The sequence below is a fragment of the Vitis riparia genome, chromosome 5, assembly GCF_004353265.1.
Source record: "Vitis riparia cultivar Riparia Gloire de Montpellier isolate 1030 chromosome 5, EGFV_Vit.rip_1.0, whole genome shotgun sequence".
NCBI classification, from domain to species: domain Eukaryota; kingdom Viridiplantae; phylum Streptophyta; class Magnoliopsida; order Vitales; family Vitaceae; genus Vitis; species Vitis riparia.
In genome coordinates, this window is record NC_048435.1 from 18,579,906 (window position 1) to 18,651,994 (window position 72,089).

At 30.7% G+C, this 72,089-nt stretch overlaps 3 protein-coding genes and 1 long non-coding RNA gene across 4 annotated transcripts; 2 read left to right on the top strand and 2 right to left on the bottom strand.

Annotated features, from left to right (window-relative positions):
- The first annotated feature begins 3,720 nt into the window (after window positions 1-3,720).
- On the top strand, window positions 3,721-7,987 carry LOC117915435 (beta-glucosidase 15-like). Its single transcript, XM_034831029.1, is given in 13 exon segments — window positions 3,721-3,745; window positions 4,423-4,481; window positions 4,941-5,016; window positions 5,374-5,451; window positions 5,516-5,603; window positions 5,695-5,950; window positions 6,581-6,696; window positions 6,815-7,029; window positions 7,135-7,166; window positions 7,278-7,380; window positions 7,528-7,624; window positions 7,728-7,812; window positions 7,815-7,987. Coding segments are annotated over 11 exon segments (1,218 nt in total). The 5' UTR covers window positions 3,721-3,745; window positions 4,423-4,481; window positions 4,941-4,955; the 3' UTR covers window positions 7,902-7,987.
- A 4,547-nt stretch (window positions 7,988-12,534) lies between these two features.
- LOC117915434 (beta-glucosidase 13-like) lies at window positions 12,535-19,237 on the top strand. Its single transcript, XM_034831028.1, has 13 exons — window positions 12,535-12,716; window positions 12,798-12,861; window positions 15,608-15,666; window positions 15,806-15,881; window positions 15,986-16,063; window positions 16,173-16,260; window positions 16,351-16,603; window positions 16,711-16,826; window positions 17,412-17,632; window positions 17,738-17,769; window positions 18,164-18,266; window positions 18,376-18,484; window positions 18,876-19,237. Exons 1-13 carry the CDS (start codon window positions 12,570-12,572, stop codon window positions 19,042-19,044), a joined length of 1,515 nt encoding a protein of 504 aa, XP_034686919.1. The 5' UTR covers window positions 12,535-12,569; the 3' UTR covers window positions 19,045-19,237.
- Window positions 19,238-23,941: 4,704 nt separating this feature from the next.
- Window positions 23,942-25,559, bottom strand: LOC117915243. The gene is made up of 6 exons (XM_034830802.1): window positions 25,497-25,559; window positions 24,898-25,122; window positions 24,517-24,764; window positions 24,226-24,405; window positions 24,023-24,126; window positions 23,942-23,949 (listed from the first exon to the last, which is right to left on the bottom strand). The coding sequence occupies exons 1-6, from the start codon at window positions 25,557-25,559 to the stop codon at window positions 23,942-23,944; spliced, it is 828 nt and encodes a 275-aa protein (XP_034686693.1).
- A 502-nt stretch (window positions 25,560-26,061) lies between these two features.
- LOC117915407 lies at window positions 26,062-26,713 on the bottom strand. The gene is made up of 3 exons (XR_004651382.1): window positions 26,606-26,713; window positions 26,304-26,516; window positions 26,062-26,238 (listed from the first exon to the last, which is right to left on the bottom strand). It is a non-coding gene; the product is annotated as an uncharacterized LOC117915407 (long non-coding RNA).
- Window positions 26,714-72,089: the final 45,376 nt, after the last annotated feature.

Sequence of the window (72,089 nt, forward strand, 5' to 3'; positions counted from 1 at the left end):
GGGGTTCCTCCCTGCAGTTCCAAGATATCCCAGTTCAAAACGATAAGATTCAAAAACTTTCTTTAAGAAGAGGGTGTTAACTGTTGGGTGTTTGGTAATCAGTTTATCCACTTAATAATTTAATTTAATTTAATTCGTTAAATAGATTAAATATATTTTATAAAATAACTTCGTGTTATATCTTAAAATTAATTTTAATTTTTAATTTTAAGCATTAAATCAAAATAATTAACTTATTTTTAATTTTAATTATTTTTTTATTTTTATTTTTTTGTTTCATTTGTCCACATTTAGTTAGTGTATATTTTACAATCATAACTTCACATTTATAATTCATTTGTTATCATAAATAATTTGTGTTATTTTATGTATTTACCATATTTTAAATATGGATGTTTAATAAGCAAATTTATCATTTAAGATTAAAAAATAAATGTTAAATAAAATTAAAGGATGTTAATATTAGTTCAAATTAATGAAAGTAAATATGATAATTTGATGATTTAAAATAATTTTTAAATTAATTTTGTTAAACAAGTTTAATACTTAAAGTAAATATTAATTAATAAATTTTAAGTTAATAATTTAAATATAATATAATTGAAAGTCAATTTAATAATTAAGTAATAAATATTAAGTTTTATCAAACAACTATTAGGTGGTGTTTGTTTGTTTTTTATTTATTTTTTATTTAATTCTAAATAGAACTTTAATGTTTAATAATGTTAAATATTAGGTTGTTTATTTTTATAATATTTTATTTTTATTAAACATTAAAAAGTAAATAAAAACCAATATATTAATTTTTCCATTTAGAAAAAGTTAAATATTTTTGCTTTTTCTATTGAACAAAAGTTTATGATAAATCATGAAAAGATAGAAAAACAAATAATGTAAAAACTAAAAACAAATTGCTTAAGCGAAAAGTTTAAAAAACAAACATCTTCTTAGCCAACAACTTAAACATGGGATCTCCTCCACTTAGCTTTGTAATTAATTGTCCAAAATGACAAATTAATACATCTCAACTATAACTTAAGTTTTCATAGAGTAAAAATCTTCAAACGAAATATCATATTTTGATGAATCTAATTAAAAAATGTAGTATTATCTAATGACTCACACCTTCTAGTCTTTTCTTATTATTTTATATTTTCTAGGTATTAATTAATAAGCTCCTTAATCTAAGTAGTTCTCTCTCTATATATAACAAATCTAATCAAATTATGTATGTGGATATACAGAGACTCCTTTTTCTATCATTTATTTTAATTAAATAGTAAAATACTTAATTCTAATTATTTTTCATGCATTTGAATAATCCAAAATAATAAATTAATGCATTTTCTTAGCTAAATAGTTTGTATATGCTTCTAATGACATCACAAAACAATAAATCCAATGGAATATAATTGGCAGCTATAATCCTCTATCATTCATCTCAATCAAAGAGTGAAATGAGCAATTCCAAGTATCATTTATTCATTAGCTACTTCTATTGTCCAAAGTGATAGATTGAGGCCAATTAGAATAATTTTTGATACATAAATGAGATGCTTTTGTCACTTTCCTTTAATTAACTTCACAAATGAGATTGAAATCATGTTTCCATCAAATTAGCTATCATTTTCACCATTATTTTGGTACATATAACACATGTGTATACCCTTTTTTTTTTGTAGATGTTTAATGGCTAAAGGAGTAGTGTTTCATACCAAAGATAGAAGGGTGGCAAGGTTTAATTTTCACTTTATTACATGTACGTTCCCTTGTCAAGGCTTTGAGTATACATCAAGCCAAGTCATCAAGTTGGAATCCTTGTGTAATACCTAAAATTGAAAGATACCTAATTTGATAATCCACATTGAATAGGAAAAAAATTTCTTAGTATTATATACGTATGAGTTGCTCTTACCCATATAAATGCAATTTAGAGCGATGATGGTTCATTGAAATTAAAGTGGAAAATATCTACACGATTGAAAGTCATTATACCCTGATGTCTCAAGCACCAACCAAGGATTCCTCAATTGACTTCAAACCAAGAAGAGAACAAAAAAAATAAAACTACCCCAACTTCCTTTCTTTATTTTTCTTATATCATTTGTTTGGTTGTGGAGAATGTAAAGGGAGCAATCAAAAGTTTTGGCATTAATTTTATATCCACATTAATTGCTTCACTACCTAAGCTTAATAATATATATATAAATGATTTTTAAGCTTTGATTTCATTTCTTAGCTGGAGGATTATAGCATGGTGAAGTATTTAAGTATATATTAGATGCACAACACAAACCTTGGTCAATGAAAAGTTTTTTAAAATATAATTAATTTTACCTTTAAATAGATTAATATTAGATGAGTAATTTAATAGGATGAGATAATTGAAAAAATAAAGAAGAGAATCAAGCCATTTAATAGTGTATGATATTCAACTTTCATATATTTTGTTAAATATTTGAAATGCAAGCCATATAATTAGTTTTGTTTTTTCTAATTTTTGTGATATTTTTTAATCCTCAATTTCTATTGAATAAATAAAAATATTGATAACAATAAATATGGTAACATCTTTGGACTCCCTAATGTTATCGTCGGCCACCATGTTCCGATTCAGTAATGTTAACCCGATTTCCTTTTAAAGCTCACGTTTCGGACATTGTTGGAATAGCTTCCCGCATCTTTTAAGATCAATTAACCCATGTGCAAGTGCCATTCATATGAAATCTTCCTATTGCAATGAAATTTCAAAGACTAACCGGGCTTGTTGATCAAGGCTATAGGTTCATTGAATACATCACTGTAGCACGTGTGCGGTCCAGAACATGTAAAGGTTTGTATCACAAACCTGATATTGCCTCAAACTTTCATTCCTAAACCACCATATTCCCTCTAAGAAGTTGGCTGTGGATGCTCACCATATGGTGATGTGGAGTTTCTTTAATTTATTATTAGTTTTTTTTTAAAAGATTAAAGAGCCCATCATACAGTGACGTGGCACTACAGTACTGTTGGCACACAAAAAGTGTGAGTAACTGCATAAACTCCAATCTACGTGTAATGCATGCAAAAGAAAATACATGCAACGTGTGTAAACATTTCTAATTTCATATTCCCAAGAGGCCCTCCAGTTTTCACACCAAAACCTCTCCTAACAAATCTTAGTACCGAGAATACCACCTCCAAGAGTGGGCCATGCCCTAAAATCTGGAGGGCAGTTTAGGTATTTGAGAGACTACCACAAATTTAGCACCAAAAATACCCCCAAAAAGAGGGCCATGCCCCAAAATTTGGAGGGCATTTTTGGAATATTTAGAGAATAATGTGGGCTCAGCCATGGGTTGTCTTTCTGTATAAAGGAGATGATGCTTGGGAGAGAAGAATCAAAAGCAAAAATGGCGATTAGAGGGTGTCTTCTTGTGTTATTCACTGCTATTGTTGGATCAGTGGCTTGGAATGAAAGTGCTGGTGGGCCGGAATGTGCCGGCCGGAGCTGTTTTCCGGTGGGGTTTGTGTTTGGGACGGCTTCATCTTCTTACCAGATTGGTGGTGGTTAGGATTCTTGCACTGTCGAAGATTGACGTTTGGTTTTTTTATTTTTCTGTTTTTGTTTTCGGAGTTGGGATTTGTGTAGGTGGAGTGATGGGGTGTGTTTGGTTTTCTGGAATTTTGCAGTATGAAGGTGCAGCGGATGAAGGTGGGAGAGGAAGAAGTATATGGGATACTTTCACTCAGAAATATCCAGGTGTTCTCTCTCTCTCTCTCTCTCTCTCTCTCTCACTCATATGATTCTCATTCTCTCTCTCGCATATGATTCTCATTTACATTTTTTTATCTCATCTTTTCACCTTTGGATTTTGAAAGTTGTTTCCTTCTGTGAATGAGTTGTGCTAGATCTGTCATAAAATAAAGACATGAGAGAAAAGCCAGTCAAGAGTTAAAGACTTAAATGGAAAATTGGAATGTCTCCCTCTGGTCCAGAGAATGTACATGACATTTACTTCTAAACCCAACAATATTGTTGAAAGGTGAATAAAGGGTCCAGTAGTTGCACCAATATTTGTGAAAAACTTATTTACATGGGACCATGGGTGCAAGCCTTCTCTATATGTAGAAGGGTATGCATAAAAGGGTAGAATGTGTGGAGTTTGGTGTGGAAAACAAAATGATTTCATTTCCTTTGGATGTTCAAACAACACTAATTAATATTCATGCATGAAGGGTTTGAGAAAGGAAAGAGTGGGTGAACTTACAAACAATATACTAACATATTTATTAGCATTTATTATAGACCACTAAATATTCTTACCATAATGATACTTTTTTCTTCATTTGGTCTATCTTTACTCTTGTTAAAAGTAATATATATATATATATATATATATATTATTAATTGTGGGAATTTTTGTGGTGGCATTGCAGAAAAGATAAAGGACCGTAGCAGTGGAGCTGTTGCAGATGATTTGTATCATCGTTACAAGGTATATATGGTTTGGTCAAATTAGTATTATTAAAGAAACCCCACCAACAAAGCATATAGCTTATATATATATATAATAAATAAATAAATAAAAGAAAAGAAAATAAAAGGAAATACAGAAAATATTTGAGAAAATAAAAAATTAGTTTAAACTCCTCAAACTTTTTTCTAACATAATTTCCAAGCTTATCCCTCTTCTATATGTAAAGAATTGAAAATGCATAAGTTTATAAATAAATTTTATTATGTTTTTATCTTCTTTTTTTCTAATTTTTTTCACAATAAATCAACAGAAGAGTTTGGAGTTTCTTTTAAAAAAGAAAAAAAAAATGAAAAGAAAGATCCTTTTCCTAGTATGTCAAATGGAGCCTTACATTTATACAGCCACACCTTCCTCATTAATGGAGATTTTGTAAGCTTTGTTTGATTGATGATTGATTATAAATTGGGAATTTGACAGGAAGATGTGGGCATAATGAAGGATGTTGGTTTTGATGCCTTCAGATTTTCCATCTCTTGGTCCAGACTTCTACCAAGTAAGAGCATCATTTCCACCAAATTTTCGGGTTTTTCAAGCACTGTCCATGCATCTAAAATAGGATCATTTCTAGCACATTCAAGTTATAATTCAATCATACAATTCATTTATGTCTCCTTCACTCTTCAAGTGATGAAATAATCCAAGTATTGATATAACAATTTTCTTTGTATATCTATACACCTAAAAATTGAGTAGCTAGGATTCATGGAGTGATGAGTAGGAGCCAAATTCATGGTTTTGTTAGCTTTGAACGTCATTTTCTAGATAGAATTCTCTTACCATTGAACCACCAATTAAGAGATTCATTTGTACAAAATATTAGTATTTAGTCTCTTAAAATCTCGAATTTTAGGTGGGAAGTTAAGCGGTGGAGTGAATCAAGAAGGCATCAATTATTACAACAATTTCATCAATGAGCTCCTAAAAAATGGTAAGAATTTAATGCATTCTCATTGTTTTAGCTCTTACTAACATTAGGGTTAGGGTTTTGTTAGGATTACAGCCTTTTGTGACTCTATTCCACTGGGACCTTCCACAAGCACTTGAAGATGAGTATGGAGGCTTTTTGAGTCCAAACATTGTGTAAGTTCGGAAAGTACTCAATGGGTCATTAATTCCTATCTGTAATATCTTCCTATATGATTAAACGCTATCCATCCAATACCATGATCAGGAATGACTTCCAAGACTACGCCGAACTTTGCTATAGAAGCTTTGGTGACAGGGTGAAGCATTGGATCACCTTAAATGAGCCCTACACCTTCTCCACCATGGGATATACGTATGGTATATGCCCTCCAGGTAGATGTTCAAAGTGGTGGTCTGAAGACTGCATTGCGGGCGATTCTGGGACCGAGCCCTACTTGGTTTCACACCACCAGCTTCTTGCTCATGCAGCCGCAGTGAAAGTCTACAGGGACAAGTACCAGGTTAGTATATGGTCTCTGAATTATTCAATCAAATTAGACCCCATTTGGCTCAGCTATGCAGATTTTCATTTATGCGTCCTTAAGAAGATATTAGTAATTTTTGAATTAGAAAAATTTTCCCTGTGTCATGTTAAGAGGGTGTTTGTTTTTATGATTTCTTACTGGAAGTAATTTATTTTCAGAATTTAGGTTGTTTATTTTTTTATTTTTTCATGATTTATTATAAGCTTCTTATTGAATAAAAAAACATAAATATTTAGTTTTTTTTTAAATAGAAAAAATAACATATTGATTTTTCTTTACTTTTTAATACTTAATAAAAATAAAATACTACAAAAACAAACAATCTAATATTTAACATTATTAAACATTAAGGTTCTATTTAAAATTAAGTAAAAAAACAAACACCACCTAAGTAATTTAGCATAAGATTTTAACCATCATAAAGTGCTTTCAAACAATTAAAAATGCTCATCTTCATATCATTTTTCATTTGTTAGAATAATCGAATTAGGGTTCCAAATTAAAAATGCTCATCAGTATCAACTTTTTATTTATTTTTTATTTTTTATTTTTTATCATTGGAATAATCGAATTAAGGTTCCAATAACACGCACGATATTGTGTTAGGTCTCTCAAAATGGTCAAATTGGGCTGGCACTCAACACACCATGGATCGTGCCCTACTATGATACACCTGCAGATCGAAATGCAGCAAACCGAGCCCTTGCTTTCTCGTATGGATGGTACAAAATTACAACAATCACAAACCCTTTTTGTTTTTTTGTTTTTTGTTTTGTTTTTATAATGAAAATGCATTGAAGATGGAGTTGAGCCTAATACTAATCTTTCATACTGTTGTAGGTTCATGGAGCCACTAAACTCAGGTGCCTACCCTACTGACATGGTGAATTACGTCAAAAACCGGTTGCTAGAATTCTCTAAGGTGGAATCCTTGATGGTAAAAGGATCTTATGATTTCATCGGTATAAACTATTATTCCGCACGATATGCCACAGATGTTCCCTGCAAAAGTGAAAACATGAGCAGCTACACAGATGCTTGTGTTTACCTTACATGTAAGTATTGCTTCAATGGAGTTGGTTTTTTTTTGGCCATGACCTTAACCTAAGTTCATTCACTTCTAGTTTTCAATATGATGAAATCAATTTTTTGCATACCAGATGAGAGAAATGGAGTTCCCATTGGCCCAAAAGTAAGATCTTTAGAATGGTACATTAATGATTGATTTTGTAACTTAGGGTGATAGTCAAGGAAAACAGTTTCTAATTGATGGTTGGGATCTGCATTATAATTGATTTTGCAGGCTGCCTCTGACTGGCTCTATGTTTATCCAGAAGGGATTGGAGATATTTTACTCTACACAAAAGAGAATTTTAATAATCCCATCATTTACATCACAGAAAATGGTAAAAACATTAAACGGTTATTTAATATAATATACATAATTAAGAGTATTTATGCATTAAACATTTTTTAAGTCCAGTCTTTTAAAAATTGTTTATGAGCATAGGGTTTGGAATTTTGTACCATTTCGATATCTTCATCTTTTGCAGGAATTGATGAGGTTAATACCAACACAATATTACTTGAGGACAATATGAGAATAGACTACTATAATCAACATCTTATGTTCATTCGACGTGCAATGACGTTAAGTTTTCAAATTTTTTTTTTGCTTTCTTTTTTTATAATTAAATCTAAGAAATTATTCGAGTTTTTTTGTTTGGAATAATCTAATTATGGATCTCGATAGGAATGGCGCTGATGTAAGGGGATACTTTGCGTGGTCATTATTGGACAACTTCGAATGGATCAGTGGCTACACGGTTCGATTTGGAAGCTACTATATATCGATTATAAAGATGGGCTGAAACGATATCCTAAATCATCAGCGAAATGGTTCAAGAATTTTCTTAAGGGGGGTTAGACTAATAAGTACTTTGTAATTTCATAATAATAAACTGGTTTTCCTTTTAATAATGCTAAGTTTTTGGATTATAATTATCAATTCTTTTATTTTTCTTTTACGGCAACTTTCAAGTAATGATGATGAATAGAATTACCCAAACGCTGCAACTTTTTGGACCTGGTGAAGCCCAATTTTAGCTTAGAGCCCAAATCATGTTTAGGCCCATTAAGCCTCAAGGACTTGCTGCCGTGATTCCCTAAGGCAAAAGGGAAACAAGTTGGGCTACGGCCGATGTTTAGGACAGACGAAACATGGCCCATAACTTCTTGCATTTTATGATACAAGTTAGGCATCATTCCCAATTTTAGCTATTAAAATTGAACAAAAATCAAATCCTTAAACAATTAAAACTATAGCCATGATATTAACAAGTAATCAAATTAAGTTATTTTTCAAATTTAAATAAGTTACTTTCCAAATATGATCTGAGCAAATTTTCATATCATCAATAGATTAAGAGTTTGTTTAGTACATAGTGATTAAAAGTTCGTTTGGTACGTAGTGATTCTAGGAAGTGCTTTTTACATATAATACACTCTATGCCATTTAATTAAGTTTTAAATATAATAACTTTATTACTTTTATAAATACATTTTCTATTTTCTATAACTTTACTATATCTTTTTATATATAAAATATAGTGATTCTTATATAAAAGTTAAGAACTTGTTTTACATATTTAAAAATTACTTTAGTAATAAAAATAATTAAATAGTTAATAGATACCCTATATTTAATGTTTTTATAATTGGACCGGTGATTGAATTGAAAAAGTTACTGGTTCACGATTTATTGGTTAGATCGATGGTTGGACTGCAGTTGAACTAATGATGTCATAAATAATAATTTATATATTATATAAATTTAAAATAATTATAAGAAATTAAAATTATATATAATTAATTTTTTTAATAATATTCTATTTTATATTTGACATATCAAATTAAATGATGAAGATAAATATAAATATATTAATCTTTTAGATTTTATTAAATATAACATATACAATATTTAAATATAAAGATATATTTAAAATGAAAAATTATGATATTTAATTTTATTTGCATGTATTTTGTATTTATTATTTTGAAATGATTATATAAATTAATTTATATTATTTTTATATTTATCATTATATAATTATTATAAAAATAAATGTGAAAGGGTTATATATAATTAAAATTTGAAAAAAAATAATTGATTTTGTTATATATTTTGATTTGCAAATATAAGAAAATAAAGAAGTTTTATAACTTAATAGTTAAGATTCAATTTTTACACTTGAAGGTCTCAGGCTTAAGCTCTCCGGCTTGCAAAATCTTTTTCTTTATGAGTAAATTCCACATCAGAAATGAATAAAAAAAATATGTAAGGATTGTGGGATATAAAAGCATGCAAGAATCATTAACTTACAAGGCTAAAAACTTATTGGGCTTGATGATAAATGGGCTAGATAGGCTTCTCATAGAGTGATTTGGTTCTTTAGAAATGTCGTTGTTTTGATGCAAAATGCATTAAGATGACGTTATTTTGGCTTAAAAAAAAAAAAAAAAAAAAAAAAGAACCACCTAGTTTGGGCAGTTCACTAATTCAACCATGGTTCATCTGGTTTGATGCCAAATGGTTTTTTGGTGTGGATCAGACCGGTTTGGTTGATGATCAGACCTCGGTCTAGTTTTTAAAATATTGGTACACTTGCATTAATTTAGGTCAAGTGAGTCATGTGTTTGTTCAAAATTTCAAAGATATACCTTTGCAACTTGCAAGGAATATTCCTAATTTAAAAATAGTACTTCGTCAAATAATTGTAAATTATATACCATATAAAACTATATTTTATATAATATCTACAATATTAAAATCATTTATGCAATGTATTTAATAATAATAATAATAATAATAATTTTTTTTTTAATCTATACTTAAAGGTAAAGAAAAGGCCAAAAAAGTCCATGGCCATGAAATCACAATTCAACTGACAAATGAAATAAATGAAAAAGGTGAAGTGGGGGCAATGTTTAATTTTCTGTGCCCTCTCATTCACGTGCCTGCAACAATAAATAATCCATCTAAAGTTTTGGTGGGAATTATTATGGCCATTATTTATTATGAATCTTATCCAAACATATCTGCATGTAACATATATCTTTACATTTATATATTATCTAGAATTTAAGATAGAAAAAAAAAAGTTAGATAATTTTTTAGGTAATAAGCAAAATAAAATCGAAATAAATTGTAATTAAAATAAATTTTACCCTTTTCTCTATTAATTGCTTATATGTTGTATTTCAATACCCCATTGTAACTCTTATGTGCTCATCAGTTTTTTATTTAAGTACATTTCTTTCAAATATAGTATGCTTGATTATATGGTTGGTGCATAAAATTTTTTTTTTTGAATTCCTAATAGAAAGATATTTGGCTAATGCAAAAGTCTTTAACATGACACAACATCTCTTCCTTTTTCAATGTTTTTTTTGACATAGAAGTAAGCTTTTTTGGAATTGCCATTCAAAAACTAAGAGGTGATGCCAAATAATATTTTTTAATATCACATTGGATGCCTTTGTATAATTTTATTTTGATTCATGTAACAGTAGGAATTTATTAAGATATAAAGAATTAATATATAAACATTGTGTTTAAGATACAACAGATATAATTAAATTACAAAAAATATGATCGAGGTACAAAGTTTAAAAAAAAAATTTGGTTTAAACAACCATAACAACCAAATAGTAACTCTTCACTATTATATGGAGTTTTTTTTTCAAATATTGTGATGTATTTGTATGAGCCCTAGTACCCTAGACATGGCATGGGCTCATACATCAGTGTGAGGAAGGCACACTGATGCACCAAACGCTTCGTCAGATGGGTGGTGCACGTTGCCTGGCTCGGAGGGCCTTGATCAAAGACATGATGGTGGGCACCCGGTCACAAGAGGCGCCTTAAGGGGGAGGGGTCGGCTTGTTAGGGGGACTCACCAGCAGCTTGACGAGCAAGACCTGAAGGAGATGGCATTGCAACTAGCTAGTGGCAGCTAGCTTAGACAAACCAGTGACCAAGTCAAGCCGTCATTGACCTGCAATTGGCTGAAGGATGATGGCTGGTGCAAGTGGGTGGCACGTGCAGGCCACTATCTGGGTTGGTGGGTGGTTATGCAGGGCAGTTGAGAGCAGTTCTGGCCAGTTGCATGACCACCTAGTTGGCTCCAAGATTTGAATTGAGGGAATTCAAATTGGTAACTGCAGATTGAGTCATTTAAATAGGGCTCCTGCAGCCTTGAAACAGAGAGTGAGAGTTGGGGAAAAGGTTCCTTCCCGTATGCCTTGGGTGAGTGCATTGTACTCTGGTTCAAGAAGAAATTTTGTCTTGTAAGAGTGATTAATACAAGTTGGGAAAGAGTTCCCGTAACCTCGTGTGTCCCTGTTGCTTTGTTATTTCTGTATTCTACTCTGTTCTTCTAAACGCTGGGAAGGGAAGGTTGGCTAAGGAAGGGTCCTTAGCACCGCACACTCGTGAAAAATTAAGTGAGATAACCAAGGGTGTGACAGCTAGTACCCCTGCCTCCCTTTACCTTCAGTTTTTGGGGATGTAGCTGATCCAACGTTAATACATCTCGAGTGTATGACAATGACTAGAGGTTAACCTTACAAGTCGTAAATCATGATCTTTAGAAAATTCCAAATGTGGACTTAATGGACATAAGATCCATGGATAAGGCTTGCGAATGACCATCGATTCTTTTCACAATTGTCATATTTTAATCCCTTTAATCTATAAGGAATTTGGAGAATAGCTAGCAGCAATCTTTTAATTAGAAAATGTCTTGCAAGGTCTAAAATTAACACATATATCCAGAATTGTTCATGGGTACGTTACTTGCTAAATATCTGAAACCCTATTCATATAGGAAGGTTAAAGGAGGGAGTGGAAGTTATTCAGCCATGGCTGTTTATATATCCTCCTATGAAAAGAAATTCATATATCCCTTATATGCATGATTGAAGTTATTGGCAGTAGCGACAACATGTCTAATAAATGATTGTACTAATTAACGGTGAGCAACTGGACAGAAAATCATCTTCGCTTGAATGAAAACTCAAGGTACCTTATTAAATTCATGAAAATGTGTAGTATTGCTAATAAAGAAGATCGGTGGAGCCGTCTACTTTACAGATTGGGTGAACAGAGATTAAAGAATGAGATCAAGGACAAAAATCTCGGGTAGTACTATTCCTTTGTCGGCTTTAAGAAGATCCAAGGGCTTATGTGATATCATATACTTATATGCTAATTAATGACCCATTCAAATTATTGCTGTGTGTCTAGATCTTGAAAACTTGGTCTTTGTTTATTAGGGTATGTGACATGCGACTTATAAAATAATGGAGCAGGATTCATTAGCAAAATCCTCTAAATATACAGCCTGTGATCTCTACGATCAAGAGTTATAAATGGACCAAAAACTATGGCTTCGTATATATATATATATATATATATGATGATGATTGTACTAGGTCCCATATCGTCATCCATGAAAATATCCTATTCTTTGCTTCTAGCTTTCTCTATATATTGGGAGTTCCACAAACAAATTTGTGTGTAGCAAACTCAGCAATGGCCACTCAAGGTCCTCTTCTCTTCTGTGCCCTTGTCCTAGTCCTCTCCTTTGCCCATTGCCATGGCGTAAAGCCCTCGGCTATGTTCAGCAGACATAGCTTTCCACCCGGTTTTACTTTTGGAGCAGCCTCATCAGCCTACCAGGTACAACCCCAACATTTTCCATTGACTTAGGGCTACAAGATTTTCTCAATATATGCATTAACTTGTATACTATTATCTCAGTATGAAGGAGCAGCACATCTTAGAGGCAAGAGTATCTGGGATACCTTCACTGCAAAACATCCAGGTCCTCTCTTTCTCTCTGAACCTCGGTTCATCATCAGTTTGGCCTTAATCTTGGCAAAGAACCTACAACCGTAATGATAAATGATAATTTTAGCCATACTGAGATATCTGGTCCTTTTAAGCCATGTTCGCCCAAATCAAGATTGTGAGCATTTTCCGAGTTTTTTAAGTTACCCACTTTCTTAAAAGCTTTAAGTTATTAGAACATATATATTTGGACTCATAATATATATTATATTCTAATAACGACCACTTTTCCGAAATGTTTAAATACAATAGTATTAATTATCACACCGATACTTCAACTTGTTCAAGGATCGGTCGAAAAAGGTAATTTAACACTAAATCTAGTTATTTAACAGTTAGAAAATTCTTTTTCCTACCTTCTCAGGTTATTATGTGGTAGCCAAGTCTCTTAGCACATGCATTTTCTTGGAATTTTGGACAAGTTGTCTAAAAAGAATTCAATGGTTTTGTCTGAAAGATGTAACACTACTACTAAACTAAACCCCAACCTGCTGAGCATAAATCAATGCAGGCACATGGCTGTTTGGTGTATTTAAATTTTTTCCCTGGCCTCAAGAAAAAATAATTTTGAATAGAATATGCATGTGCTAAAGGGATTCAAATCTCAAAAACATACCATCACTTATTATTAGAAGATGACTTTGATTCCATGGTATTATTTACAATTTCTCATTGTTTTTGCTTCAAATGTCTAAGTGACGCAAACTGTCGTTTGGTCAGTGTCCATTTGCTGTAAAGTGAAACTTGGTCAGTGTCCATATGCCCAAGTGCCTGTAAATTTTCACGAGCCTCACAAGCTTTTTCCCAAAAGAAAACCAGAAAAGCACACTTCAATTGATTTTTTTGTTTTTTTTTTCTAGCTACAGTTTTTGTCCACTGTAAAATCTAGGATCTGTACAAGAAAAAATCAAACCTTGAACTTGATTTAATTGTTGGATTTTGGCTTATAAGATTGAGACAAATCAGGGATGACAAAGGGTTGGTTTAGCGTGGTATGTGAATTTCTCATATCCATCTTGTTTTGATTTTTTTTTTTTTAATTTTAATTTTTTAAATTACATTAAAATAAATGTATTTTATAAATAATTAAAATATTATAATTTTTTATAACTTATTTTATTAAAAAGTATTATTATTATTATTATTATTATTATTATTATTATTATATATTAAAAATAGGAAAATAAAATTAAATTAAATTAATTTTATAAATAATTGGGGCAAAGCAAGATAGGATAAGATAAAATCCAAATCCATCCTAGGTTTAAAAAAAAAAAAAAAAAAAAATCTCAAATCCACCTTTAACTCATTTATTTTAAAATTTCAAGCTCATTCTATTAGGAGTGGGGTAAAGCAAGTATAAAAAAAAAAACGCGTCACATTGTCATCCCTAAGACAAACCTGTTAGTCCATAAAAAAAGATTGAGATAAAAATATGAATATATAATTTAAAATTTTCAAAGTTAACATAAATAATTCAAGCTAAGACTTTTTTTCAATTACAATACTCGAAAGATTTTGTTGAATTCATGGGTTGAATGATTCTAATCATACACCAAATGCAATCTAGATTTCCACATCGATTGAATACTATAACCTAGTAGAGATCATATTCAACATTTCATTCCAAAACAATTTATAAGGGAAAGTGACTGGTTAGTAAAAAAAACCAAGAAAAAAGAGGAGCAGCCAGTCTTGAATAATGACAAGAGGGTGGCCCAATGATAAGGACCACTGCAAAAGACTATTAAATGTTCTCAATTTCTCTGTGATAATTTTATATACTATGGTCCAAAAGTTTCCAGAAGTGGTGCAATTTGAGGTTCCAGGGTCAGCTGAACCACCACTGGTCGGTGCTGACATGACTTGTGTGTTGTAGCTTTCGATTTGGAATGGTACAATTTTATTTTCAATCTTACATTTAAGAAATATTTGATTAAAAAGATCAAATAATTTCTTAATTGTGAATCTAACAATTCTCATGTTTTTTTTTTTTTTTTTTTTTTTTTTTAAAGTAACTCATTTTTTATATAAATGTTATTTATAATTTCAAGTATTTATATATAAGTTTTAAAAGATAATGTTATTTTTACAATAAAATAATAAGAACATTTTTGTTTGAATGAGATCAAAAAAGGATGGGAGGTTAGATTTTAAAAATTGAGTTTTCAATCAAATAACCCTACATTCAACACCTCAAATTCTACATCTCATATACCATCTACGGGTGGAGATACTGAAATATAAGGGTTAATTTCATTCATTAAAGGGGACATATCGATTAAATATATCTAATCCTTATAGTTTTGAAATTTCATCATATGCCTCCCTTATTTTGAGTAAGAGGGGAGGTAGATGAAAATAAGAAATGAAAAGAATAAAGAAAATATTTAATGAAATTTGAAATTTGTAAGGATTAGATGTATTTAACTGAAAACTTAGGGGAGGTAAATGAAATTAATCCGAAATACAATTTTGTCCTTTTTATTTTTATTTGTTTGTTTTTTCTTCTTGGTTTAATCAAAGAAAAAAAAAATCTCAAATTCAATAAGCCTCATTTGGATCAATATCATTAGTTAAGACTAATTGACAGTTAATCCCAACTTTCTACTTGTTAAATAATGATCAACGATTTGTGTTCTTGAGCTATGCCTATTTTGTTATTTCCATACAAATTTTCATAGTATTAATTTCTGAAAAGAGGTTTGGTGCTGTAACAGAGAAGATCTCGGACCAGTCAACAGGAGATGTAGCCATTGATTTTTATCATAAATATAAGGTAAACCCTAATGTAAATGATCTTTTGTCACTTGTCTTTGGAGCCTTGGAATAGCAATCATCCTTACGGTGACCAAATCCTTGGATTTACAGGAAGTTATCTTCACTTCTGAAAAATAACTTTAGAATTAATGTTACAGGAGGACATTCAACTGCTGAAGTTCTTGGGTATGGATGCCCTTAGATTCTCCATCTCCTGGACTAGAATACTACCAAGTAAGAAATTGGGTCATGCCCATATGATGTATATATATTTGATTGAATGATCGACATTAATTGATCCATTAGCTAGGTTAACATATATGGAATTTTGTTTTCAGCTGGAAGAGTTAGCGGGGGAGTGAGCAAGGAGGGTGTCCAATTTTACAACAACGTCATCAATGAGCTCTTAGCGAATGGTCATTACCAATCTCCCTTAAAACATTCTATGTTTTCCAAAATACTTTTGGAGAAATAGTTTGAAGAACTTATAGTGCGTGCTCATATATATCTTGCTATCATATGTAGGATTGAAGCCCTTTGTGACTCTATTCCATTGGGATCTTCCGCAAGCCCTTGAAGATGAGTACGGTGGATTCTTAAGCCCTAAAATAGTGTAAGTTGGAACATATGATCATACCTTCATCTATACATTTTTCATAAAATGATCCTATTTAATTAAAGGAAAAGCTTCGGTTTGATATAGGGACGATTATCGCAACTATGTTGATTTTTGCTTTAAACAATTTGGGGATCGAGTGAAGCATTGGATCACTTTGAATGAGCCATTCTCCTATAGCTACTCTGGCTACTCAACTGGGACTTTTGCACCGGGCCGATGTTCGAACTATTCAGGCACCTGTGCCTCTGGGAACTCTGCAACTGAACCCTATAAAGTGGCACACCACCTACTTCTTTCTCATGCTGCTGGAGTGAAATTGTACAAGGAGAAGTATCAGGTTTTTGCTTATGACTTGTTACAAGCATTTCATTTTGATTAACTAAAGATCATTTTCAAGACAGACAATATTGATAGTTTTGGATGATTATATTTGAATGTTTGCAGAAATCTCAAAAGGGAATCATCGGAGTAACTCTAATAACACATTGGTTACAATCAAAGTATGCAACCGTTGCGGGTGTCAAGGCTTCCCGTAGAGCCCTTGATTTCATGTTAGGATGGTGAGTCTTGTTAAACCGCCATTTTGATTTAGGACTTGGTGGGTGTTTAGTAAAACATAATTCTTATTATTTAATCACTTAACTTTAAATTAAATTGTTCTTAAATTATTAATTTAAAATTCATTATAAATTATTAAATTGACATATTTACCTTCATTAATTGACTAATATTTATATATTTTCATTTATATTAAAATATAAATTTCTTGGTTAAATATTTATATTTAACGTGTTGTACATGTTTGAGATAACTATAAAAAAATATTTACGAAAAGATTATTATGAATGTAGAGTCAATTGTAAAATATACTTTTATTAAACATGGTAAATGAAATAATGATATATAATTTAGAATAAATTAACTATTTTGATCTAATACTTAAAATTATTTTTAACTGATATTAGATTATTTTTTAAAATATGCTTAATTTACTAATTAATGATTTAATATTAATTTTTTAAGTCACTAAGACATATTAAGTCATTAAGTTAATGTATCAAATACCTTTTTTTATTCTAAATATTTAGTTCAGAATATTTCCTCATTGATTAACTTTTATATGAATTTTTCATTCTTTTTTTTAGGTTTTTACATCCAATTACATATGGCGAGTACCCAATGACCATGCAATCTCTTGTGGGGCATCGACTCCCCAAATTCTCGCCAGCAGAATCCGAAATGCTTAAGGGATCACTGGATTTCTTAGGAATTAATTACTATACTTCAAATTATGCCACTACCTATGCATCAGTAGTAAACACCTTGGAGCTAAGCTGGGCAGTAGATGGTCGACTCAACCTAACCAGTAAGCTTGAAAAACTCAATCTTATGAGCTCAACTATGATTCTTGTTCTCCTTTATGCTTTGTCTTTAGGTGACTAAACCCTTTTTATTTTTCCTATGGCTACAGCGGCGAAAGATGGGGTTAACATTGGCCAACCGGTAATATCTCTGTACTTAGTCATTTAAGGTTATGTTTGGTTCCTCAAAAAAATTTGAAGGAAGATGCAAAAAAAATGAAATATAAAAAAAAATAAAGGAAAAATAGAAGGAAAAAAAAAAAAAAAATTTAAAACCAATAAATTATTTTTATATATTACTTGAAGTTTCTTTTACTTATTTTGACTTTTCAAGATAAAAAAAAAAAAAAAAAATGTAAGTTTTCTAATTAATTTTAATTTCTTTGATATTTTCCAGAGTATAATTAGACATGAAAAAAAATGACTTTTTTTTTTTTAGTATTTTTTTTCTTTTTTTTAATATGTTTTGGGAACTAGACAACCTATATGAATTCATGAATTCATTACTAAGTGATCTATGGTGTGTGATTTTGTAGACCCCGTGGAATTGGCTTTACATTTGTCCATGGGGAATCAGAAAACTTATGCTTTACATCAAGGAACATTACAACAATCCAACTATTTACATTACAGAGAATGGTAGGCTTAATGAATTGATTATCGGTTTATATTGTTTTTAAGTAATGGAACAATATTTTGATTTCATTTTAATATGATTCAAACTAATGCGTTATATGGTCTTGTGCAGGCTTGGCTACTGCAAATAATGCTTCAGTGCCTGTGAAGGAAGATCTCAATGATACCTTGAGGATAACATACCACCGTGGACATTTGTACTATCTCTCAAAAGCTATCAAGTGAGTAATTACATTTAGCTCACATATGCAACATCCATGGGTTATGTGAGTGTTAGGGTTTTAACCTAAGCATGTTGGCATAATATATAAAGTTTATCTCATTTATGCTCACATGTGATAAGTTAAGCTTTTAAGTCAAATTAATAATCTAATAATAAGAATATGAAATATTTAACTAAGATATTACATTGCACTAAGTCTAGTCTTGAAGTTTTTAGGGTATTGTACTATATTCTTGAAATCAAATCTTGCCTTCATCGAGGCTGGAATTTACGACATTGAGGCCTAGCTTGCAATAATACGTATATTAGGTCATCCTAATTTTGAGATTTTTCCAAAGTACTAGAATATTATTACTAATATAGTGCATGTATGTATGCAATTTTGGCAGGGAGGGCGTCAATGTGAAAGGATACTTTGCGTGGTCTTTTCTTGACGACTTTGAATGGGATGCTGGTTTCACCTTTCGCTTTGGCCTCAATTATGTGGATTATAAAAATGGATTAAAGCGATACCCAAAGCATTCTGCTTATTGGTTCAAGAAGTTCCTTCAAAAATAAAAAATGTAATCCCAGCAGCTACTAGGTGGTTTTTGCCATCGTCTAGAGTTTGGTATCGTTAATTAGTATTAGTGTGCTAAAAGAGGATCTTCAAGATCTTCACCATGAAAACAATGCCTATGTGTTGTAATATGAGACTTGCTTAACTTAGTATTAATAAGAAGAAAGCCTCGAGTCTTTCTCATTTCATGAAGTGTCTTCTATAACTTCAATTTATAACTCTCAATGAACACAATTTCCCATTGACATGATTCTTTGAATGACTCAACCAACCATAAATCTCCATTTTTTCATGGCTATAAGCTAAAAACATTATTTCGAGGTGTTTATTATGTACCTAGAAAACATTATTTATCATGTCATAAGAAGAAACAAGATTTGAAATGTTTGCAATTGTTTTTCAATAAACATATTGAGCAACAATTGAAAATGACGTAAACAATACTTCAGAAACTTTTAAATTGTATATAAGTTTTCAAACAATTTTTTTTTTTGCATAAAATCAATTGAAACCCATTTTAAGAACAATTTTAAAAATTTGTTTTTTGATAAATGTTTTTGAAAACATTGCTGAAAAGATCCTTAAACATTTTCAAATTTCTTATTCTTTATATATAAAAGAAAAAAATAGGTAAAATAATTTAAAAAAACATATAAAATAATCTACTAACTTCAATTTTTTTTTTCTTCGTTTTATTTATTTCTTTATTTATTTTCTTTCAAAATTTTCAAGAATGAAGCATAGGTTAATCCATAGTAGTTATGCACATAAGATTGATTTATCTCGTAAAGAGTTTTCAAAGTATATAAATGCAGTCCTCTATGATTAAATTGCTTGAGTAGAACTGTGTATTTGACAGGAGAATCCAATCCATCAAGATGAAACTTTCCATACTGCCAGCCGCACCTTGTGTTTCACAAAGCTTCACACATGACCTAAAACCATATTTTATTACAAAACTGTATCTGATCTGTTGCTATAAGAAATCGTAACAGAGATATTAAAACTTGGGATTTCAATGGTCCCATTAGGATTCATTCCAGATCCGATAAGATGTCAGTAGGCCACATGAAGTGCTGGCTTTCTGCATGATTAGCCAAAAGTAGACAAAAGTTTTGAAATCAAGCTTGTTTACCTTCTTATCCAAAATAAATTAAATAATCGGATCACGAAATGATGATTGAATCATGATGCAAGATGATATCATAAATGTATGATTCATATTAAAATTATACATAAATAAATGATTTAAAAACTTAAATTTTTTTATTTTTAATACTATCATGTTATAAAATATAAATACATTAAAAAAATTTATTTTATTAAATACAAAATTACAGTGTTTAATTTTTTTTTAAGATAGTTTGTATATTAAAGAGTGAAATATAGTTTTATTATTTATTTTATTGATATTTCATTAATTTTAGATTTTATCATTTCTATTTATATTTTATTCATTTTTTAATGCTATTACTTGATTTTGATATAAAAATTCTAAATTGGAAATAATAATTGTATATTCTTGTGAATCGTATTGTACGTAATTGAAAATTTGAAAGCGACTTCGCTACATGGTAACCACCTCAAAAAAAATAAAAAATAAAAAAACAAACAAAACAAGCAAATAAAGCTTGAAATATTTAAAAAAATGGGTCCCACACAAACCTCCTTTAAACGTTAGAAAATAAAACACTTTAGAAAAAGTAAAAAAGCTAGTGACCCTTTTGAAGGACATTTAATAAAGAAAGGTGAAATGTTACATGTTTTGGAAAAGAAAAAAAAAAAAGGAAGAAAAAAAAGAGAATGGTCAATCTGCCCATCGATTCTATCTATCTTCAAATTATTTTATGAAATGTTCAAAATCTAGTTCGATTATTTTATTGACAAGTTTTTTATCTAAGTCATAAATGAAACTACATAAAATAATGACTATTTTATTTTTATAATACAAATGCATTAACTTTTGTTTTTCATCAAAATAAATAAATAAAATTAAAAAAAGATAACTTTTTTAAAAAACATGTTCTTTTATAGTTTTTTCCATGGAGAAAAGATTTTATTATTATTGTTATTATTATATGGTAATAATTTTAAGTAATTTTAAAAATTTTGAAATGTAACTCATGCTTCCGTGTTGAACTCTACGATTATGGTAATAGTTACAAAGCAACACTACAAGGAAAATGTCAAAAGATGACGCTTTTTAAGTGTCAAGATAGATATAAGATGACGCTTTTTAAAAGCGTCATATATTAGACTGTCATCTTTTTAAATCGCATACGTTGACACTTTTTAGAAGCGTCATCTTCTTTGCACGTCAACCATGACGCTCATAGTAAGTGTCATTATTTGAAACATTGACGCTTTATAAGTGTCATCATATGTTAATAATTTCATTCATGTCAATATTGACACTCAATGAAGCGTCATTGTATAGGTAGAAGCAACATTGACACTCAATATAAGTGTCATCTTATAACTTTTTATTTGTAGGAGCAACGTTGACACTTAATAAAGCGTCATTGTATAAGTAGAAGCAACATTGACACTCAATATAAGTGTCATCTTATAGCTTTTTTATTTGTAGGAGCAACATTGACACTCATAATAAGTGTCATCGTATAGCATTTTATACCTTGACACTAAAAAAAAATGCCATGTTTTTTTAACATCAACCTTGACGCTTTTGAGAAGTGTCATCTTCTGTTTATTCAAGTAAAGCATGACGCTTTAAAAAAGCGTCATCTTATCTCATATAAAATTTTAATAGCCCAGAAATTAAAATGTCCTAATTATGCCCTGTTTTATAATTTTCTATCAACAATTAAATTAATAATGAAAACTTAATTTAAGAATCTCCATTGACAAAAAGTATCAAATATGGTCTTCCTTTTTCACTATTACAATTTATCCATAAACATCATACATAATCAACAACTAAAACCAACAATTTTACAACTTCTTCTTCAACTTTGAATTGTTCATAACCTTCACTACATCTAGTTTTACATCATTTTTCTTCCAAGTGCAAAAGGATGGTTGTAACTCACTTTCTAGATGCTCAATCTGCAAAATAATTGAGAGGGTTACATATTTATTAGTATTAACAAATAGTTAAGAAGCAACTTTGTAAATGAAATGTGTATATGCCAATTTTTAAATTTCCAAAATATCTTTCTTCCATTGCAATAAATTTCAAAATATCAAAAGAACTCAACAAACTCCAATAATTTTATTACACCAAATTTCTAAATATTTTAGAACTCTTATTCTATTTTTTTTAAAAACAGAAAAAAAAAGTTTTTATCTCATTGACTATTTTGGTATGATTTTTATCTTATTTATGAAACTTCAACCATTAACATCTTCTCATTCTTCTTATAGGTTGTACAAGACATTAGATGTTTTGCATGAGAAGGAACTAAGGAATGAAAAAAAAAACAAAAAAAACTAGAAGTCCGAAAAATTATAAAATTGTAAATTAACATATTTATGTAAAATTATAAAATTGTGTTAAAATATCTATGTTCTTCTTATTGTATTAGTATATCAACATTTAATAATATGAGGATATCTATTATCTAAATATGGAACTTGCATGAAATGATCTCTAAACATGGAATTGATTCATAAAACTTACAATAACCACAACATGTTACCTCAAAATTCTTTTGATGATATATTTTGAATTGTTTGTGGGTGTCCTTCATCAAGAGCAGTAGTGACGTTGTTAATAGAATGACCTATGCCTTTTTGTACAACCTGAAGAATATATAATAAACAATTTAACAACCAATTAGTAAGAGGTGCTATTTCCTTCCATAGGCTTATTTGTAAGAAGTCTTAAACTAACTTCCTATTTTTTATGTAAAAGAAAATGGAAGTACAAGATATTATAGACTTTAAGCCCATTAGTATAGTAGGAGACCTTTATAAATTTAGATTAAAGAAGTTTATAAAGCTAGTAATCTTAAAGACCAAAAATGCTTTTGTAGAGAATAGACAAATTCCTAATTCATGCACATGTAATGAAACTAAAGGCTCTACGAAAATGAGCTTGGACATGCAGGAATTTTTGTAGCTATGCTATTGTAGGATTTCTCCAAATCTAACTGATAATAATTTGTAGAGGAAATATACAAAAGTTGTTACACCTACCATGTCTACTTGGCTTCACCTCTCAATATGCCAACTATACATCAATCATAATAGAGCAACCCCCAAAATGATCCATATTGAAAACACTGCCAACTAGGAGTACAAAGATATACATTAACAAATTATCATTGTGAATAAATCCATTATAAAATTAACATTAACAAAATATTGACTACATCTTTAAAAGAATATGAAGTTGTATTAGACTATAAGTTATAAGAGGTACCTTCAAACATGAGTAATGATTAACTGAGTCACTAACATAACCCAATCTGATCGAACTTCATTAATTTCCATTTCACTATATGATTTCTTCCCGCAAAACTGAATTGGAGTGACATATACAATTCACTAAGTTCAATTGACCAAAAAAAAAAAAATGCTATAGTAAAATGACCAACCATATGAATTGAATTGAGTGCAAACCTTTGATGTTAGTTGGTTTGGATTAGCAATGATTTCCTTCATATATCTCATCACTAATACCCACATTCCACACTACCTGGTTGTCTTGGGCACTATGGGAAAAGTATCAACAATTGCAATAAACACTAGAATGATGTTCTTACTTCTTTAGCATCTTATTGATGATCATATTAATAACCATCCATTTTCTAATTTTGTCATAAATTAAGTGGTGAAGCAATATATTTTAATCTAAACAAATAAGTACTTACAACCACTTTACCCAAGTTGGCTCCCTCTTTGATGTTTTCTGTTTTTCCGGTGGGTTGATTCTCATTGCCCTACAAAAAGAATTAAAAAGATGTTATTTAGACACTATCAATTGTATTAAAATAGGAGAAAATATATACTTACATTTAACTATGTCCTTAAGATCATCACATGGTTGACAGGCCATTGGATCAAGGTAATATGCAATCATTTTCTTCATCTCCAATGCCACTAACACCCAATGGAAACTAAAGAAAAGAAATGAAAATTGTAATATAGTATCCACAAATTCAAACATCACAAACTAACTTACAAACACCATATTGATATTTAGGATAAAAGGTTACTCTGGGTTGTATGGAATAAGCATATATTCAGCATGCTTTGTATTCTTTAGTCGATCTGCAATAACCCTTGACCTGTTTTCCTTGCTTCCCTCTCCCATTCCAGCTTTTGAGACCAATGCTGGATTGACAAAAACATATCGTTCGGCCTGCTTTGCATCAATCAACTTTCTATGCAAATGCCTGATTATAACCCACATGACAAGTTATCAATAATCATTATAGGTCATTAGAAAATAACCTTCTATCTCATAATCTTGTGAAAAGTCATTAAAAAATTATAAAATCCCTTACCAGATGTAGTATAAAATACAATTGGATGACACTTCTTTTGATGATATTATCATTTCCATATCTTCTTTCATTATGAAGGTCTTGAAACTCTCACCAAAAACATCATCTGGGAAGTTTATAGGGTGTGTTCTTGATGTACTCAGCATGAGGCCAACCAATGTCTCAAAATTTTTCATATCTTGTGGTTTTTCACCCTTGGATTTGACTTCAACTTCATTTACTTTTTGTTTCTTTGCTTTCTTAGATGCCTGTACAATTAAGAACCATGGTACAAATCAAATTAACTAGTTTATATATATATATATATATATATATATATATATATATATATATATATATATATATAAGTCACTATAAAGTTTGGTAATTAAATTTACTTACTAAGATGGGAGTACGGATGATGACCAAATCAGTTGGCCACAAAACTTGGTAACCAATTGCAGCCCCAACAGTAGTAGTTTGTCCAGGAATAGGAATGGGAAGGGGTGCACTTGAATCATAAGGAGCATCAACAACTACTAAATAGTTGGGACCACATTCAAGTATAATTGTTCCACCTGCCACTATATTTTCCTTGGTGCCTATGACCAGCTCACATTTTCTAACCTACAAAACTCAATTCACAATAATCACCTCAATATTAGTGGGTTTATACAAAACTAACATAAATGCATTATCATCATCAATCACCTTATAGCTTCTATTACAATGATAAATGCAATTTCATTTACATTCAATTGCAACAAACTTGCATGATAACATTTCAGTCCATTGCATATAACTCAACCCATAATTTAGACATATCCTATTATATGTTGCCACATCAAAGAAGACCATATATGTTGCCACCAACATTTGAAGTCAATTCAAACAACAAAATTAAATTAAATTATTTCTCGTATTAGAGGAAACTTTGTCATCAAATTAGCTTAATTGAATAAATACCTCCTTCTGTGGTTCTATTGCTTCTGGTGGGTCACATCTTCAACTTTACGGATTGGCTTATCCACTGTTTCTGGTAGGAGAAGTTGTTTTTGCTTCATGTTTGAACTGCTAACATCAGATTGGGGAGTAACAGCTCCTACTTGAGACAGTTTTGCTAGCACTTCTGCTGAAATATTCTTTGTTCTTCTTTAGATGCTGCTATGAAATCCCTGACAGCACGATCTGCAGCACTATTGAAATATTGGCGAGGTGTGTAGTGCTTCTCTTTGGCCCTAACTCGACCACTATACTCAGGAGTACCCAATGCTTCCACAAGTATATCATTACTTCCACTAACACTTCTACCATTCTCTTGAGACTCTTTCAATAGCTTGTCCTTAAAAAATATTAATTATAAAGTTAAATTGCAAATTTGTTATTGTAAATAACTTATTATAAATATATGTAATTAAGATTGAAAAATATTCACTTACTATTTTCTCAATTACTGGTATGGCCACTTCATCAAAGGTGCCGTCCTTTTTTTCCCTTGCTTTCTTCCACAATATGCTTCGATCAATAGTTTCAGTTGATCCACTTGTAACCATCTTTCAAAATAGGACAATGTATAATATAATTATCATATAACCCTATTATGTATTATGCATAAAATAAATAAAAAACAATTAATAGGCTTACACTTACCATCTCTTCCTCAAGACCGGCATATCCTTTCCTACTTAGATGGTGATTATAAATGTTTCTCTTTCTTCTTTCTTTTTGAATTTCTCGATATTCCTATAAATTAAAATTTTATAATTAATGAATGTGAATAAGAGGTATGTAAAGAGTCTTAATTATACCTTAAAGTTGTCAGACAATCTATCTTTGACAAATATTGTCCAATCTTCATCATCAATAAAAGTATATTGAATTGGTGGTCTTTTGAGGAGCTCCGATTGGTCTTCGAAAGGAAGAATGTACTTCACTGTTAGCAAGTTCTTAAAAGACCGAAAGCATTTTCCCATTGTTAACATACAATTCCTCCTGCTTTTATGATTTAATGAAAAAGCAGTCTGCACATTAATACCAAACTTTAGTAATTTCAAGAGGTTAAGAATGATAGACATTTTGCATCAAAGTAATTTAAATAAGAAATGGTTACCTCAATGTTGTCCCATAACTTATCCTTCAACTGTTTAGGTACAACATGCCAAGTTTTATATCTTATTGGCACCATAGTGCGTGCTAACACGCCTAAGTAGCTTGTTAGATGAACTGCTGATTCTCCTATGAAAATGCCATCAAGATTGTACTTAACTGGCAACTTAACCCCCTTGCTTTTGTTTTTTATAATCATATGCTTCTATGTCATCCCTCTGTACTTCCTTTTTATGGGTTTTTCTCCTTTCTTTGTCTCCATTCTTGTAACAAAAAAAATAAAAAATGATCAAGATTAGTTAAAATTATATTGCATATAACCTAGTCAAAGAATAATTGTAAAACATAACTTTTCAAAGAAACAAATCCATAATCATTGCACAATGAAATGCAATAGATCATGAATTCAATAGATCTTTTTAGAATTGTTCATCATATAACAAGGATAACACTTCATTTAAACTTTTTTTTGTCCCACTTTGTTTAACATTTCATTTATTTTAAGCAACCCAAGGGCCTTTGTATAAGAAAGCTAAATTTGCAGTAGGAATTTCCTATAAGAATCAACATGGAAGGAGCACGTGGTTTCAATAAGTTCATCAAGTCTATAAGAACTTATGAAAGCTTTTGGACTATCGGTTTGTGTTACATTAAGTTTGGAAAACACAACATGCATATTGATAATAAAAAATTTCATAATTTTTTTACTCACAAACATAACTAATTTAGTATCTTCCATGCACAATTTATGGAAAAGGTTTTAGTAAATATGTTATTGGGAGATGTTAAAGAATGGTCAATATTTTGTGCAAAAAAATAAAGAAAGGATAAAAATTACCTATTTTGTGGCTGTTGCAACCCATTCCATGGCCTTTATTCATACATTAGCATTAAAATATAGCTACATAGAGGATTTATTCTCAATCCAAATCCCCTCACAATCGCCTCACATACATGTTGCATCTGAGTCATCCATTACATCAAACGCTTCAATTTGTGGCAATGCCCCTATAAAGGGATGGTGTTCAATCGAATTGTCAACAAAGTCTTCACCTCCTTCCATATCCAAGAAATCTTTTTGAGGAGTTGAGAAAACAACCGACCATCTTGGATCAAGTTGGTCTTGCACATAAAATACTTGCTTAGCTTGGGATGCCAAAATGAAAGGATCTGATTTATGAGCAATTTTGCTAAAGTCAACTAATGTAAAACCAAGATCATCAACTTTTATGCCATTTTTATTATCAACCCAATCACACTTGAAAACTGGTATCCTAAACATGGTATAATCAAGGTCCCAGATCTCGGTAATAATGCCATAGAAACAAAGCTCACCAAACACTGGATTTTGATCCTTTGCACTTGCGATTTGCATTGTTGAAGCTACAATACTAACTCCACTATTTTGGGTAGCTCGTAAGTCATCTTGTTCCTTGGTATGGTATCGACACCCATTAATGACATATCCATGATATTTAGAGACATAATGGCTAGGACCATGAGCTATCCACTTAAGGGTTTCAGATATAGGTTCATTATTACCAATTGCAGCTTCAATCTGTAATTATAAATAATAGTTATTATGTATGTTAAACATTAGTAAAAAGAATACTTCACATTTTAACACCATTCCAATACCTTTTTTCTCAACCAATAAGTAAAAGTCCGTAGGTGTTCATCTTGGAGCCACTTTTGTCTTTTTGATTGACGAGGATTTTTCAATTTCAACCATTCCATGTGCTCTCTATGTAATTATTTATAAGAAATTCAAAGTTAATGTCTTAAAGTTATTTTAAGTATCAGACACAAATATTAAGTGTTAGTGGTTCTTACTCAATATAAGGTTGAACAATAGTTGTATTCTCTAAAACATAATGATGTGCATGTAACCACAAATTGGAATCAATTGTCACAACTTGACCTCCAGGTATTGGTGCCCCAACTTTTTGGTCAATGTTTGCACTAATAGGAATCCCAATCGCATCTACATTTGATAAATACTCTGTACAAAATTCAATAGCTTCCTCTGCAATATAGCATTCAGCGATACAACCTTGGGCCATTACGATTTCGTACATACCCTTTCAAAACTTTCATGAATCTTTCAAATAGGTACATCCACCTTAGGTAAACTGGTCCACAAAGTCTCACCTCCCTTACAAGATGTACAGTAAGATGAAACATGATATCAAAGAAGGAAGGTGGAAAGTACTTCTCAAGCAAGCATAATGTCACCACCAAATCATTTTGTAACTTATCTAGTGCAGACACATCAACCACTTTGCTACACAGAGCATTGAAAAAAAAACTCAATCTGCAAATAGCATGCCTTACATGCTTTGGAAAAATGGATCGTAATGACATTGGCAATAACTGTTGCATTAATGTATGATAGTCATGCGATTTAAGACCATAAAGCTTCAAGTCTTCCATTGACACAAGGTTTCTCATGTTAGAGCAATAACCTTCAGGAACCTTTAATTGTGATAAAGTTTGGCAAAAAACCTTTTTCTCCACTTTAGATAACGTATAACATGCAGGTGGGAGATAAGTTCGATTTGATTCAAACCTTGGCCCCAATTCACACCTTAAGCCCATCTCTAGCAGTTCTAGGCGAGAATTAAGTCCATCTTTCGTCTTACCTGGAATGTTGAGTAAGGTACCAATGATGCTTTCACAAACATTCTTCTCTATGTGCATTACATCCAAGCTATGACGAACATGTAGGTATTTCCAATACTCAAGATCAAAGAATATGGACTTCTTTTTCCAACAATTTGTAGTATTGACATTCAACTTGCCTCGGGAGTTTTTATTTTTTCCCCATGAATTAGAAATGACATCAATTTTCCTTAGGATTTCCTCTCCACTCAATGGTTGCGGAGGTGAGCTAAACTCTTGTTTACCATTAAATGCCTTCTTTTGTTTCCTAAAAGGATGGTTGCAAGGAAGAAATCTTCTGTGACCTGTATATGAGTTTTTTTCCCATGCTTCAATCTGTGAGAGAATGTATCTTCCCCACATATGGGGCATGCAAAATATCCTTTAACTACACAACCAGATAAGTTTCCATATGTAGGAAAATCATTGATTGTCCATAGTAGAACAACTCTTAATGTAAAGACCTCTTGCTGATGCACATCATAACATTCAACCCCTACATCCCACAACATTTTTAAGTCATCCAATAATGGTGCTAAATAAACATCAATGTCATTTCCAGGTTGTCGTGGACCTGATATTAATAAAGATAGCATCATAAACTTCCTTTTCATGCACAACCAAGGAGGAAGGTTATAAATGACCATTATAATAGGCCAACAACTATGTCTACTGCTCATTGAACTATGAGGATTTATACCATCTGCTGAAATGGCAAGTCTAAGGTTTCTAGGTTCTGAAGTAAAATCAGGTCATCTGTGATCAACTAGCTTCCATGATGGGGAGTCAGATGGATGATGCATTTTACCATCAAATTATTTTTCTTGAGCATGCCATATGAGGTCTTTTGCAATTTTTGGGGACTGAAACAATCTTCTAAATCTTGGAATAGGAGGAAAATACCACACTATTTTTGTAGGGACTCCCTTCCTCTTTTTAGTACCTGTTCCATCTAACTTCCACCTTGAAGTTCCACAAGTAGGACAAGAAGTTGCATCATTCAACTCATTTCTATACAATATGCAATCATTGGGACATGCATGTATTTTCTCATATTCCATTCCCAATGTATTCAATGTTTTTTTTGCTTCATACATAGACAGAGACAACTCATTGTTTAGAGGCAACATATCTCCAAGAATACTTAAAAGCTCTGAAAAGCTTTTATCAGACCATCCATATCGTGCTTTCAGGTTGTATAATTTGACCAATGCAGATAACTTTGTAAAGTTTCTACAACCAGGATATAAAGGTTTTTGAGCATCTTCAAGTAATGTTTCAAAGAATTTTGGGTCATTCTTACTATCATCATATGCAACTTGAACCATTTCTATTGTACTATCCACATCGTTAAATTCAACTGTATGATGCCATTCTGCCCTACTAGTTGGTGGTCCACTTGGAGCAGCGTCTCCATGCCAATACCATGTATGGTAACTCTGATCAATTCCATAGAAGAATAAATGTTCTCTAATTTTTTGAGGAGTGTGGAATATCATATTACCACACTGAAGGCATGGACATTTAATGGAGTTTTTATATGTGGAATATTGTAATGCAAATGCGATAAAGCTTTCTACCCCATCTGCATAATCCTTTGATCTCCTATCCTTTGACATCCAAGAACGATCCATTTGATGTACAAGAGATAAACACAACTCCTAGATACCACCAACAACTAAAGTTATTAATAAAATCTTATTAATAGGCTTAAAATATATAATATACCAAATTAAAATTTCCCACATTGTCACAAAACTTAGACCAATCCAAAAAACGACAATGTGCAAGTCATCTAACAATAAGCATATGACAAGAAACATAATTAGTATATTAGGTTATTCAATATTAGCATAAAAAATGGATCTTAGTTCATTCATGATGTTTGCTTTATTCATGAATAGGAATGAAAAGCAAGATCTAACTTTTAGTCTTCTCTTATATTATTGAATACACCAAGTTTGAAAATTTTAAAAACACATAACCACATGAGACAATGATAACATGAACTAAAACAATTAACGAATGGAACTAAGATTCGAATGAATAGAAGCAAGTGATTTATACATGATTTAGGCATTCTAACATCTCCAACATCCTTAATTAGGTGGTGGTTCCTATCCCATATAGGAATACATAATCCCTATGTGTCAATTGCCAATATACTTAAATTCATTTTAAAGAAATTTCGGCAGCATTTCCCTATAGTTCTCCAAGTACACAAAATGGATAAGGCACAATATGTGACCTTGTCCAAATATGCACCTAGAGAACAAGAAGAAAGACTACCAAATTTTCTAAAAATTGAATTAAGAACAAGCAATTAACTTCATAGATATCATGTTTTCCTATACTGTTCAACTGGACAATTCAAACATCATTTGCAGAGAAAAGATCTTTATCACATGGAAGACAAATTTAGTAGTTGTCAACTTGAAACTGGCTTAAATATACCCACATTTCACATTTTGACAACTTATTGTCTTAGTATGTAATAAGAGAAACTTCTGTCTCACAATGATACTTGAATGGGAATTCTAAGGTTTCATGCATGCATAGTTGATTAAAACTAAAACATAAATACTTATTAAAATATTACATCTAGTTATGTATTATAAATTATTCATATCAATTGCAATGGTGAGAATAGGAAAATATTGTTTGTAAGCATCACATTTTAGGCCTAAGTTCACAAACTTGGCTAAATCCATTAAAGACCCACTACATAAAGTTCATGTTAAAATTGGTTCATCTCCAACCCCCAAAATGATTTATCAAAGTTACTCATTTTTTAGAGTTTTGATTAATTAGATAATCAATATAGATACATATAATTTGTATTAAAATAATATCATGATATTTTTTTCATTTTGTTTTTAGGCTTAGACTTGGGTAGATTTCCCAAGTAAGGCTAAAGTAGAGCTAAGCCGCACCTTGACATGTGTTCTACTTATGTTGGGGGTGACCATTCTAGTTTGTGGTCATAAGTGGGGTGTCAAATCTCAATTAGTTTATTGAATAGATGAACCAAACATGACGTTATTATTAATTAGATAACATGTTGTGTAACCCATTTAAAAATGAAGTTGAATAGCATCTTTTGTAACATAAGCAATGAAACCTATGTCAGATTGTGAAGCTTAAATTAGTAGTAAATGTTGCACTTCGCTCGGGATGTCGGGGGTCGAGCTGCCCAGTCAGCTCGCGGGGATCGAGCTGCCCGGTTAGCTCGCTGGGGTTGAAGGGGGCAGCGCCCCCTGAAGAAATTTTTTTTATTTAATTTGAAAGCCACATGATTCTGCTCATAGGCAGCAATTATTGAGTTCCATGACACTACATCCCTTAATAAAAATTGTTGAAAAACTTTCTATGAATTCCAAGAACCCATATCTCGAAATGGCATTTCATCAAACAAGTTATAGGCAGTACCTACAACTACATGGAAAACAAGCTCCTTTCGGCATGAACCATTGTACACAAATGGAACAACACTAGAACCATTTCCAAATCTTCTAGAGAACATAAGAACCAGAGAACAAAAACAGAGGAGAGACACAACTGAGCCTAAAAACAAAGGTATAGTATCTTTTTATCGGAGATGCAAACCAAGAAAATAACTGATAATAAACAAAAACCACAACAGATTTACAAGCATTCACACTCAAATCCCAAAAATCAATAGTGAAGAATGTGAATCCATGGGAAAACGAGAACATATGGGCTCGTACCCGAAAACTCTCTCTTCTGGGTTTTTTCTTCTCCATTTTTTTCTTTCCTCTGTTCCTTTGGTTCTTCGACCTTTCCTCCTTGCTTACCTCTTCAACCGAAGGCACCTGCTTTTGCTGTCTTTTGCCTCTCCCAACCTACGAATCTAAAAAAACCCTAGCTTTCTCTCATATCTCCATTCATTTCCTTTCTCTCAATCCAGCACCCAAATAGTCAAATCGGTGGAACATCCATGAATGCTATCTTCTTGATTTGGAGTAAGAACTTCATTTTCTCAATCGAAATTGGATGGAGCTTGCTGGTTCAGTTAGAGACAGATTTGGTAATGAAACTTGAGTGTGGGCATCGGGTATGGAAAAGGCTTTATTACATTTATCTCTTTTTTTTTAATTGAAAAATGTGAGTAATTATAAAATGAACAGAAAATGACGCTTTTAAAAGCGCCAAGGTTGAGGTTTTCCTACAATGGCACTTAAAAAAGCATCATTATTTGAAATGCATTGTACAATGACGCTTTTAAAAGCGCCAAGGTTGAGGTTCTCCTACAATGGCACTTAAAAAAGCATCATTATTTGAAATTCATTGTACAATGACGCTTAAAAAAGCGCCATTATTTAAAAACGTCATTATTTCTCCCATTAAAGCGCCAAGATAATGCAAGCGTCATTAATACCCATTTTTGAGAATAAATAATGGCACTTTATATAAGCGTCAAGAAAAAAAGCGTCATAAATTACATTTTTTGTAGTAGTGCCAAGTCTTCACAATGTGATCGATGGCAATGTTTACGGTTGAAATTGCAGTCTTTGTTGGTGGGGTTTCCCAAGTTCTTAAATGGTGGGCCTTCTTAATCATCTTCAGATTTCTTTAGAGGTGTGACATAGATATCTTGGAGCAGCAACACTTGCTGTTATAGTTATTTATGGTCTTGTCATTTTGTTTCTCTCCAGAGTCTAGTGTCGAGCTTTCTCTTCCTTTAGAATTTTGTTGTCACTTCAAACAGTGAATATGATTGATTCATTTATACATTAATCAATTGAAGATATTTGGATCCTTTCCTGTTAAATATCTACTTGTGCATGTGAGTTTTGATTCATGGATCAGTTTCAGCCTTGTCAAAAGCAAAAGCAAAGGCAAAAGCTAAACTGCACATATCATGTACAAAAACAAGGAATTTCTATTGAAACTAGTCAAAATCAGAGTATTCTTTGTTACCCAGCTTCTTAAAAAGTTGTTGCTTGGCCCATGGAAAGTAAACAATCCCTTGAACTGTGGAACAGTTTTGGATGAGTTTGGCTAAATGATCACATTCCACCAGTTCACTATGATTTACACTGTAACATAATCACCATGTTCACTGAAAAAATAGGAATAAGTCATACATAGAAACCCTAAAGTTCATGTATAAATGTTATAACAAGCAGTAGAAAACTAGAGAATTGCAGCAACAGCAAAGAAGGAGAACACACAGGAGCCTAAGAGGACTGAGAGGTTTAGAATTGCTTTATTTTGCTTACCTGTGCCTGAAGTTGGTCCATTGTACTTCGATATCTAGAATAGAACACTTCTGGCAATAGCAGTTTGATCCAACCTCTCATTTGAAAGAGGTAGTCTTTTCTTCCAACAGCTCCCGATTTTATTTGCAAACCTCAGGTCCTCAAAAATAGAAACTGCACAGTAGTCTCCAAGACCCAATCCCTGGGTTGGCAATATGGTATTAGATGTGTGCTTGAAGCTCTCCCATATGCTGGGAGACTTTCCATCTCCAACATGGCACCATGCCTTGCTTTGCTGCTCATGTTACCAATCTGAGACTCCATGGGGAACAAGCTGTCCATTGGTGGTAAGCTCAACTTTTGACCGTCTGGGCATAGGGTAACTTCCATTTGCAGTCCAGATAGCAACAAGGAATAGATCGTTTTCACCTGGAGAGGGTCGGAATCCAAATGCAAAACCACGAGAAGGCGAAGCCCATGTAGAGTTGTCATCAGTGGCATAGAGAGATGAACCCAAGCTTATATTGTTAACTAAACTTTTATCAACTTTATGTGGAAATAATTATTTTTAAAAAATAATTTTGGATATATAAAACAAAATAAATATAAGTACTAAAATAATTATCATATTTTTACCTTGATTTATGATACTAATAGCATTTTTTGAAGTGAGATTAAGTTACCTTATGAATTGGATTGTCAAGGTCTTCAACTCACTACTCTCATATAGTGGATGAGTCATTTGTGTGGTGTATGTTGTTAAAAATAAAACAATAAAATGACATAAGAATGAGAGTGTGGCTTGGGACCTCAATTTATAAAAAGTTGTACATCTCTTGGTCTTTCCATCAAAGACTATACGAGAGTTATACTAATTAGTTACACCCATTATGTACAAATTAATTGGTAATGGTGGGTTATGAACTTGAATGCATCTATATACTTGCATAGGTTATACTTTTCCATTTTCCTCCATTACTCATAAACATAATGTACAAAATAAATTTCATAATGATGGGGTTACAAAAGTTGTAACACTACATTCTTATAAATTAAATTTTCTAACTCCCCATTTATAATTTGAGTTTTCCATACATAAGACTCTTGGATGCCCAATCAGTTGATTCACCTACCTAAGTCACCATTCAAAAAGATAGTTTTAAAATCCATTTGATGTAATTCTAAGTCAAAATGAGCTACTAAAGCCATGACTATTCTTAATGAATCTTTCTTGGAAACAGGAGAAAATGTTTCCTTATAGTCAATTCCTTCTTTTTGAGTGTATTCTTTTGCAACTAACCTGACCTTGTATCTTTTGACATTGCCCTTAGAATCATGTTTGGTTTTAAAAATCCATTTGCAACCAATAGTTTTAATTCCTTTGGGCAATTTTACAAGATCCCAAACTTCATTATCTTTCATTGATTTCAACTCTTCTTCCATAGCATAAAGCCATAGAGTTGAATTTTCACTATTGATGGCTTGATCATAAGAAGTAGGATCACTTTCCAAGCCAACATCATAATCACACTCATTAAGATAAACTTCATAGTCATTTGATATAGAAAGTCTTTTATCTCTTTGTGATCTACATAAAGATAATACTTCTGTAGTTGGGACATTCTCATTTTCATTACGAGAAACCTCTTGAGTCACACCATATTCCAGCATTGGTGTTGATACTTCATTAGAGGTTAACTTTTTAAGCTCAGTTCTCCCACTAAAATATTCATTTTCTAAAAACACAAGATGTCTACTTTCAACAATTTTAGGGCCTTGACCATGACAATAAAATCTAAAACCTTTTAATCTTTCAGGATAACCAATGGAATTACAATTTATGGTTTTAGAATCCAATTTCTTTATTTGTGGGTTAAAATTTTTAGCTTCAACAGCACATCCCCATACATGTAAATAATTCAAAGTCGGTTTCCTACCCACCCATAATTCATAAAGAGTTTTGGGTACAACCTTACTAGGAACACGATTGAGAATGTGAACAACATTTTTTCAATGCTTCACCTCACAAAAATTCAGGCAAGGTTGAGTTACTCATCATACTTCTCACCATGTCAATTAGAGTATGATTTTGTCGCTCTACTACACCATTTTGTTATGGTGTTCCAAGCATTGTGTAGTTTGCAATGATACCATACTCTCTTAAAAATAAGGCAATAACATAATATTCTCTTTAAAAGATTTTGACCTGATTCGGTGAACCTACCATAATATTCACCACCTCTATCATATCTTACACTTTTAATTCGCTGATTGAGTTGATTTTCAACCTCAGCTTTATAAATCTTAAAAACATCTAATGCTTCAGATTTTTCACGAATAAGATACACATAAGAATACCTTGAAAAGTCATCAATAAAACTAATAAAGTACTTATGTCCATTGATAGTTGGAATTGAATAAGGTCCCTAAATGTCAGAATGAATACATTCTAACAATTCAGTAGCCCTTGAGGCACCATTTTTCTTAGCCTTAGTGTATTTTCCCTTTATGCATTCAACACAACTAGTAAAATCAGAAAAATCAAGTGAAGTCAAAATTTCATCTTTAATAAGACATTCCATCATTTCTCTTGAAATGTGACCCAATTGCTTATGCCAGAATATGGATGAATTTTCATTCACTCGATTACGTTTTTTAGAGAATTCATACACATGATAAGATAAAAGAGACTGTGAATATTTGCAATCTAAATTCAATGAATAAAGATTATCATGTAAAGTGCCAAAGCCAACCAAACAAGAATTATAGAACAAGGAAACTCCATTATTTTCAAACTTTAATTCATAACCATAAGAATCAAGTCTTGGAGCTGGAATTAAGGTCTAGTAAAAATAGGAACATAAACTATATCTACTAAATCCAAAATGAAACCAATATCCAAAATTAAACGAAGAGTGCCAATAGCCTCAATTTCCACTACTGTTTCATTTCCCAAAGTAATGGTTCACTCTCCTTTACTTAGTTTCTTGCTTGTAAGGTATCCTTGCAATGAATTCGTTATGTGAATGCTTGCACCAGTGTCAATCCACTAAGAGTTTGGTGGTATATCAACTAAATAAGTTTCATCAGACACTAAGCATTGAGTTTTACCTTTTTTTTTTTTTTTCCAACCAAGCCTTAAAGCTAGAACAATCTCTTCTTTTGTGACATTTCTTGTGGCATAAATGACATTGTATCTTATTTTCATCCTTTTGCCTATTGTGAGATACATCATTACCTTGCTTCTTTTTCTTACCTTTACCTTTCTTGAAGGATTTTTTATTTGGACTAATAGTGAGATGAGCCATATCGGGCTTTTCCACTTTAAGCGTCTTTTCTTGAACACACATGACAATTAGTTCACTCATTTTCCACTTATCTTTCTGAGTATTATAATTAATTTTGAAAGGACCAAATTGTGAAGGAAGGGAAGTCATTATGAAGTGAACCAGAAAACCTTCAGAAATTGCCATGTCCATTCCTTTCAATTAAGAAGCCATATCACTCATCTTCATGATGTGCTCACGTACACCACCATGACCATCATATTTCATTGTTATCATTTTGATCATAAGAGTACATTCCAAGGACTTGGAAGTTTCTAAAAATTGTTCTTCAACCTATTTAATATAGCTCATTACATTATCTGAATCTGAGATTGCTCCACGAATTGCAGAAGTGATTGAACCCTTCATAATCATTAGACTCATGCGATTAGAGTGCTATCACTTTTCATATAAAGCCTTTTGTTCATTAGTACTTTCAGAAGTAGGCTTTGTGGCTGTAGGCTCTCTTAAGGCATAGTCCAAATCCATGCAACCAAGAACAATTCCAATTTGTTCCTTCCATTTTTTAAAATTTGCTCTACTTAATTGTTCAATACCAAACAAATAGCTTGTAATAGCAGTAGGATTCATTGTTGCAAAATAAAATTTAATTCAAAAGAAAAATTATTTTATATCATGACAATATTTAACACCACACTTTACAATAATCTAGCTACAATAAAAATTAAGTTAGATATCACATTAATCATAAACATAAGATATCATATCATAGTTCTTTCGTTGGACCGAACTACAATCACATAATTCAAAAGTATATTATTATAATCCCTCCGTTGGATTGAATTATAATAATTCATAAATCATATAGATATGACATAATTATTAAAATAAAAGTATTGAAACGTAATGAAGTTTAATACCATTGGGTAAAACTTCATCAACCTTTTATTATTAAACTCCTGCCATATAATCAAACATGGTGATGATCCTCCATTGGGTTGATCAACACTTGTTTCATAAGTTGAACAACACACACACACACACACATATGATCATTTTCAAACAAACAAGTAAATAAACATACATACTAGAAAACCTATTTCTTGAGATTTCCATAGTCACATATTTAAATTACTAATCATATATTTGCAATTTTCATAAAATCATGCAATAGATATGATTGAAATCATGAAACATTGAAAATGTGTGTTACTACATAATTCATATGCATCACATCATATCTATTTTAGTTGTCCATAAGATCGAACAATAATAAAAAATGAAAAAAAAAATGTTTTATGATCCAAAATTGGTTGGCTCTGATACCAATTGTTAACTAAACTTTTATAAACTTTATGAAGAAATAATTAATTTAAAAAAACAATTTTGGATACATAAAACAAAATAAATATAAGTACTAAAATAATGATCCATGATACCAATAACACTTTTTGAAGTGAGATTGAGTCACCTTATGAATTGGATTATCAAGGTGTTCAACTCACTACTCTCATATAGTGGATGGGTCACTTGTGTGGTGTATGTTGTTAAAAATAAAACAACAAAGGGACATAAGAATGAGAGTGTGGCTTGAGACCTCAATTTATAAAAAGTTGTACATCTCTTAGTCTTCCCATCAAAGACTATATGGGAGTTATACTCATTATTTACACCCATTATGTACAAATTAATGGGTAATGGTGGGTTATGAACTTGAATGCATCTATATACTTGCATAGGTTATACTTTTCCATTTTCCTCCATTACTCATAAACATAATGTACAAAATAAATTTCATAATGATGGGGTTACAAAAGTTGTAACACTACATTCTTATAAATTAAATTTTCTAACTCCCCATTTATAATTTGAGCTTTCCATACATAAGACTCTTGGATGCCCAATCAATTGATTCACCTATCTATCAATTGATACCCTTAAATAATATTCATACAAATATAATTATATATGGCCACACATTATAGGAAAAAAGCTAACATATATTACTATAATCTTGGCTGATGAGTAACAAGTAGAGAGACCATGTATGTCAGTTACTATGTGAGCCATTGGTCACCCAACTGGTTTTCTCTGCATGTTGATTAAGCTGAAAGAGTCTAGTGAATACTATTTTCTTCTATAATAGAACATTCTCCTTGTTTTCTAGCCAGGTTCATCTAGGTAGAAAACTGAAGAGAAAATTTGAATAGAACAATGAAGATGGATAAAAAATGCCGAGTGAAAAAAAACGGGTAATTTGAGGATATGAAACGTAGCAAACAGGGCTTTCTCCCTGCAGTTCCAAGATATCCCAGTTCAAAATGGTATGGGCGGCACCTTTTTAGATTAGGAGGTACATAAACCTTCAAAAACTTTCTTTAAGAAGAGAATGTTAACAGTAGAGTGTTTACTAATCGATTTATTGACTTAATAACTTAATTTAAGTTGTTAAATAGATTAAATATATTTGATAAAATAATTTAATATTATATCTTAAAATTCATTTTAATTTTAAATATTAAATTAAAATAATTAACTTATTCTTAATCTCAATTTTTTTTTGTCTCATTTATCCCCATCTAGTTAGCGTATATTTTACAACCATGACTTCAAATTCATTACTCATTTATTATTGTGAATATTTTGTAGTTATCTTATATGAATTGCATTGCGTACAAACCTTTGATGTTGGTTGGTTTGGATTAGCAATGATTTCTTTCATGTATCTCATCACGTAATACCCACATTCCACACTACCTGGTTGTCTTGGACACTATGGCAAAAGTATCAACAATTACAACAAACATAGCATGATGTTCTTACTTCTTTAGTATCTAACTGATCATCATATTAATCACCGTCCATTTCCTAATTTTGTGTAATGAATTAAGTGGTCAAACAATATATTTTAATCTAAAGGAATAAGTACTTACAACCACTTTCACCCAAGTCGGCTATCTCTTTGATGTTTTCTGTTTTTCTGGTGGGTTGATTATAATTGCCTTATAAAAAAGAAATGATGTTCTATGGACAATATGCATTGTACTAAAATATGAGAAGTACACACTTACATGTTAACTATCTCCCTCAGATCATCACATGGTTGACAAGCCATTGGATTAAGGTAACTAACTTGATCATTCTCTTCATCTCTAGTGCCACTAAGACCAAGTGAAAACTAAAGAAAAAAGAAAAAAAATTAATTTTATAATATAATATCCACAAATTAATACATCATAAACTAACTTAAATACACCATATCGAGATTTAGGATAAAAGGTTACTCTGGATTGTATGGAATAAGCATATATTCAACATGTTTTGCATTCCTTAGTTGATCCGCAATGACCCTTGACCTGTTTTCTTTACTTTCCTCTCCCATTCCAGTTTTTGAAACCAATGCTGGATTGATAAAAACATATCGTTCAACCTGCTTTCCATCAATCAACTTTCTATGCAGGTGCCTAATTAAATCCCACATAATAAGTCATCAACAATCATTATAGGTCATTAGCAAATAACCTTTTACCTAAAAAAATGTGAAGAGTAATTAAAAAAATTATAAAATCCCTCACCAAATGTAGTATAAGATATAATTGGATGACACTTCTTTTGATGATATAATCATGTCCATATCTTCTTTCATTAGGAAGGTCTTGAAACTCTCACCAAAAACATCATATGGGAAATCAACAGGATGTACTCTTGAGGTACTCAGCATGAAGCCAACCAATGCCTCAAAATTCTTGATATCTTGTGTTTTCTCACCCTTAGATTTGACTTCAACTTCATTTTCTTTTTGTTTCTTTCCTTTCTTGGATGTCTATACAATTAAGAACCATGATACAAATCAAATCAACTAGTTGAATATACAAAAAAATGAAAGTAAAATAAAATTTAAGGTTATCATAAAGCTTGGTAATTAAATTTACTCACCTAGATAAGAGTATGAATGATGACTAAATGAGCTGGCCACAAAACTTGGTAACCAATTGCAGCCCCAATAGTAGTAGTTTGTCCAGGAATAGGAATGGGAAGGGGTGCACTTGAATCATAAGAAGCATCAACAACTACTAGATAGTTGGGACCACATTCAAGTATAATTGTGCCACCGACCACTATATTTTCCTTGGTCTCCACAGCCAACTCACATTTTCTAACCTACAAAATGAAGTCATATTATTAGATATGAGCCAATATTCTCTATTTCATTCTTTCAAGTCTACATCTTCAAATTAACATTGGTGAATATTGAAAGCCATCTATAAGGTACAAGCAAAAATGTGAGATATGAAGTAATTTTAGTTAACATTGGAAAGATTGAATGGGGACATGCAAATTATTATGTGTTTATATAAAGAATAACTATTCTTAAAATAAAAGAGGTTAGTAATGCATAATCAATCAATATAATTATTGAATATTAAAAAGTTTCATAATATATGAAATAAAAATCCCATATGATCTAATTATGTAGAAACAAAATTATTTTATCTATTTTGTGAATGCCCAAAATGCTAAAATATTTTTTTGACAACTTTTTAATTTTCTTATATTGCACCACATAAAAGAAGACCATATATGTGCCACCAACAATTAAATTAAATTCAAACAACAAAATTTACATAAATTATATCTCCTATTACAACAAACATTACCATCAAATTAACTTAACTAGATAAATACCTTGTTCTTTGGTTCTATTGGCACTAGTGGACCTGCATCTTCACCTCTACGGATTGGGTTTGTAGACCCTCTATTTTGTCCTACTAGCACATGTTCTATTACGTGTCCATTTGATACTTTATAATAATTCTCTGATGACCCATTGGGCACCACCTTAGGCCCCACTTTTGCACCCTAGGCCCATTTAGATACACCTGGCTCGGTAGGTACACTCCTAAGTCACTTAGCACGTTTTCTTTATCACTTGGACACCTCCTTGGTTTAGTTTCCACTTAATTCACCTGGGCACTTTCCACTTAGGTCACCCAGGTCACTTAGATTTTTTATTTTATTTTATTATTATTATTATTATTTGTAAGCTTAATTCTCTAAGATTAGTTTCTTGGTTGATGAATTTTTGAGACTAGGTGAGTATTTAGCTTGATAATTCTTTATTATTTTATTTGGATTGCCTAAGATGAGTTTTTCGATGTTTAATTGTATCAACTTGATGTTCTATTTTTATTTTCATTTCATCTTATTTTTTTCATTTGTGTTTTAGTTTAATATTTAGATTATTGTTATGTGGGTGTGGTATTTATTTATTTTTCCTGCTTTATTTGTTCATTGATCCACTTATTTATTTTCAGAAAATTACAAGTGACTAGGGATCTTATATTATTATTATTAGTACCAGTATTATTAGTTGTTTTTTTTTTATTATTATCAATATTATTATTATTATTATTATTATTATTATTATTATTATTATTATTATTATTATTATTATTATTATTATCCTTATTATTATTATAATCATTATTTTTTTTTATCATTACCTTTGTTATTCTTAGTACCATTATTATTTAGTTATATTATGCTTTTACTATGTCATTTTATTTTCATTTTTTTATTGTATTATGTTTTTTTATTGCCTTATTTACTTTGTTTTTATTATATAAAAAATAAATAAATAATAGAAAAGGAGAGTCGGTGGACTACATAAGAAGAAGAAGAAGAAGAAAAAAAGATATTTTATGGAAAAAATTAAAAGTCAAAAGCCAGCAAGAAGCATGGGGATTAAAATTGTTATTTTTAAAACAAAGAAAGGAAGAGTAGAAAAAGGGATTTTTCTTGGAGAGAAAGAAAAAGTGGGGGGGGGGGGGGGGGGGGGGGGGGGGGGTATTTCCCGAAGAGGCTGTGGGAAATTGGAGCTACATGGGAAGCTGTAAAGGAAGTCTTAAGGGTGAAGTCTGGAAAGGGAGAGGAAGGGGTTTGGAACAAAAGCATTCAGATTTAAAGAAGGAAAAAACAGAGAAAAAAAAAAAAAAAGGAGATTGGAAGAGGAGAAAAATAGAGAGACGAGAGTGGGAGAAAGGCAAAGAGAGACAACACAGGAAGGAAGAAATGACTGACATGGGGAAGAGATTTTCTGATCTTTTTGGGTAGAAAGAGAGGTTTCGGTAAAGTGGGTTTTGAGAAGTAAAACAAGGAAGAAGCAAAACAGAGGAGGAGTAGAATCAAAGGAGCACCTTGAGGTATGACTGTTGCAGATATCTTATTCATTTTAGTTATTACCCTATTCCTCATTCATTGCATGCTGTTCTTGGATGTTTATTTGTCAATTCGAGAGTGTGCATCAGGTGGTTTACCACCATGTGTTTTTTCTGGATACAATGCCTCGGGTATGAGTGTGTTTGGATGATTTTGGTGGAAATACTTTTTGTTAATGAGGGAATGATTTTTTAGGAAAGTGACAGCCGCATGTTCTCGTGTTTGAATGCGACAGAGAAATAGAATGATTCAACAATGTTGATTTACTAGAAACCATGCATGTAGGTTAGTAGATTTTTTTTTTTATTTTTTTATGGCTGAAATCGGTGGCACATTGAGTTAATATTTTAATGGAGGATGCAATTGTTTCCATGTGGAGATCTAAAAGAGAATACAACTACTTTCATGTGAACCTGCTTTGCTGCGCTAATGGAGAAAATAAATACAAGTGAAATTGGTTATTATGTGGCTGAAATTCATGTCGTGTTGGTGTTTGAGTGGAGATAATGCTTTTTAAAAATGAAACAATGGGGATATGGTGGTCATGTATAGAGTGCTCTTCTCACAACAGAATTATGGAACATTGTGGTTGTTAGTTTTGTGGTGGTGAATGGAGTATTTTTATGAGAATCCATAAAGAATTCATGAATGTGTAGTGGTTTTGGTTATTACATTTTTTTATGGTGAATGCATGAAGGATTCATGGATGCGTAGAGATTCTTTCTGTTAAATCTCCATGGCTGAATTTTTGTGGAGAATCGCACATATAATGGTCGTGTGTTAGTGAATATATTCTGTGGAAAAAAAAGTTGCAGACGTGCTGCTCCATTTTGCCACATTGGTGTGGTTTTTATGCTTGATTTTTGGAGGAATTTCAGCCACTTTAGTGCATGTTTTCATGACTGTGTTGAGGTTAGCAAAGCTTTGATGTTATTTGTTTTTTTTTCCTTTTTTAAATCGATGAAATGGATTGAAAATATATGTCGATTGTGAGATGATCTAATGCTTGCTTTGAGTTTTACAAATCAATAGATGAATTGGAGGTAGTGTACAACCAGTTAATGGAGTTGTTAGTGCTTTGATGTTTTAGGTTTTTAAATTTTGAATAAATCAAAGGAATATAAACGTGTAGCTGCATGCATGAGTTAGTGCTTTGATGTTTTAGGTTTTTAAATTTTGAACAAATCAAAGGAATATAAATGTGTGGCTGCATGCATGAGTTAGTGCTTTGATGTTTTAGGTTTTTAAATTTTGAATAAATCAAAGAAATATAAATGTGTGGCTGTGTGCATGAGTTAGTGCTTTGATGTTTTAGGTTTTTAAATCTTAAATAAATCAAAGGAATATGATTGTTTGGCCGTGTGCATGAGTTGTAGTGCATTGATGTTTTCTATATTTTTTTTTAAATTGACAAATCAAGGAGAATACAATATATGGCCGACCATGAGATGTTTCAAGTATGTTAGTGGTTTGTTTCATTTAATTAAAACTCAAAGTGGAAGTGGTTGGTCATGGTGTTTTGGTTTGTATTGTTTTAAATTTAAAATGAAACAAATGATAACTAATATCCATGTAGCTTTATAATATTCGTGAAATGTTGTTTGTTTATTTTTATTTTATTTTATTTTATTTCAATATTATTATTATTATTAGTATTTTTTTTTCATTTCCATAAAATCATTTGTTGTTAATTTTTAAATATATAGCTACGTTAATTTATATTGCTCCTTAAATTTTTAGTCTTATTTTTTATCGATCCGGGTTAATTTGCATTGTCATTAAAATTATTAGTTATTATTTTTGGTTGATCCATGTTAATTCTTTGTAGTCCTTTGGATTTTTTAGTTTTTAATTTGATGGCCTATGATAATTTTGTATATACTTGGGAGTTTTTAATTGTTGATTTTAATAACTCATGCTAGTATATATTGCTTCTTGAATTTTTAGTCTTTGGTTTGGGCTGATCCATGTTGACATATATTGCTCTTTGAATGATTAATTGATATTTCAGTTGATCCATTGTTGTTCAATAGTTTTCTTTAAATATTAAGGTTTTAGTATTTATTTACCTCTTATTAGTTTGGGATTTAAATATCCTTAGATGTTAGTTTTTATTATTTTCCAATTATTCATTCTTATTGAACCTAAATTAGTTCATGTTTTTATTATTATCTCTATCATTAGTTTGGTTGTTCCTCATTAATTTAGGTTTTTAATATCCCTAGTTGTTGATTTATTTTAATGTTTCATGTTAGTATATACTCTTAATAATTTTAGGGTTAGTTTCCCTTAATTAATTTTCTCATGTTCTGATATTCAGTTGTTAGTTTTCAATATTTCATGTGTAAATAGTATTAAAGTATGTGAGGTTGAGATTGTTTTATTATTGTTGTTATTATTATTATTATTATTATTATTATTATTATTATTATTATGTTATAAGATATTCCATCCCAGGCCCACGCTTTGCATGGCCACTTTCGGGATGCGAGTCCCACCAACTACGTACCATCCTTCTTATTTATTTATTTATTTATTTTTTTAATTTTAATTTTTATTTTTATTCTCGCACATCAAAATATAATTTTCAAAACTCCGATCTTCACGTTCGACTTTCAAAAATAATTTTCCAAAATTCCAATTTTCTAAAAATTTCTATTTTCAAAATAATCATCCAAAATTTTATTTTTTAAGTTTAATTTTTTGAAATTCCATTCTCGAAGTCCCAATTTTCCAAATTTCCAATTTTTAAAATTTAATTTTTCGAAATTCCATTTATCAAAATAATCCTTCCAAATTTTCATTTTTTTTAAAATTTAATTTTTCAAAATTCCATTCTCGAAATTCCCATTTTCCAAAATTCAAAATTTATTTATTTATTCATTTTTTATTTAATTTTATTTTTATTTATTTATTTATTTTGAAATACCATTCTCAAAGAGATTTCTAAAATTTTCAAACTTATTTTTTTATTTTTTTTTATTTTTTTTTTATTTTTTTTAAAATAAAATAAAATTCCACACTTCCGAAATTTCAAATTTAATTTTCAAAATTCCTCTTTTCAAATTTTTTTATTTTATAAAAATGAATAAGTTTTCATAATTCCAAAATGATGGAATTTATGAGAATTAATTCATAGCAAAAGTTAATTGGGCTTTGGTGGGGGCCCGATATTCATAACATTTTTTTTCGAAAATAATTCAAGTAAGTTGTGCTCTCCATTTTGTTTGATTTTGATTTGGTTTTGTATGAGATTTTTTTTACACTTGTCATTGTACACTAACCTTATTTTCATGACAGCGCTTTATTACCTACTATTAAGGTACACTCTCACTCTCACTTTGTTTATCATTTCGTCATCATGACTTATTTTTGAACTATGATCGTTTTGGTATCCATTGATCTTCTAGTTAATTGCCATGTCTGGTTCACCTTATTTAGTAGAGACCCATTTTTTTAGGGGCTTAGAGGGGTGTTACGGTCTTTACCGTACCTTCCCAATAAGTAACCTGATCCCCGAACCCAGACTCAAGTTTTTCGCAGACAGCTTTTCCAGAAAAAATCAGAAGTCCATTTAGGGATTTTATTCTTACTTATTTTCCCCTTTAAAAATAAATAAAAGTAAGTGACAACTCCAAGTCTTTTGTAAAAATCATATTTTTCACCCAAATAAACAAAAAGTGAGTCTCGCCGATCGAGTGAGAACGCATCATTAAAAATGCGGGCCCACAGGGTTCTCCACTACTTCTGGTAGGAGAAACTGTTTTTGTTTCATGTTCGAACTGCTAACATCAAATTGGGGAGTGACTGCTCCCACTTGAGATAGTTTTGCTAGCACTTCTGCCTAAAAGTTTCTTTGCTCTTCTTTAGATGCTGCTATAAAATCCCTAACAGCACGATCTACAACACTATTAAAATATTGACAAGGTGTGTGGTGCTTCCCTTTGGCTCTAACTCGACCACCATACTCAACAGTACCCAATGCTTCTACAAGTATATCATTACTCCCATTGACACTCCTACCATTCTCTTGAGACTCTTTCAATAGCTTATTCTTAAAAAAAATGTTAATTATGAAGTTCAATTATAAATTTCTTATCATAAATTAGCTATAATAAATAAATGAAATTAAGGTTGAAAATATCCATTTACTATTTTTTCAATCACTGGTATGGCCACTTCATCAAAGGTGCCATCTTTTTTTTCTCTTGTTTTTTTTCCATAATATGCTTCGATCAATACTTTCAATTGACCTACTTGCAACCATCTTTTAAAAGGAGACAATGTATAATGTAATAAGCATATAACACTATTATGTAATAAGCATATAACACTATTATGTATTATGTATAAAATAAATAAATAAAAACTATAAATTAGTATAAACTTACCATCTCTTCCTTAAGACCAACATATCCTTTCCTACTTAGATGGTGATTATAAATGTGTTTCTTTCTTCTTTCTTTTGACTTCTCGATATTCCTATAAATTAAAATGTATAATTAATGAATGTGAGTACAAGATATGTAAAGAGCTGTAATTATACCTTAAATCTATCAGACAATCGATCTTTAACAAACATTGTCCAATCTTCATCCTCAATAAAAATATATTGAATTGGCGGTTTTTTTAGGAGCTCCAGTTGGTCTTTGAAAGGAAGATGTACTTCATTGTTAGCCTGTTCTTAAATGATCGAGAAACATTTTCCAATTGTTAGCATACCAATTCCTCCTACTTTTGGGATTTAATGAAAAAACACCCTACACATTATATAGTATACGTGTTAGTGACTTAATGTGGTTAGGAATGATTGATGTTTTGAATAAAGGTGATGTAGGTAAGAATGTGTTATCCTCAATGTCATATCCATAACTTATCCTTCATCTGTTTAGGTACAACGTGCCACGTTTGATATCTTATTGGCACATAAGTGCGTGCTAATATGCCTAAATAGCTTATTAGATGAATTGCTGATTCTCCTATGAAAATGCCATCAAGATTTACTTAACTTGCAACTTGATTCTCCTTTGCTCCTGTTCTTGGTAATCATGGACTTTCGTGTCATTCCTCTGTACTTTTTTTTTCTCCTTTTCTTTAGATCCATTTTGGTAACAAAAAAAAAAAAAAAAAAAAAACTAATAAAGATTAGTTAACACTATATTAGATATAACCTTATTAGACAAGAGTTGTAAAAAGAAAATTTTAGACAAAAGAATCCCTCATCATTGCATAATGAAATGCCACCAATGAAATGGCCTAATCTATTCTCAGTTTCTTATTCACTTATGCTGTAAAAGTGAGACAAAGACAGTCTTTAATTAGGTTCATTTAGTTGTGTGCTTCAGTTATTTAGACCTTTTGTTGTTTCAAATACTGTTTTTTTAGTGAATTGTATGTATTCAGATCATACATTGCATGGACCTTTTTTTTGGAATGGGTCATCACATAACGAAGTTGACATTTCAGTTTAGCTATTTTTTCCTCCCTCTTTCTTGCTCATTTGATTATTTAATTTAAATTTGTTTTATTTTATGAACTTTTATATTCTAGTATGTGTTTCTCTTATTATTTTTGCTAATCCATTGTCATTTTCTTTTACATTTTCCTATGAGAGCCTTTTAGAATTGCATATTTAACTTACTGAATTGTAACTAGTTCATATCAAAACTAAAAATTACATATAATTGAATGATTACATTTTATTTTGTATAAAACAAGAATTACAAGAATCATACTTGATATTTGGTTTAGTATATCGAATTTTAATGACAAGAAATGTCAAATGCAGAAGCAAACTAAAATAATAATAAAAAAAAATAATAATAATAATAATATCAAAATGCATCAACTTAGGCAATCAACTTGATGTTCTCTGGAAACAAAAAAAATTAAAATTACCTGTTTTGTGGGATCTACAACCCACTCGACATCTTTTTATTTGTACATCATCATTCAAGTTTACAATTCAGCTACACAGAGGATTTGTTCTCAATCCAAATCCCCTCACAATCACCTCTTGTACATATTGCATCTGAGTCATCCATTGCATCAAACGCTTCAACTTCTAGAAATGTCCCTATATAGGGATGGTGTTCAATAGAATTGTCCACAAGGTCATCACCTCCCTCCTTATCAAAGAATTTTTTTTGAGGAGTTGACAAAACAACTGACCATCTTGGATCAAATTGGTCTTGCACATAAAATACTTGCTTGGCTTGAGATGCCAAAATGAAAAGATCTAATTTATGAGCTATTTTGTTAAAGTCAACTAATGTAAAGCCAAGATCATCAACTTTTATGCCATTCTTATTATCAACCCAATCACACTTGAAAACTGGTATCCTAGACATGGTATAATCAAGGTCCCAAATCTCGTTAATAATCCTGTAGAAACAAAGCTCACCAAACACTAGCTTTTGATCTTTGGCACTTGCAATTTGCATTGTTGAAGCTACAATACTAACTCCGCTATTTTGGGTAGCTCGTAAGTCATCACGCTCCTTAATATGGTATTGACATCCATTAATGACATATCCATGATATTTCAAGACATAGTGGCTAGGACCATGAGCTATCCACTTAAGGGTTTCAGATATAAGTTCATTGTTACCGATTGCAGCTTCAATATGCAATTATAAATAATAGTTACTATGTATGTTCAACATTAATAAAAAGAATAGTTCAAATTTGAGCACCAATTCGATACCTTTTTTCGAAACCAATAAGTAAATGTTCGCATGTGTTCATCCTAGAGCCACTTTTGTCTTTTAGATTGATGAGGATTTTTCAATTTCAACCATTTCATGTGCTCTCTATGCAATTATTTATAAAAAAATTCAAAGTTATTATCTTATAGTTAATTTAAGTATAACAAATAAATATTAAGTGTTAGTAGTTCTTACTCGATATAAGGTTGGACAATAGTTGTATTCTCTAAAACATAATGATGTGCATGCAACCACAAATTAGAATCAACGATCACAACCTGACCTCCAGGTATCAGTGCCCCAACTTTTTGGTTAATGTTTACACTAATAGGAATCCCAATTGCATCTACATTTGTTAAGTACTCTGTACAAAATTCAATAGCTTCATCCGAAATATAGCATTCGATGATGCAACCTTCGGACCGGTTACAATTTCGTACATACCCTTTTAAAACTTTCATGAATCTTTCAAAAAGGTACATCCACCTTAGGTAAACTGGTCCACAAAGTTTGACCTCTCTTACAAGATGCATAGTAAGATGAAGCATGATATCAAAGAAAGAAGGTGGGAAATACTTCTTAAGTAAGCATAATGTCATCACTACATCATTTTGTAACTTATCCAATGCAAGCACATCAACCACTTTGCTACAAAGAGCATTGAAAAAAAAAACTCAATCTATAAATAACATGTCTTATATGCTTTGGAAAAACTAATCATAATGACACTGGCAATAACTGTTGCATTAATGCTTGATAGTCATGGGATTTAAGACCATAAAGCTTCAAGTCTTCCATTGACACAAGGTTTCTCATGTTAGAGCAATAATCTTCAGGAACCTTTAATTGTGATGAAGTTTGGCAAAAAGCTTATTATCCACTTTAGATAGTGTGTAACATGCAAGTGGGAGATAAGTTCGATTTGATTCAAACCTTGGCCCTAATTCACACCTTAAGCCCATCTCCAGAAGGTCTAAACGAGAATTAAGTCCATCATTTGTCTTACCTGGAATGTTAAGTAAGGTATCGATGATGCTTTCACAAACATTTTTGTCTATGTGCATTACATCCAAGTTATGACGAACATGTAGGTATTTCCAATACTCAAGATAAAAGAATATGGACTTTTTCTTCCAACAATTTCTAGTTTTGACATTCAACTTACCTCGAGTCATCTTATTTTTTCCCCATGAATTACAAATGACATCAGTTTTCCTTAGAATTTCCTTTCCACTCAATGGTTGCGGAGGTGACCGAAACTCTTGTTCCCCATTAAATGTTTTTTTTTTTGTTTCCTAAAGGATGATTGCAAGGAAGAAATCGTCTATGACCTGTATATGAGTTCTTTTTCCCATGCTTCAATCTATGAGAGTAGGTATCTTCTCCACATATGGGGCATGCAAAATATCCTTTAACTATGCAACTAGATAAGTTTCCATATGTAGGAAAATCATTGATTGTCCACAGTAGAACAACTTTAATGTAAAGAGCTCTTGTTATGTGCATCATAGATTCAACCCACCTCCTCCAACAATTTTAGATCATCCAATAATGGTGCTAAATAAACATCAATGTCATTTCCAAGTTGTCGTGGACTCAATATTAACAAAGATAACATCATAAACTTTATTTTCATGCATAACTGAGGAGGAAGGTTATAAATGACCATTATAATAGGCCAACAATTGTGTCTACTACTCATTGAACTGTGATGATTTATACCATCTGCTAAAATAACAAGTCTAAGGTTTCTAGGTTTTGAAGCAAAATCATGTCATCTGTACTCGACTAGTTTCCATGATGGGGAATCGGATGGATGACATAATTTTCCATCAAATTCTCTTTCTTGGGCATGCCATATGAGGTCTTTTGCAACTGTTGGGGACCGAAACAATCTTCTAAATCTTGGAATAGGAGGAAAATATCACATTACTTTTGTAGGGACTCCCTTCCTCTTTTTAGTTTTTGTTCTATCTAACTTCCATCGTGAAGTTCCACAAGTTGGACATGAAGATGCATCCTTCAAATCATTCCTATACAATATGCAATCATTCGGACAAGCATGTATTTTCTCATATTCCCTTCCCAATGCATTCAATGTCTTTTTTGCTTCATACATAGACAAGGGTAACTCATTGTTTAGAGGTAACATATCTCCAAAAATCCTAAAAGCTCTGAAAAACTTTTATCAAACCATCCATACCGTGCTTTCAGGTTGTATAATTTCACCAATGCAAACAACTTTGTAAAGTTTCTATAACCAGGATATAAAGGTTTTTGGGCATCTTCAAGCAATGTTTCATAAAATTTTGGGTCATTCTTACAATCATCATGTGCAGCTTGAACCATTTCTACTATACTATCCACATCAGTAAATTGAACCGTATGATGACATTTTGCCCAACTAGTTGGTGGTCCAGTTGGAGCAGTATCTCCATGCCAATACCATGTATGATAACTCTAATAAATTCCATAGAAAAATAAATGCTCTCTAATTTTTTGAGAAGTATGGAATATCATATTACCACATTGAAGGCATGGGCATTTAATGGAGTTTTTATATGCAGAATGTTTTAATGCGAATGCGATAAAGCTTTCTACCCCATCCGCATAATCCTTCGATCTCTTATCCTTTGACATCCAAGAGAATCCATTTGATGTACAAGAGGAAACAAAGCTCCTAGATACCACAACCACAAAGTTATTAATAACTATCCTATTAATGGCCTCAAAATATATGATCGCCAATTTCAAATTTAAACATTGTCAAAAATACTTTTACCAATCCAAAAACAACAATATGTAAGTCATCTAACTATAAGCAATATGACAACAAATATAATTAGCATATTGGGTTATTAAAAAATTAGAATAAAAAATGGATCTGAATTCCATCATTATGTTTGGTTTGTGCATGAATAGGAATCAAAAGTTAGATGTAACTCTCAATCTTGTGTTCTATTCTCAAGTACACCAAGTTTGAAATTTTAAATGGTTTGAAAAATAAAAAAACACATAATTTCTGTAATGCCACAAGATGAGCAAGACATATGGATGGAAATATCTTTTTAATTATGGGTTGAAAATCATTTCTTTTAAATCTAAGTATCTTCTTAACATCATCTTGATTGTTGAATAGTATCAAACATAGACATATGAAAGAGTAATAATTGAGATAATACCAACTAATACAAAAATATCACTATGGAAAACAACAAAAGTTTCCAAATGTTTCAATTAATAGGAAAAAATGGGCTTACTCCATCAAAATTTGATAGAGTATTAAAATGAGACTTAAAAGTTCACTTGTTTGATGAAGCACAAAATAAGAAAGGTAATAGAAGGAAGATACTCAATGATAAAGCTTTCATCATTTCATTGAATTTGCTCCTAGAGGAGACAATGATAACATGAACTAAAAAAGTGAACTAATATGGTTAAGCTTTCGATGAGTACAAGCAAGCGATTTATGCATGATTTAGGCATTCTAACATCTCCAACATCCTTAATTAGGTAGTGGTTCCTATCCATATAGAATACATAATCCTATGTATCAATTGCCTTTGTATGAATTTAATTTTAAAGAAATTTTGGTAGCATTTTCCTATGGTTCTCCAAGTACACAAAATGGACAAGGCACAATATATAACTTGTCCAAATATGCACTAGAGAACAAGAGGAAAGACTACCAAACTTTCTAAAAATTGAATTAAGAACAAACAATTAACTTCATAGATATTTATGTTTTCCTATACTATCCAATGATAATTCAAGCATCATTTGTAGAGAAAGAACTTTATACAAGCTAGACAAATTTAAAAGCTGTCAACTTGAAAATAGCCTAGATAGACCATTTTCACCATTTGACAACTTAAATGTCTTATTATGTAATAAGGGAACCTTTTGTCTTCCAATGATACTTGAATGGGAACTCTAAGGTTTCATGCATGCATGTTGAATTAAAATTAAAACATTATAATGATTTATTGAATTATTATAACATAGCAACATAACTCTCATTCTATCATGTTTATCTCAAATATATAACATTTAGATGGAGCCATAAGAACCTTTTCACAACTTAGACCAACATCTTCTACAAAAAGGGTTCATAGTAAATATAATCAAATTAATATGATTTGACAATTCTAAATGCACAATAAGTAATTATCTTACAAAACAAATAATAAGAGAACTAAAAGAAAACCATGGTGACATGATCATGCAAATGAATTGCACCTAGAAAACTAGTAATATGAATGCCACTACTTATAATAGAATATAAGGTTCAAGAGGAGGTGGATAAGCATGCAAAGGAAAAGTCATGATTGATAACCCATTTGTTGGTTTTAGTAGCCCATTTGGACACTCTTAAACCCTTTTAGGCACATTTGGCCCATCTAGATTCACTTAGGCCCTCTTAGACACACTAACCCATTTGGACACCCCTAGGCCCTTTAGGCACATTTGGCCCATCTAGGTTCAGTTAGGTTCATCTAGGCACACTTTGGATCACCTAAACCCACCTTAAGCATACTTAGGTCACCATTTAGGCATTCTTTACGTAACTTGCATGGTTGCATGACCCTCAATTTATTTATTTATTTTATTTTTATTATTATCAATCTCTTATTTTTATTATTTGTTTATTATCTTGTCTTTTCTTTATTATTATTATTATTATTTTATCATTCTCTAAAATTTTTATTCACTTATTTGATTTAGTAAATACGATGCTCTTGCAAGGAAACTTACCAATAAAGAAAAATTGATGCTGGAATATTTTATTTTTTTTAATAAAAAAGAGGAGATTTAGATTTATTGTTATTATTATTATTATTATTATTATTTAATTTATTTATTGGAAAATCATTTTTTAAAATGGAGAGATTAAGTTTTAAATAAAAAAAATCAGGATAATTTTTAAACGGAAGAGTTGACACTTAAATTTTTTTTTAAAAAATAAAAGATTTGTTATAAAATATGAGATTCTGTACCACTATGGTAACTTGTGAATGATCATCTATAAATATCTTGTGTAACTCCCTATAAAAGGGAGAGACCCTAATGAAATTGATATAGAGTTTTCTCGTGCATTCTATTCTCTTCCTACATTCTAATTTCTCTTTCTTATTTTCTTCTCCTTCCACTTTATAATTTTACAACACGTTATCAGCACGAATAGTCTCTACAAAAGAAATAAGAAAGACGTTCTTCTCTTTAGAGAAATAGAAAGATGTTTTTCCCTTAAGAGAAATAGAAAGACTTTCTCTCTTTTTTCTCACAAAAATGTATGTGATAAACTTAAATCATGATTTTCTATTTTATTACCTTTTGATCTCTATTTTCATATATTTTATTTGAATACATAAATATGTATAATCCCTATAACCAGAAGTTATGGGGTAAATTATAAATTATAGGGGACATTCATAACCAGAAGTTATGAAAGATATGTATAATCCCTATAATCATAAATTATAAATTATAGGGTAAATTCATAACCAGAAGTTATGAAAATATGTACAATCCCTATAATAATAAATTATAAATTATAGGTAAATTTATAATCAGAAGTTATGAAAAATATGTACAATCCTATAATCATAATTATAATTATAGGCAAATTCATAAAAAGTTATGAAAATATTGCAATCCTATAACAAAGTTATATAGAAAATTATGAAATTACATATACATGACCAGAAGTTATGTATATGATCTTAATTATTTATTTTTAATTATACAATATAACTAGAAGTTATACCAAACAATATTATACCAGAAACTATAAAATAAATAAATAAAATGTTCATAGCCTGAAGTTATGTACAAATCTACATAATGAAGTTTATAGCCCGAAGCTATGCACAATCTACCCAATGAATAGTTCATAGCCTGAAGCTATATACAAATTTATATAAAAAAAACAGTTCATAGCTTAAAGCTATGTACAAATTTAAATATTTTCTTGTTCTGACAAAATAATCATGGCCTGAAGCTATGAAAGATATTAACTTTTAATTTCTTTAATTTATTTTAATTATATTGTGTAACTAGAAGTTATACATAAATAGTTCATAGCCTGAAGCTATGTATAAATTTGAATATTTTCTTGTTTTGACAAAATAATCATAACTCAAAGTTATGAAAAATATTGGATTTAATTTTTATTTCATACTCATTTATTTTTCACAACAGGAATTATGGAAAACAATTTTTATTAACAATTGTTTCATAGCTAGAAGTTATGCATACAATTCTAATTCTCTTGTATAACCAGAAGTTATTCGAAACAAAATTGTCATGAATCTTGGAGCTATGATCAAAGAAGGAAATCAAACATCCTTGCAGGATCGCACAAAAACACTAATTTTCTTTCGTCATCATCTCCATGAAGGTTTAACAAAAATGAGCTTTTGATGAGAAATCACTAGTCTCGTCCAACTAGATTTGAATCATTCCCTGAAGTGAATGCAATATTGTCCTAAACTCGTGGACGGTGACGAGGACGTGGTTGTTAAAGAAATCCTAGATACCATAGTTCTTATAGTAATAATTCACCAAATTCTCAGAAAAGGAAAGTCTCATTGTACCACCAGAAGTGGAATAATACTGAGGTAAAATAAGAAAATGGGAAGTGTTTACAAGATAAACCTCCTAAGAACCATGAGAATAAGTTTTATAATGTGGTATGAAGGGGCATTATCGCGTACCTATCGTACGCCCAAACATTTGGTCGACCTTTACCAAACATCAATAAAATGAAAGGAAGTTGAAATGAACTTCATTGATAGTGATGGCCAAGTGGATCTAACCATTTAGATGTTTCGGATTTCTAGAATCTTAATGGGAAAATTGACCATTTAATTGGTGATGGAAATGTTTGTTATGATTAAACGTTATGTTTTTTATTTAATTCTTTGCAAATAGGTTTATTTTGTTATCATATTTGAACACATTGTTTATTGTTCATCTTTTATAGTTTATTTCACATTTTATTATTTATCATTTAAATTCTTTTCTTTATTTATAGTTGAAGATACATGGATCTCTCTCATACCTTGATCCATCACTACAATTAGTCTGATTATTGAAATACTTCCTAGTTATTTCATGTATAAATTGCTCCACACTTACAAAATCAAATGTGTGAGATACTTACAAAATAAATAACTTTAAATTATCTTTTCATATTTGTCTTATTGTGTTATATATGCTCTCATTGCTTTTACACAACTTATTAAGTTAAGTTATCATCGATGACTAATATTTTTCCATTGATCTTAACTTTTTCTCTATGATAATATTTATTCAACTCTATAAAGATGAAGTCTTTATAACAATGTCTTATGACTTATTACTTTGATGAAACTCTTGTTTCATTAATTACATAACATTGATGACAAACAATGTTAATACTATATAAGGTGATAGAAACCTAATTAAAGAATCCAGAAGAGCTTATACTATGTCACTAGTAGTATTTGATTCCATGTGAATGACACTTTATACGATGATAGATCCAAAAGAATCTTGTAAGACCAACTTGGTCCCCCGGGATAAAAGGTCATATGGATGTACATTATAAAACCAGGAGTTTTTATTTAGTGACTAGTCTACCTATATACTTAAAATGTAGAATGACATGTTGTGCAGATTATCATTTTAATGAGACAATTTTCCTACAGTTAGGGGGAGAAGAGCCAGTTCCAGAAGAATGCCGTGAAATTATTTGGAATGCATTGACTTTGACTCATCTTGATCCTCATACAAATCAATGTGAACTAGAAGTTCAAAGTATCATTCATTTACAAAATCTTGCAAATCAATTACAAAATGCATTCATTGATACAAAGAAAGTGACAAAATCATATATCCCAGCTGCAAATACTCCAGCATGGACTGATGTCCCTGTAGGACAGTTAACAAATTAATCTAAGATACGCCTGAAGCGTGGTAGACTTGTTGGCTCAAAGGATGTAACTCCTTGGAAGAGGAGAACCCAAGAAAAACTTGGCAATCTAGAAGAGACCATAAAAAATAACTGATCAGTTTAAAAGTGATAAATCTATAGCCCTAGAAGAGGCACAAATAATACAAGAAGCCTCTGCAGAGACACATATATTGAACAAGAAGCCCTTGAAGAGGCACAGGTACTTGAAAATTGTGAGATCTCAGTAAGTTTTGTATACACGGGAGAAAAATGGGATCAAAATAATATTATTTTCACTTTCCAAAAGGGCTCTGTAAGAAATGATAAAGATCTTGAACCACGAAATGTGGAAGAATGCTGACATAGAAAGGATTGACCAAAATGGAAAGAAGCTATACAGGCAACGTTAAACTCATTAACAAAATGAAAAGTTTTTGGACCTGTAGTCCAAACACCTGAAGATGTAAAACCTGTTGGGTACAAATGAGTATTTGTACAAAAATGCAATGAGAATAATGAGATCATAAGATATAAAGTGCGATTAGTAGCACAAGGTTTTTCGTAGAAACCTGGTATTGACTATGAGGAAACATTCTCTCCCGTCATGGACGCAATCACATATCATTTCTTAATTAGTTTGGTAGTCTCATGCGTCTCATGAATGTTATTACAGTATATTTATATGGATCCATAGATAATGATATATACATGAAAATCCCTGAAGGATTTAAACTACCTGAAGCAAATTGTACATAGCCTCGTAGCATGTATTCAATCAAGTTACAACAATCCTTGTATGGATTAAAGTAATCTGGACGCATATGGTACAATAGCCTTAGCAATTACTTGCCAAAAGAAGGGTATGTGAATAACCCTATATGCCCATGCATCTTCATTAAGAAATCAGAAATCGGATTTGCAATTATTGCAGTGTATGTTGATGATTTAAATCTTGTTGGAACTCCTGAAGAGCTCACAAGAACAACAAATTACTTGAAAAATGAATTTGAGATGAAAGATCTTGGAAAAACAAAATTCTGTCTCGGTTTGTAGATCGAGCATTTTCCAAATGAAGATTTTAGTACATCAATCAACATACATTAAGAAAGTTTTGAAGTGTTTTTTTATGTGGATAAAGCGCATCCTTTAAGTTCTCCAATGGTTGTCCGATCACTTGATGTGAAAAAGGACCCATTTCATCCTTGCGAAAAAGGACCCATTTCGTCCTTGCGAAAAATGATGAAGAATTACTTGGTCCTAAAGTACCATATCTTAGTGCTATTGGTGCACTTATATATCTTGCAAATTGTATACATCCAAACATTGCTTTTCTATCAATTTATTAGCAAAATATAGTTCCGCTCCAACTTGAAGACATTGGAATGGTATCAAACATATATTGCGTTATCTTTGTAGAACTACTAGTATGGGTCTATTTTACTCAAGAGAATCAAAGCAACAATTGCTTGGATATGCAGATGCAGAATATCTTTTAGATCCATATAAAGGTAAGTCACAAACATGGTATGTGTTTAATTACAATGGTACTACTGTCTCATGGAGATCTGTCAAACAAACAATAGTGGTCACATCATCAAATCATTTAGAAATACTAGCAACTCATGAAGCAAGTCATGAATGTATATGGCTAAGGTCAATGATCTAACATATTCAAGAAACATGTGGACTACCTTCCATCAGAGACAATGCAACCAAGTTACATGAAGATAATGCTACTTGTATTGCACAAATTAAAGGAGGATTCATAAAAGGTGATATAACTAAGCATATTTCCCTAAATTTTGCTATACTCATGGGCTCCAAAAGAAAGGTGAGATCGATGTTCAATAGATTCGGTCATGCAATAATCTAGTAGATCTATTCACAAAGGTGTTACCTTCGACCGCATTGAAAAAGTTAACGTATGACTTTGGAATGCGAAGATTGAGAGATCTACCATTTGAAATGTTGAAGAAATCATAATCATGTTTACATAAAGGGGAGAATGATAATATGGATATACTGCACTCTTTTTTCCTTCGTCCAGGTTTTGTTCCAACGGGTTTTACTAGCAAGGATTTTAATGAGGCAGTTATAGTAATCCAAAAGAATATTGTACTCTTTTTCCTCCACTAGGGTTTTTCCTAGTAAGGTTTTAATTAGGCATATTCTTATGATCATCCAAGGGGGAGTGTTATAAAATATGAGATTTTGTACCACTATGGTAACTTGTGGATGATCATCCATAAATATCTTGTGTAACTCCTTATAAAAGGGAAAGACCCCTAATGAAATTTGATATAGAGTTTTCCCGTGCATTCTATTCTCTTCCTATATTCTAATTTCTCTTTTTTATTTTCTTCTCCTTTCACTTTATAATTTTACAACAAGATTAATTTTTTAGATTGGAAAATCAGATTTGTTTTTTTTAATAAAAAAATAAGATTTTTATTTATTTTTAATAAAATCAAATTTTAATAAAATATTGAAAAATAGATGCTAGAATATTTTATTTTATTTAATAAAAAAAAAGGAGAATTAGCTTTATTGTTATTATTATTATTATTAATTAATTAATTAATTTATTTATTTATTGAAAAATATTTTTTTTTTATTGGAGAGATTAAGTTTTAAATCGAAAATCAGGATATTTTTTAGACGGAGGAGCTAAACTTGAATGTTTTTTTGAAAATAAAATATTAAGTTTTAAGGATGGAAAATCAGAATTTTTTATTTTAATAAAAGGAGATTTTTATTTTTTTTTCATAAAAGATTGAAAAATTGATACCAGAATTTTTTTTAATAATAAAAAAAAGAGAATTAGCTTTATTGTTGTTATTATTATTATTATTATTATTTATTATTGTTGTTGTTGTTGTTTAGTTTATTTATTGAAAAATATTTTTTTTATTGGAGATATTAAGTTTTGAATCGAAAATCAGGATATTTTTTAAACGGAGGAGTTGACACTTGAATGTTTTTTTTTTTTTGGAAAATAAAAGATTAAGTATTTAGATTGGAAAATCAGATTTTTTTTTAATAAAAGGGAGATTTTATTTTTTTTAATAAAATCATTTTTTAATAAAAGATGAAAAATTGATTTCGGAATATTTATTTTTAATAAAAAAAAAGAGAATTAGCTTTATTATTATTATTATTATTTATTTATTTATTGAAAATCATTTTTTGATTGGAGATATTAAGTTTTAAATCAAAAAATCAGGATATTTTTTAAACAGAGGAGTTGACACTGAATGTTTTTTTTTCTTTTTGGAAAATAAAGATAAGTTTTTAGATTGGAAAATAAGATTTTTTTTTAATAAAAAAGGAGATTTTTATTTATTTTTAATAAAAGATTGAAAAATTGATTCCAGAATATTTTATTTTTTTAATAAAAAAGGAGAGTTAGCTTATTGTTATTATTTATATATTTATTGAATTTTTTTTTTTTTTTTGGAGAGATTCAGTTTTAAATCGAAAAAATCAGGATATTTTTTAAATGGAGGAGTTGACACTTGAATGTTTTTTTTTTTAAATAAAAGATTAAGTTTTAGATTGGAAAATCAGATTTTTTTTTTTTTTTAATAAAAAGAGGAGATTTTTTTTTTTTTTTTTTTTTTTAATAAAGATTGAAAAATTGATGCTTATTGGAGAGATTTTAAATAAAAAATCAAGATATTTTTTAAATCGAGGAGTTGACACTTGGATGTTTTTTTTTTTGGAAAATAAAAGATTAAGTTTTTAGATTGGAAAATCAGATTTTTTTTTAATAAAAAATGAGATTTTTTTTTTAATAAAATTAATTTTTTAATAAAAGATGAAAAATTGATGCCAAAATATTTTATTTTTTTTAATAAAAAATGGAGAATTAGCTTTATTTTTATTATTATTATTATTATTATTTAATTATTTAATTATTTATTGAAAAATCATTGTTTTTATTGGAGAGATTAAATTTTAAATAAAAAAATCAGGATATTTTTTAAACTCATGAGTTGACCACTTGAATGTTTTTTTTGAAAATAAAAGATAAGTTTTTAGATTGGAAATAAGATATATATATATATATATATATATATAATATATAAATATAATATAAAGAGATTTTTATTTATTTTAATAAAATCAAATTTTTAATAAAAGATTGAAAAATTGATGCCGAAATTTTATTTTTTTTGATAAAAAAAGGATAATTAGCTTTATTGTTATTATTATTATTATATTATTATTATTATTATTTATTATTATTAATTTTTTATTTATTAGTGGAAATTATTATTTTTTAAATGGAGATATAAGTTTAAAGATCAAGTCATCAAATGATTAGCCATAAGGTTTTAAGATGAGATTCATTGTACATGTACATGTATAAAAGGGAAAAAGGCAAAGAATATGAATTGTAGCTCTAACTCCTGATAGTGTTGAATAACATATTAGTATCAACCTCATTTCTTCCATCCAACCAAAACTCTATCACTCAACATATTGGAGAGATGCTTAAAAAAATTATCAAATATAGAGAACAATGCTAAATATAGGTAATCCACCCAGATCATTTAAAAGCCTTGAGCATGACATCAAGGATACACAAATGCTAAATATTAAGCAACTAACAATGCTACGTCAATACAAGAGAATGCTATGCAAAGCAATGTTTTTAGAATTACACTTGGCTTCAATTAATTTCTCAAGATATACGGAAAGCTAACTTAGATTGTTACCTTGAATAATTTATTTGGCATCATAACACCCTCCAAAATACAACTTTTTGGAAACATTAATAGATTGATATGATACCTATTGATGCAATGAGTTTTCCAAATATAGATGACATTTATTGTGATATAAACAAAATATCATGCTGAGTTTTGTTTTTGTGCACATAAAACAACTACTGCGATATATGTAAAAGAAGCCAGGGTTCTCCCTTCCCTACTCTATGTCAGAAAGCCTATAAGAATGAAAGAAGATGAGTAGTAAGCATTCTCGGTATGAACTGCCCAAAAACTAGTACAAATGACTAACATAAAAAATAAATAAAGATCACATATAATCTTCACCGCAGAAGCATCCCTAAAAATCCAATTAATCATTACGAAATTGGAGCAGAACAACCATGACCAAGCATGTAAATGAAGGAGCTTATATCCCTTTAAACTAATTAGGCATTTGAAACAATCACAAATACTATTCTAGATGTGAATTCACGTTCTCAATCCATGCTTGGGCATGCCTGTTTGTGTGAGAAAGATGTCTCAAGGAAGAAATGATCCTTCAGTAGATGTACCAAGTGAACTTCATCCACATAAGCAGTAACAACTAACAAAGACAAGGTATTGACACGTTGGATGGAATTTGTGTTAATTTTTAAACAAATAGTCATTCACATATCCAACTAGAATTGCAACTCTATTTGCTCTCTATAATAATAGAACAAAAACTCAAATTGGGTTCATCTATCCTTACATAGAAAATAGGAATTGTGACTCGCTATGTGACTCTCTTTGTCTCTATGATATACAAGAAAACCATAAGTTGGCTTCAATTCTATCCACACATATCAAAGAGCTAATAAAATCCAGAGTGTAGCACCAGAGCACTAAATTTACTATGATTGGCTTCAAAATTTGTGTGATTTTTTGTTTTTGGATAGGCTAATAGAATCTGATTAAAAGTGCCAAACAAAAAAGGGTGCACCCTATGTACACAAGGGGTTTCAGAATTTGCATCTTCTCCAACACATATGTTCTGTATTTTGATCTCAACAAAGTTTCATTTAAAAATCATATGCATAGAAAAAATGATATTGTTTAGTTATGAAAGTATCTAACAACTATATCAATTTTTATTAAAGTTAATCCTTCAATATGAAAATACAAGTTATATTCAGTTCCAGAAAGTACCAAGGAAAACAAAAGTGTTAAAGAAAATTATTTTCCCATATTTGGTTTTTCATGGAAAATATGAAAGAAAATAAAATATAATTAAAATTAGTATCGTATTTGTGAATTATTTAACGTTTATATGGAGGAAGGAAAATAATTGAAATAAGATTGAAGGAAAACATATAAAAATAAGTTATTAAATTTAAATCTATTTTTTATTTCCCTCAATTTCTCTTCCTTATATTTCCTAACTATTTTCTTTCCCTCACATTTTTCCTCAAATTTTCCAAAAACCAAACATAGGGAAAAAGAAAAAGAAAACACAAAAGATGAATTTGGCTGTACAGAATTTGCAGCCTTGGAATTGATAATTTTCCCCTTTTGTGGTGGATGCCTTAGTGTCAAGTCCACCGTTTGGTTGCTTTCTATACCAATTGGATATCCAGTTGAATTTAAAAGCCATAAACCCAAATTCCCCAAGAACAAGTAAGCAACTCCAAGATAAAAGCCAGGTTCTCCAGTTTTGAAAAAATTGAACTTTAAACCAAATCCAATTCTACCCAACCAAATGCAGCATAATTCTTCAAGAACCATAAAAGAACATTGAATGAATCAAGAATGGACAAATACGTTGAAAAAAAAAAAAATAGGAGCATTACAAATTCTCAAAAACACTAATCATAAAGAATCACATATGAATTAAAACAATTCCTATGAATTCATTTTATGCTCAATTGATGGCTAAGAGAATTCCCAGAGAATGCTTGATTGACCAAAAAATATAACAGTAGAACTTGCTTTGTCTCTCACATACGTTCATTGCACATGCGCACACAGGTACCAATTGACACAACCACCAATTGCAATGGAAAATGGGGGTTGGTGGTTTTGGAGAGTGGAGGAATTTATTTTAAAAGGGACTTTCAACACGCACAGAAGAAGGGGTGAATAAAAAAAAGAAAAGAAAATGGGAAAGATAAGGGGTGAGAAGACATAGTCGAGAAGGAGGATATCTTTGAGGGTGGAGAAAACACACAGCGGGAACTCTCCACTACCAGCCATAAGAAAAATAAAAAAATGTGACCAGAACAAGGCACGAATGGGTAAAACAAAATGAAAAAAACCCACATTTCATGCCTAATCAACAAATCAAGAACATGTAATACAAACGAAGAGAAGTAATATGATTATCAAATACCAAACCTAAAGATAAATTCATCTATTTACAAGGGGAAATCAAAAAATCCAAAATGTGACCAAAACAAAGCATGTATGTGTGAACCGTGTTTCTTCTCCACTACAACCCATAAAATTAGGGCACGATTTGCAAGGGGAAACTCGACCAACATCAGAACACTTGTAATAAATAATGAATATGGAGTTGAAAGAGTGGAGAATCACCTGATTTGTTGCTCGTTGGTGGAATTTGTAAGAGAAGAATGGAGTTTCAGTGCTTATTCTCTATTATGAGAGTCACAAAATGGAGATTCAAAAATGATCTCCAGTTTTTAACACTCAAGATCTCACACTAGGGCTTGGAAACACACCATCTGGCTAGATTTCCAATGTCAAGAGCCTCATTTGGAGTCATTGATAGATATCGACTGCAGTTAATTGGGCTCCAAGGGTTTGTCGGGGTTTTGCGAAAATTGAGGGAATGTTTGGCATTATGAGGTCGTGGGTGAGAATGGGAAATATTTGAGCCATATAAAAAGGTGTTATTTTAATGTCTACTTTTATAGGGCGCCAAGGTAAAAATTGATAAATGAAAACGCTTATATAAAACGCCGTGCTATAGGAAGCGCCATCATCCTTCAACATAAAGCGCCATGGTCTAAAATTTTCCTTTTAAGCGCCAACTTCGACCACTTATTTACTCAACTGCCACTCTAAAAGCTAAGTAATGATGCTTGTTTGAAAGTGCCAAGGAATCAAGCGCCATAAATTGTGTTTTTTGTAGTAGTGCTAAGGTTCACGATGGCAATAACTAAGGCTTTGCTTACAAAGGCAATGAGTCTTCTTTGTTACATGTGTACTTCACCTAATCCAATAACAAAGGCATCACATATCACCACAAAAATCTTATCAAAATTGGGCATTGCAAGAACTAGAGTCGTTCTCTTAGTGTGTTTGAGCAAGTGAAAGGTTTGTTTTGCTTCAAGAGTCTAGTTAAAATTATCTCACTTAAGCATTATAGTTTGTAGCTAACTTATCTTTCCATAATCCTAAACAAATTGGTGATAATGACATTATTATATTGTAATTGGTTAGTCGATAGAAACCTTAGTACTACCTTAATGGTGTGAAGGTACTACCTTAATGTACTAAGGTACTACCTTAGTGAACCTTAGGTATTACCTTAATGGAGCTTAGGTAGTTCGTTTGTGAACCTTGGGTTGTTAGTTTATCAATCCTAGGTAGCACCTTGCTCAACCATAGCAGAATTTATTTATGACCAAAGACTAGTTTAGCACTTCAAGCTCGATTGAATAAATTCTAACAAAATCTAAAATTGTCACCTGATTGCCAAGGACCACAAAAACAGGGTTGTGAACCCTAAAGCTGTCGTTCAATGCAAACTTGAGCATCATAGAGGGATTCTTTAACAACTCTTTTGAACTGTTTAAGAAAAAACCACTTGATTGTTAGCATAGGAGGAAAAAAAAAAGCAAAATAAAATAACACGAACAAAAAGAAGGAAACTTTAAATATAAGGATAGAACTTTCTAGTTTTCATGCCATGAAATTTACTTGGACTTCGAGCAAAAGCCAATCCCGAATTATTGTAAAAAAGAATGCAATTAAAATAACTGCATCAACGGTCTCCAAGCCTAACTGTAGAGATAGGGATTGCACATCTTTCTTGCCCAATGCAGGCTTGTAGTTCCATCTAAACAGTTAGAATGCCTTGGAAATCATACTAAGAATAGAGTGGAAAAAATAAAATAAAAAGAGGGAATGTACCCAATTCTACTCCCATAAAATACTTTGAGAAAATAAAGAAATTAATTCTGGCTCCTAAGATGTTAAGAAAAATTAGAGTTCTTGATAAATTTCTTGACAACATCTTGAAATATTGGTTCTAAATGTTCTGTTAGTACAGTTTAAAAGAGACTCTGTACATATTTTTTTTTTCTAGGACCAATAGGGATTGATTTTTTAAAGGTAAATGACTTAAATTCCTTTGTCAGATGCAACATGAATTGTTCTTGGAATGTAGGAATAACAATAAAAGAAAAGAGGCACATTCCTAATTTGCCCAACTTCCAAAAAACACTTTCTCCTGTCATCTTATGCTATCTAACTAAATTCAACTCAATAAAGCCCTTATCTCAAATGTTCCTAGATTGCAAGGATAGTTAGACATGAGCAAAACAACAAAGAGGGATGCAAGAGAGTGTAGATATTTTGATACACATCAATAATATTAAGTTGTATCTAGAAACATAAAACAACAATAAAGATGAAGATTTGTTCAATTAGGCATCTGAAGTCTTTGATACGCAAGAAGAGAGTTCAATTGGCATCATATTTCTTTTCAAAATACAAGTGCCCTCATCATATGTCCGTTTCAACATAAGAAACAAGAACTGTCCCATCAACTTATACCAACAATATTGTTAATTACCCTATCAGATCACTAAGAATGGGTCAAAGCCTTATTGGAGAAAGGAGGCTACATAAGAATGTTAATTTGCAGATCATACACAGGTGGTGTACTAGACACAAGTCACAGAGTAGGCTAAATACTTTCCATAATATGTCTTGCAAGCTCATATTGAACCTCATTTATGAAACTAGAGAGAACCATGGTCCTAAACATAAAATGCATCAAGACACAATTCAATTAAATTCAATTAGGTTGTTCTTATCATTGAAACTCTGCATGGTTTAACGCACAAACAGACTCATAAAGAGTGCAAACCTCATTACCTTATATCGAAGCAACAGAACAAAAAGACACATCGTTCCAACACATTTTGAAACCAAATTTTCAAATTGTTGATACGTTGTTTCCATTAATACTAAAACATGATGTAACAACTTGACCAATAGGCATTTGGGTATCAAATTACGAACACTAGGGTTCCTTATACGATTATCAACTCTCAGTTTGAAGAAATCAATGAGCACTATTTCATAGATGCTTTAAATTTGAGTATAAATTGCAAAATAAAGTAGGGTTTTGATAAAGAAAGTACCTGATTTGTGTGAAGAGGAGGAGAAATTGAACAGGTTGTGGGTTTGAGTTGCAGAGAAGCCCATAGATAGAGGAGTAAAGAAAGAAGCGACGTCAATCTGCCCATGATTCATCTTCATCGTGATCTAAAATTCCTTTCCCATCTTCCACTTCTTGTTGCAAGCCTCCTCGTCACAGGAACAAAAAGGAGTCTTCGTCACAAGAAACAAAAGGGAGATGGAGCATGCTAGTTGTAGGTGTGAGAGGTAGCGGGAGAGAAAGAGACAAAGGTAGGGGAAAGGGAGATTTGGAGAGCTTAAGGTTTTTTTGGATTTAGGCTTCGAAAGGGAGAAGTGCAGATGGAGAATTTTTTATTTGGATTTCAATGTGTAGTGAAGAAAGTGAACAAGACAAACATTTTAAGTTTTTATTTTTATTTTTTGGTTTATATATATGTGTGTGTGTGTGTGTGTGTGTGTGGAGGCTGACCTGGTAGGTAAGAAAAGGCATATTAGGCATTAAAAAACACCTCAGCCCAAAGTGCATGAAACCCAAAATATTTTGGGTTCAACATTGTAAAATTAGAAATGGTAAAAGTGGGTTCTCATTTTCATAATATTGAGATATCAAAAGCCCAAAACCAAACTTTCCCTTAAAACTTGGGATTTCAATGGTCCCACTAGGGTCAATTCCAGATCCAATAAGATGTCAATAGGCCACATGAAGTGCTGACTTTCTGCATGATTGGCTAAAAGTATACAAAAGTCTTGAAATCAAGCTTGTTTATCTTATCAAAATAAATTAAATAAAGGGATTATCATAAAGAGTCTCAAGCTCAATGTTTACAATTGGAATAGTCAAACAAAGTTGAAAAGTCATCGGATCATGAAATGATGATTGAATCATGATGCAAGACGATATCATAAATATATGATTTATATTAAAATTATACATAAATAAATAATATAAAACTTCAATTTTTTATTTTTAATATTATCATATTATAAAATATAAATGTATTAAATTTTTTTATTTTATTAAATAACAAAATTATAGTGTTTAATTTTTATTAAGATAGTTTGTATATATATTAAATTTTATTAAATTTTTATTATAATTTTTGTAAGGATGATAATGATTAATTTTTTTATTTATAATTTTACTCTTATAATAATTTATATTATTATGAAATTCTTAGAAATATATTAAATCACTTTTAATCAATAAGAATCAATATAAAAGTTAGTTTCCCTAGTGCATTAAGATATTAGAATATAAAAACACACAACTTAATACATAATAGAAATGATATAATAAAAACAATAATTTAATACTTAATATTATTAAATTATATTTAGAGTTAATTTAAATTAACTTCTATTTAGATTTAAGTAAAAAGCAAAAAAAAAAAAAAAAACAAATATCACCTAAGCCTTAATTTGATTATTGAGAAAATTAAGGGGAAAAAGTCAACATCTTGAACATTTCTCCTAAATTTTCTTGGTCATCAAATAACAAGAGAAGGTGAAGAGAGAGAGAGAGAGAGTCAACTTGAGCATAATAAAAAATTAATACATACATTTAGCAATGAAGTCTAGACTTCTAACATTATTTCAACTAGTTTGTGCTAGTTGAGAAGTTCAAATAGAACTCATTAAAGTAAGCTTTCTGATCATAAAAATAAAATAAAATCAAATTATCATGACTTACAAGTTGCTTATGGTTTTTAATCCATAGTAAGAAAACGTAGTTCATTTCTTTATGAATACTTTTTGGAAAGGAAGATATTAAAAAAAAAAAAAAACATATTTAACTATAGTCTTGAATGCATTAATAGATGAGACAAGTGATAAACACATTAACTAAATAATTATAAATTATAAGTTATCTATTCGCTTCTTTTTTTTAGAAGAAAAGGGGTCACTTTTTCTAGGTCATATAATCCAGAGTCAAACACTTTATTTCATAAATTCAAACTTGTAAAACAAAATATCATATCTCCAAAAATTTTCACTTTTCATAAATAAACAAAGAAGATTCTCAAATATGCTTTCCATACAAAACACATATTTGATCCATGCGAAAAGATAAAAATAATATTTTTAAACATTTCAAAATACAATATAAAAAAGAAATTATTTTCTTCTATAAAAATTTGTATTAATTTCCCTTACCTTGAAGAAGCACTCAAAATCTTGATGTATTTAACTCTAAAAAATTTCCTCCTCACCTAACATAATATCATACACAATATTTATAATTGATTATTTATCTAAATATACAAATTTGACAATCTTAAAAATATTTTATTTAATATTAGGGATCCTAATTAATTTCCCATATTAATATTATTACCATCCAATATTATTTTCAACTTCCTAAACAATAATTTATTTCTTTTTTCTAGCTTATCTAAATTAAATCTTTTAAGAATATTTATTTGCATTAAACTATTATTACTATTATTTAAATCTCCTACCGAAACTTAACAAATACCCCATGGAAATTTTTTTTTCAACATGCCAAATCCTTCCTACGCATCTTTCATCATTTTTTTTCCTCTCTAAAGTCAAAACTTTTAACCTCCATACTCATAATTTTATGTAATTTTCACATCCGAAACTATACAATTTTTTATTTTATTTTATTTAAATCTATTCATTTGAGTAATCAAAATTTATTGATCACCATTAATAAATCAAACCATGTCCATAAATTTTTAATCTTTTTGACCTAGAAATTAATTAAACAAACTCTAATCAAAATTAAGATATTCCAAAGAATACTAAAGTGTTTGTAGACCCCAAAATTTGTCTCATTTTTATTTTACATTGATTTTGAGCCCAATTTTGTCCATAGATGTTAAATCCCGATTACATGTGTTTTTTTTTACCCACTCATAATTTATTTCTTAGTTTTTATTATTTTGTATATTGTTTTATTTTATTATTATTATATTTTACTTTTTCTTTTATTTTATATATTATTTTTATTATTATTATTATTATTATTATTATTTTATTTTTATTTTTTATCTTTTATTTCCTTCATTTCTCTCTCCTCTCTCCTCTCACTCCCCTACCTACCCTTACCTACCCCCCATCACCCCACGTTCAAGACCCATAACCCTAAGCTCTCTATTTAGTTTTTTTTATTATTTTTTTCCCCTTGGTTTTTCTTTTGGCCGGCCCCCCATTCAAGCCCTAGGGTTTTTTTGAGCCTTCTCCTCCATTTCCCAAAGAAGGATGGCCGGGCTGCCAGACTTTGAGTCCCCATTTCCCTTTTTTTTTTTCGACAGTTTTTCTAAGAGAGAGACACGGCAGCCAAGCCCCGAATTTTTTTCTCTCTTTTCTCCCTCTCTGCAACTCCACTTTGATTTAGAGCAAGCGCC

Excerpts from the sequence above, each read along its gene's own strand:
- LOC117915434 (XM_034831028.1), top strand. The coding sequence starts at position 12,570 with ATGGCCACTCAAGGTCCTCTTCTCTTCTGTGCCCTTGTCCTAGTCCTC. Across the intron at positions 15,667-15,805 it reads ATTTTTATCATAAATATAAG|GAGGACATTCAACTGCTGAA; the intron begins GTAAACCCTAAT and ends TTAATGTTACAG. Across the intron at positions 18,485-18,875 it reads TATCTCTCAAAAGCTATCAA|GGAGGGCGTCAATGTGAAAG; the intron begins GTGAGTAATTAC and ends CAATTTTGGCAG.
- LOC117915243 (XM_034830802.1), bottom strand. The coding sequence starts at position 25,559 with ATGAAGCAAAAACAACTTCTCCTACCAGAAACAGTGGATAAGCCAATC. Across the intron at positions 25,123-25,496 it reads CAATCCGTAAAGTTGAAGAT|GTTAGAAAATGTGAGCTGGT; the intron begins GTGACCCACCAG and ends TGAGTTTTGTAG. Across the intron at positions 24,127-24,225 it reads CTTATTCCATACAACCCAGA|TTTCCATTGGGTGTTAGTGG; the intron begins GTAACCTTTTAT and ends TCTTTTCTTTAG.